Source organism: Pecten maximus, chromosome 6, assembly GCF_902652985.1.
Source record: "Pecten maximus chromosome 6, xPecMax1.1, whole genome shotgun sequence".
NCBI classification, from domain to species: Eukaryota; Metazoa; Mollusca; class Bivalvia; order Pectinida; family Pectinidae; genus Pecten; species Pecten maximus.
This window is the reverse complement of record NC_047020.1, coordinates 33,298,234-33,357,025: the sequence shown is the minus strand read 5'-3', so window position 1 is coordinate 33,357,025 and position 58,792 is coordinate 33,298,234. Positions and strand designations below refer to the sequence as shown.

The 58,792-nt window shown below is 33.5% G+C and overlaps 2 protein-coding genes across 5 annotated transcripts; one reads left to right on the top strand and one right to left on the bottom strand.

Moving 5' to 3' along the window:
• Positions 1–13,224: 13,224 nt before the first annotated feature.
• On the bottom strand, positions 13,225–35,788 carry LOC117329584 (E3 ubiquitin-protein ligase SH3RF3-like). Of its 2 annotated transcripts, XM_033887595.1 has the most exons (13): positions 35,117–35,788; positions 33,993–34,054; positions 31,731–31,845; positions 28,882–28,977; positions 28,240–28,335; positions 27,930–27,970; positions 26,768–26,959; positions 24,055–24,202; positions 23,409–23,506; positions 22,827–22,994; positions 21,555–22,323; positions 20,522–20,835; positions 13,225–19,658 (listed from the first exon to the last, which is right to left on the bottom strand). In XM_033887595.1, exons 1-13 carry the CDS (start codon positions 35,438–35,440, stop codon positions 19,487–19,489), a joined length of 2,595 nt encoding a protein of 864 aa, XP_033743486.1. In that variant the 5' UTR covers positions 35,441–35,788; the 3' UTR covers positions 13,225–19,486. The 2 variants fall into 2 exon arrangements, with proteins under 2 accessions (XP_033743486.1, XP_033743487.1); XM_033887596.1 differs by lacking the exon at positions 26,768–26,959.
• A 233-nt stretch (positions 35,789–36,021) lies between these two features.
• On the top strand, positions 36,022–58,477 carry LOC117329583 (FTS and Hook-interacting protein-like). Of its 3 annotated transcripts, XM_033887592.1 has the most exons (13): positions 36,022–36,143; positions 37,504–38,325; positions 38,986–39,144; positions 39,752–39,838; positions 42,188–42,235; positions 46,758–46,925; positions 48,183–48,265; positions 48,655–48,822; positions 50,669–50,794; positions 53,155–54,335; positions 54,913–55,091; positions 56,809–57,019; positions 57,868–58,477. In XM_033887592.1, the coding sequence occupies exons 2-13, from the start codon at positions 37,540–37,542 to the stop codon at positions 58,164–58,166; spliced, it is 3,495 nt and encodes a 1,164-aa protein (XP_033743483.1). In that variant the 5' UTR covers positions 36,022–36,143; positions 37,504–37,539; the 3' UTR covers positions 58,167–58,477. The 3 variants fall into 3 exon arrangements, with proteins under 3 accessions (XP_033743483.1, XP_033743484.1, XP_033743485.1); XM_033887593.1 differs by lacking the exon at positions 42,188–42,235; XM_033887594.1 differs by lacking the exon at positions 50,669–50,794.
• The last annotated feature ends 315 nt before the right edge of the window (positions 58,478–58,792 follow it).

The window sequence follows — 58,792 nt, the reverse complement described above, 5'->3', positions numbered from 1 at the left end:
TCAAAGAACTTCGACTACTCTAAAGTGGCAGGTCATTCAAAGTCGTTCATGGTCGTTCTAATAATTATATATATATATATACTTCGATATGACTGTTTCGGTAGTTAACAGACTTTTCCCTCTGATGTATTGCTACGCGGTTCAACTATTCAATCAAGTGCGACGCCATTTTTATGTTTAATGATGACCCCATCATTTTGTAGACAAAATAAATAGTTGGTCAAAGGCAGAATTAAATGATTTATTTGATAACATGTGCTTGTTAAATTGACACTGTAAGAATGGTTCTATTTTTTGTCCCTCCTCCTCCGTGACAGTATATGTGACGATGAACAAATCAAATTTGGCTTCATGCCATGTGACAATAAACAGCCAATTATAATAATGCATTTGTGTTTGTTCGCGGCGTACTATGTGATATAACACAGCATGACATCATAAAACACACACACACAAAAAGAAAAAAACAACAACGTACAAAATGGTAGTTTAATTTCATTGAAATATACAGAACGCCAAATAGGAGACAAAATAAAAGAATCGACATCAGGTTGACATCAGCGTAATGTCTTTCTATTTGATAATTGGTATAAAATAACGATTTGCATACTAGACATTACTGAACAACCAAGAAAATTTAATCTTCTTCTGCTATATGTCTGCCTACAGAGAATTTCGTTATTTATGTTATCACGCAAACGGTGTCTAGCGGGCAAAACATTCTACGTAAAGTTAAACAAAAAAACAAATAACGAGCGGCGTCATAAAGTCGAGTTTTGTAAAGATGGTAGATAAAACGTCTCTTTTAAACTCCAAAGAAGCCATTCACCACAACGACCTTCATCTACAGTAATATATCTATGGTACTGGTCCATGTGTTTTCTCGTGACACACCGAAAACCATAAGCAAGTAGTATACTGTAAAAGTATACCTTTTAGTGGTGACCTAATCTTAGCGCTTCTCGCGCTGAAAGTAATACGCAACATTATTATTCATCTTTGTGCTAACGCTTAGAAATTGCTAATGCGCTAAATTAAGATTTATCTTTTTGCTAACTCTTAGAAATTGCTAATGCGCTAAACTTTGAGTACGCAAGAATTAGTACAGTTAGGTTAAGTCTAAATGATGAACACTTAAAAAGGCAGTAAGAAACATAATGATAATAAAAAAACAGTTTCCTACATACACATATATTATTAAATGCGATTCTGTATACAGCAGATAAAATGGGGCCAAAATTCTCAGTAGTATATTTTAGATTTCGAGCAAAAGAGTAAAACATGGCATCATGTTACATAATGATATTTGTTTGATAAAGAACGTTTATGGAGACATGAATGTTCACCTTCTTACATAGGGTTAGGCATAAATAAAATGCATATCTCGTGTTGGCAAAAACAGATAGTGTTTAAATGTGGAATTTCAAAAATTCTCGATACCATGTAACATTGAAAGTCGTGTACTTGAAAGGATCAAGTGATGGGAGTATATTGCGTGGTGAGACTGACGGACGTCTCTGTCCATTACTGCTGATTATTGCCAACAAGTAACCCGCACCGTAACACCCTAATTACTTCTATGTACATGCTCAATAAATTATCCCTTGGACAGCCGGATGTTTGCCTTGAAGTCATTCCCGAATGAAATATTCAAAAGCGTAGGCTTCTCTTGGCGAACCTCTTTCCTAAGGATTAAGTTGCAACGAGAAATCCAGCTGTTTGAATAATTCAGTACAAAATCACGGCAACAAAACTTTAATAATGTTACGAAATGTGGATTACGGGCAGTGATGGTTTGCACATCACACATCGGTATGCAATCCGCACTGTACAATTTAGTGTACGTGTGTTGGAGGGAAGCCGACGTATGCGGATCCCCGTATGTCGCACTTCATTACTACATACTTTGATGAGTTAACGTACCAGCTGTTAATTGTTGGTTAATTGGTAATTTACATAATGATTTATTAACTGTCTGTATATACAATACACATATAATCGATATGACATTTTTCACTTTTTCTATATTGGCACGTGGTATTACCTAAGACTTTAACTTGATTGTAAAGAGGAGGTAAGGTCATATGCCCATTTTAATATACATGATATGTGTACACAATCAAAATTACTGAAATACTGTACTCGGCTGACCGGGTTTATACTAGTGATAGTGTATTGTACTGGACTTCTACTTGTCATACTGCACTAGGCCTTTACAGGACTTACGTATGTAATATTGTAATCGCCTTTAAAAGGACTTATACTTGTATTATTGTATTCTGAGTTAACAAGGCTTACACATATTTACGTGTACTGGTTTGCTCGGAAATGACTGGATCTTCACTTGCTCTGTTATGCTCAGAATTTGAACTGCCTAAGAATGATAGGCCAATAAATATTACAATAGACTTGAATGCGTGTAACTGTCATCATATAATTATATGGAGGGATGTTGGTATTGAAATGGGAACAAAAATAATTGGGAAATTGAAAGTATCACGCTGAATATACATCAGCCTAGTTGTAAGCTGTCCTTGATGGTTACGTTGTAAGTGAAGTTCGAGGTAAGCAGCTGATGTTGAAGAAACTGTAGTGACCTTGATTTCAAGTTCTACCGGATATATCCGATCAGTAAAGGTTTTTAAAGATAACACATCTACAGTATGATATAATATAATAAAGTATAAGATATATAATATAATGTAATATAATATTATCAGTTTCCTGTAAAAGCAAAAACAAGTCGGCCAACATAGGGCCACAGTTTGTTCCCATGTGTACTAGTATGTCAATAGTCTGTTGGAAGATCTGGTCACCAAACTCAATTGACACGATTTCATCTTTGTTGTATTTACGAAACATATCCCCGTTTATTATACCTAATGTAAGATTCTCGCCTTATTATTGGTCAATTCCTAATCACATGACCTGAAACAATATGCAGTGTCAGAAACAGTGGTCAACATTGCCGTGGGATATTGCAATGTTCCCCGCTCCGCCCGAAAACGCACGATTGTTTCTTACGGAAAATCCCGAACATTGAGAAGGGAGACAATTCTTACAAACGCAACAGTGACACAGACAACTTGTAAACATGGAGCAGACGTCCAAGAGGTTTGCCTCAATATTTGAGGAGGATATCGATAAATTGATATCTATTCGGTATAATAAAATAAATAGTGCCCTTGTCTGTTATATAATAGTTCACAACTATGTACAGTACTTATAGTACCGTTCGCGTTTCATGGAAAACTATCATAACAAAAGAATCCACGAATAGGAAAATACTGATAAATGAAATACAATGTATAGAATAAATAAGTAAGAATAAATATTTCGGAGGGTAAATGTCTACCGATTTATCGAAGATACCCACCTCTGTTGACTTGTTGTAATTTGATCCGAAGGACGTATCCAAGTAACTGGTATTTATACGGAGGACAAACAGACAGTTAACAATCACTTCCTGCTTGATAAGGTTTGCATGGTGTCTATTGAATCACTTTGCTAAACACACCCCAGTCAATTTGATGCTATTTGGTAGAAACCTTCAATTTCATTTATATATTTGTTATATTATATAGCTGGAATTAAATGACATCAATACCGTGGTATCTAGGCCACATCGCATCATTATCAGGTTGTACGGAAGAGGTATAAGCTATATCAGAGTAGTCTAGACAAAATCCTTAGACTGGCAAAAATCATTTCAACACGTATTATTCATTGTGTTGCATAATAAGCACACCTATCATAATTATGTTGTTATAAAAGTAGTGTGTAGATGTACAATTGTGAGCAATGAAAATAAACATATAGGGTTTAAATATTCTAAAATTCATGCAGAAGTTAATAAGAAATATGCAAATAATCATATCCTATCCAACAACTTCCTTACAGACCTAAGCTTGTGTCAGATTGTATTGCTATATATCTATCAATATAAGCTGTAGTATTATCTGTGTATAATCTAACGTGTAGATTGATTCTAAGGAGGGTTATCCGGGAATTTGTTTCGAATGAGAAAAGTGGGCTGCTGAAAAAAACACCTTAAAATACCCGGGTTAGGAGACGATTGGATTACACGCTGCTATACAAAATGTATGTAATCGTATTTCTTGATTTAAAAAATGGGTTCGAACCTAAAGGGTACTTTTGTAGCCTCAGCAGATTACGGAGAGTCTTGGAACGTTATCATTAAAACTACCATTACAGAAACATACGACGGCATGCCGTCTCTCAACGACACTTCCACGTGACCAAATAAAAGCCAAGGCTGTAACAAACCAAATTGTTTTTTATAGTCTTTCCTGTACTAGGTTCTCTTAACAGTCCATCAAAGAAGTCTTTCTCAAATGTCGAACTACCAAAATACGGGCAGGTAAAAGACGTGTTTTGATAATGTATAGAAAACGGTAAACAACATCATCAAAACCATAACTAGTAGAGAATACCGACATGCCAGCTAATTCGTTAAATGGATTAAACGAAGGCAGCAAAATAAAAACAAAATATAGATTTGATTTTGGTTCAGGAAGGTCAAGAATTTCCCGTTCCATCTACCGCACGCGCCGTGCACATCTAGATCAAATAAAGCTCAAAGAAACATGGTATCAATCGTTGTGGTAGGTATGTTGTGCAGGAACAATCGTATTTGTGTGTGTGTAGGAAAAAGGGATGTTCACATTGGCTCAAATAGGAGGAAATTAACGTTGTATTTTTAAAAGAATAATCATTATTAACTTTTTCGCCGAAATAAGGGTGTCTTCTTAATATTAAGTTTGACAACATTTGAGCTCCTTCGTGCCAGTAAGTGATATCTACGGTAGGCCTTAAATAATTATAGTTATACGTATATATATTTTTGTTAATTTTACCAGTTATTGATGTCCAAGTCAAATTTGCTTGTTTGCTAGGTTTATCGCCTCGTGAACAGTCAGGGTCATTTTGAGTATGGGTATTGCTGTAGTAGTTTGTGACTACCTCACTAAACAACAACCGGGAGGACCATCACATACCATCCGGAGAAATTACGGTAAACTGTCTTGCCCAAGGACACAACCACGATAGTACATCCAGCGTCAAAGGCAGAGCTAAACATCTTATAGCGAGCTAATATAAAGAGTGGTTGGGGACACACCTTTTGTAAGTGGCCATTTATTCTTAACTATAATTAGACATAGAAACAACGGGTAATTGGATGACTCTGATTGAATCGGGAACACTTGTTTGTAAAATGTCACGCCCGATGATAGTAATTAGGGTTTGGCATTTTACCAAGTGTTTATCTAAACAGATAAAACTTCCAACAATACTCCACAAATACACACACACATCCGGATAATCTAAACATACATCTTAATTTTCAGAGTTCTTGGAACGGATTATCAGGTTAATCCTAAGTACCGAATAATTAAAAAGTGTTTACCAATATTTCGCTTAATAATTTTCTTGCAGATAGAAATAACACACTGTGGATCAAAAGCTCCACAATGAAATTCAAACTTTGGTTAAATAAAATAAAAAATAGTTAAACTTCGTTAGTTCAAAGAGTAAAACTCGACTTTAAAACAAAACCTAGAATAGACCAAAATAAGGAAAGGGCATAAAGACAATGGAGATCATTTTAAAAATACTGAGAGAATGTGTATGGCTCAGTCCCTCGGGAAATTCCATGAAACTGAGACAAAACACACCACTCCTTTACGGTCAAAGATTATGCAGAATCAGATAATGTTGTACTTTAACCACGATTTGGACGCAATTAAACAAGACAAGTCTGAATATCAAAGTCGAGACAAATAACCTGCAGAAATCAGGAAGACTTCAAACGACAGTACGCAGACATCATGTAATCTGACACCATCTGCTCCCAGGATAAGGCCTTACCCGCACTTTGACTTCGATCACAGTAAACATTTGGTCTGGTGTTATGAAGGAAGACACCGGGATCTCATAGTTTTAAATTAGGTGAAGATCTATGTCTGAAGCTTAAGAGGCGTTGAAGGAGGTACCCAACGATGTTCTTTATAAGTCCTACTATTCTCTGACTATATAGGGCCGTGTATCCAAGGACTGGTCTCATTTCGTTTGTTTATATCGACGAGGTAGCGCTTGGTTTGGTTTGTTTTTGTTTAACGTCCTATTAACAGCCATGGTCATTTAAGGACGTGCCAGGTTTTGCAGGTGGAGGAAAGCCGGAGTACCCGGAGAAAAACCACCGGCCTACGGTCAGTACCTGGCAACTGCCCCACGTAGGTTTCGAACTCAAAACCCAGAGGTGGCAGGCTAGTGATAAAGTGTCGGGACACCTTAACCACTCTGCCACCGCGGCCCCGCACGAAGTAGCACTCTAAAGTAAACAAGACGAAAGAGCAGTGATCCAATATTTGCATAAAAAAAGTTTAACACGTAAGGATATCCGTAATGATATGGTAGCGACACTAGGGAAAGATGTATCATATGCTACAATGAAAACGTGGGTAGCAGAATTTAAGCGCAGCCGACAGAGCCTGGAGGATGACCCCTGTCCTGGAAGGCCTGTCAATATTAGACCCCAGAAATGGTTAATGAAGTTCATGATATTGTTATGACTTACAGACGAGTCACAGAAAGATATATAGTCAGTAGAGATGGTATTTCACAGGAAAGAGTACATTCCATTCTGACAGAGGACCTTGCAATGAGAAAGCTTTTGGCCCGATGGGTACCAACTACCAAGACCTCTGACAGTTGATCAGAAGCACACCAGGCGCACATAATCGCGTGCTAATCTTAACCTTTTTGAGGAAGATCCTGTCAAATATGGATGAAACACGGGTCCATCATTTTACCCTAGAAGCTAAACAACAATCGGAACAATGGAAACATCCTGGCTCTCCCCGCCAAAGAAGGCAATGACTGTTCCATCAGCTGGGAAGGTTATGGTCTCGGTTTTCTGGGATGCAGATGGTATTCTGCTGATCGAGTGTCTCCAAAAGGTACAAACGATCAATGTCACATACTATGCTTCACTTCTCATACAGTTACGGGAAAATGTTAAACTTTAGCGCCGCGGAAAACTCACTAAAAGTGTGTCATTCCATCATGACAATGCTCCGGTCCATAAGTCTGTCATTGCCATGGCTGCAATTCACGATCCGCCTCATTCAGCTTATCTCCCTCCAGCAGACTTCTATCTATTTCCAAAACTAAAAATAGCTATTTCATGCATCCACTTTCAGTCCTATGATGGCGTCATACAGGCAGTGGAATTCTTTCTGAACATTCAAGAGAAGGAGTTCTTTATTTCCTCTATTACCTGCTTGAGAATATATAGGCAAAACGCTATGATCTCGTTAATCCAATAATGCGTCAATTTTAACAACTTTTAAAACACTATTGTGATGCCATCTAGTTTTAGGCATCACCTGTGGTCGTCAATAAGCTACCTATCTGTCGATTAAGTTACCTGTATCTGTCCAAGCAATAAATGTACAAAACAAACATGCACTTATTGAATAGCTACATGTAACTTATTGGAAAGCTACAGGTTACTGATTGGAAAACTACAGGTTACGTATTGATCAACTACATGTAACTTATTGTTCAACTACATGTAACTTATTGATCAACTACATGTAACTTATTGATCAATTACATGTAACTTATTGGAAAATTTCTGATAACTTATTAAACAACTACAGGTAACTTATTAGATAGCTACAAGAAACTTATTGGACATCTGCAGGTAACTAATTGGACCACAACAGGTATCTTATTGGACAACTGCTGGTAACTTATTGGAAAACTACAAGTAACTTATTGGACAATTACATGTGACTTATTTGACAACTGCATGTAACTTATTGGACAGATACAGATAACATATTTAACACCTACATGTAGCTTATTAGACAACTACAGGTATATTAGTTGGACAAGTACAGGTGATTTATTTAAACACCTACATGTACATGTAATTTATTGGACAATTACAGTAAGATTTTAATGAGCACATGATAATGCTAGACAACAGGAATCAACAGCAGTACCAGCAACAGGGTAGCATGTAAACAAACAATAAATCTGAAAATAAATATTTATCTAATGTAACATATCTGGTATTAGGCGGTACTTATATTCCCATAGTCAGAATTCTTCTGTACTCTATTTTCCCCTTGGATCACGGAACTCTATTTTTACACAGTCCATAAAGACATAATGTATATCTAAACGCTTAGCTGAGAGACACGTTTCCAGTATTGATCATACAATAATTCCCATTGGCATTCATATATTTAGCAATACAATTTGGGCTTGCTGTTGAAATATAGCGTTTTTGCCAAAATTTCTATGCACGAGTTTTCTTCAGTACTGAATGCTGGTGCTCAAAATATATACATTGGCTGTGTTAGGATTCCACCTTCACTGTCCGACGACATCAGTCAAATTAGACTAAATTATTCTCGGGCATATTCCACACAACCGTAATGCACGTGTGTAGAAACACGCTACATGCCACAGCCGTTCTGTAATATATCGATAGCATGCGCGGTTGATTGCATATACTGAACAGATATTGAAACTGTCCCATATTAATACAAAGAGGGTGGTGATTTAATTAAGTTTTGATCTCAAACTGCCTATAACTTAAACGCAAAACTTTATTTCGCGATCTGTCCTCTTCAGAAACATTCCCGAATACATGATTTCGCGAACCCTGATCACAGAATGACCATACATACACGAATGGTGAACTAGTCATGGATTTTGCCAGTTTTAATTATCAGTAACCTATAAATTGGTCGCAATCCACAGGGCGCTATTTCGTACAAAAACCGCCAAAGATTTGAATTCGCGACTGATTCTCCTCGCGTATTAACTCGAAAATAAGTTCCTCGTGAAATATCAGTGATTTACAGTATCTTATATTTTACATAATACACAGTTTGAGGTTAAAAGCCTCTACCGACAGGAATATCAACATCTCATTGTAATTATTTCTATTTTAGATTTCCATTTTTTGTCTCATGTTTTTATTATTGATTATTACCCGTTTAATATTACCTGTGACATTTAGTGCTTAGCCAAACTATCTCGTAAAGTATCTTAATGACAAACCATTGTGTGAATGGAAAATAATGAAAATGTTACGAATACAGAACGCTAAAAATCCTCGTTCGGCATGTTGAAACTTGTTATGACTACAATTGAAAATAGTTCGGGCTCATAGGACCACCATAGAGAGAAATGCTGTTCACTTCAATTCCAACAAGGATTCACTTATCCGCCGGATCATTGAATGTCTGCCAGAAGGCGTAAAGATAGAAAGAAGTGGCTTAGTAAAACAACAAATATTGCTGCTGACACGTAGTTATCCGAAAGTCATTTCAGTGAATCAGCAGCAGAATATTGTGCAGCTGTATAGTCCCCTCTTTTATATATATATATATGTATACAATGACCTTTAACAATATTTCAATCCGTTGCTGTTGTTTTTTTTAACCATGATGGACAAAACAAGCTTCTGTCCTTGAACAGATTACCTAGATGTCATAAGAATAATTTCCGATTATTTCAAAGAAAATTAACGAATACATTGTATTTTTCTTAATTACCTCATAGACAGTCGACATAGGCGTGTAAATTGGGTATGAATAATGAATCTAACCTAGGAGAAAGGTTTGCGAACATAATCATCATTGTTATATAATCAACTGATCGAAACAAGTTTTACATCTACGCAAACCTTGTAATTGCTCCTTGCTAGACGTTGCCTACGGGTGATTAATGTAAATAATGTGACTCAGGTCAGCTGACCAGTCCAGTGAGGCTGTTAAATATATCAATGGATTGTACAAAAACCACTAAATATTGGCATCTTTCAATAAGAAATAGAGCTAGCTAAAATTGAATTAAGTTTCATCAAATAATAAAATTGTTCTTTAATGTCTCGTGCAGTGATTCTGAAAGCCTAAATGTTGATATAGGTATGAGGTGACGTGGTAAACAAACTAAAAATAGTGTTGAAAAAACTATCAAAATACCGGTATAAATGGGAAAGTGCAACAGCCTGGTATTTCAATACATTTCATGATTTTCATTTATGGCTTACACAAGAACGTCAAACACATGAGTATATCCTGAACCATGTCACTAGTCAGAAAAAAACATGATATACGGGTTAAGGCTAAGCTCATGGACCACCATCAAATCTACAAACTCAAAGGCTTGTATGAACGACACAATAATTGCATGAACGACATAGTAATTGTATGACGACACACAGGAATGGTATAGACGACACACAGGAATGGTATAATCGACACAGGAATTGTATGAACGACACACAAGAATTGTATGAACGACACATGTAGAAATTGTATGAACGACACATAGGAATTGTATGAACGACACACAGGAATTGTATGAACGACATAGGAATTGTATGAACGACACACAGGATTTGTATGAACGACATAGTAATTGTATGAACGACACACAGGAATGGTATAAACGACACACAGGAATGGTATAATCGACACAGGAATTGTATGAACGACACACAAGAATTGTATGAACGACACATGTAGAAATTGTATGAACGACACATATGAACTGTATGAACGACACACATGAATTGTATGAACGACACAGTAATTGTATGACGACACACAGGAATTGTATGAACGACACACAGGAATCATATGAACGACATAGTAATTGTATGAACGACACACAGGAATTTATGAACAACACATAGGAATTGTATGAACGACACACAGGAATTTTATGAACGACACTGGAATTGTATGAACGACACATAGGAATTTTATGAACGACACACAGGAATTGTATGAACGACACATAGTAATTGTATGAACGACACATAGGAATTGTATGAACGACACAGGAATCGATGAACGACACACAGGAATTTTATGAACGATACACTGGAATTGTATGAACGACACAGGAATTGTATGAACGACACAGGAATTGTATGAACGACACTGGAATTGTATGAACGACACACTAGAATTGTATGAACGACACATAGGAACTGTATGAACGACACATTGGAACTGTATGAACGACACATAGGAATTGTATGAACGACACAGGAATTGTATGAACGACACACTGGAATTGTATGAACGACACTGGAATTGTATGAACGACATAGTAATTGTATGAACGACACACAGGAATGGTATAAACGACACACAGGAATGGTATAATCGACACAGGAATTGTATGAACGACACACAAGAATTGTATGAACGACACATGTAGAAATTGTATGAACGACACATATGAACTGTATGAACGACACACAGGAACTGTATGAACGACACATAGGAATTGTATGAACGACACAGGAATTGTATGAACGACACACTGGAATTTATGAACAACACATAGGAATTGTATAAATGACATAGGAATTGTATGAACGACACACTGGAATTGTATGAACGACACAGGAATTGTATGGACGACAAACTGGAATTTATGAACAACACATAGGAATTGTATAAATGACATAGGAATTGTATGAACGACACACTGGAATTGTATGAACGACACATAGGAATTGTACGGACGACACATAGTGATTGTTTGAACGACACATAGTGATTGTTTGAACGACCGTAGTAATTGTACAATCACATATAGTAATTGTATGAAAAACACACTGGAATGGTATGAACGACATACTGGAATAGGCATCTTTCAATGCAGAATGAATCAAGATGCGTCTTACAGATGTTTTATCCGTCTAGGACTCCTCAGTGATGCTTAAGGTAAAAAATGTTGATATCTAGGGGGCGTCCAAGAAAGTCAAATAATTCGGAAGGGAAACAAATACCTGAAAAATGAAGTTATTCTTTCTGATCGAGATTCCAGCAACATTTACTGCTTCCAGAAGTTTTTAAAGCGTGTTAGATGAATTTTACTCCCATACGTCTACTGACTGAAGCATAAATTTAACACCACGTAAACTTTTCTTAGATAAATGGATATAATATGCTGATTAATTGCCTAATCAGTTTAACTAGTGGTACTAGGATTAAATGAAATCTTGCCATGTAGAACATTCTTATGTTTTAAAAATGCATTCTTATTCAAATAAAAATATTTAAAATCATTTTCAAAAAGAAAACTATATAAAGATAGTATGGCATTTGTGGCGAGCCCTTTCTCTACAAGATGCTACATGTCACTAGCAATTTTCTAAAACGATATGACAAGCTCACAATTTGTTTCCCTCGTGAAAGCGAATGATCATTCTCATCATGTTTCTATTAAATTACCATCGCTATTTTGTTCACCAGAGAGATACAGCCAGTACATTGCCTACACTATCTAATGCGTTATACATATATATAAGCTTAGTTGGCGCATTTTTTTTTTTTTTTGAATTCTGAGTTATTTATCCCATCTTAGTCTATTAAAGCATATTAATACCAAATTTATTTCCTCTCTCTTTAGTTAACATACGTTTGTATTCCGTAGTCGTGAGCAGAAATTTGTTTGGTATCGGCTCTCACAAATAGTGATTGATGAGGGTTGTTTATGGCAGATACGGGTTTATGAAGACTTCGGGTAAGTTCATCACCGAAATATTCGCTGCGCATCATGATCGATAACATACTTGCCGATATTGTCATCACCCAGTGTTTCCTTGTACCTTCTCAGACGTCTCCATTAAGTTCTATATTGTCTGCCGTCGTTGAGTTGGAGATGGATTTATGGTTTCGTTATTAAATATCAGTTTCTTTTTTGAGAGACGGCATTATTGGCATCTGACCAATGCTTATATTGCTGGTGTCGTCAACCTATCAGAAGACGTTTGCTTTTCCGGAACACCTGTATTAGCCTTGTAATGTTCAAGACACTTTGTCTAAATTCATTCTTTGACATTACTCGAGATATTACGACGATTTTGTTGAATTGTCAGTGTTTTCTAGTATTCCTGGGTTAAATTAATCATATTCATTTGTTGAAGGTTGAATTATTTTTAATGAAATCACAGGCGTCTGCTTCCGGTTAGTATTTATAGAAAATAAATGCTAGTCCCTATTCTTATATATGTTTATATAGTTGGTAGTAGAGACTGATGTTTTATTTTGTATTGTTTATTTCATGTTTTTTTGTTTTTGTTTTTTTTTTTCTATAAATACTAACCAGAAGCAGACGCCTGCGATGAAATACACAAAAATCAAACAAACACAGAGCTAGTATAAAACCATATGTAGATTTATTCGTCATTGTATATACAGCAAAATAACATAACTATTGCTTCAGAGTAAACAAGGAATCGTACACAACTTGTGTTGGCTAGTACAAATGGCCATCTACTGACTGCAGGTATAGTGCTGACAGGGGCTACAAAAACCCTCCATACAAAACTCACAGCGATTCATTTCTCTTTCATAAACTATTAGTATCACTCTTGTTCCATATTAGTATTAAATAAAAAGAATAACAAGCAAACAACGCAAACAAATATCAGGTTAACAATTAATATATAACTTTCGTTTTTAAAAACCTTACATTCAGCATGTAAATCCTATATTTCAAATATCTACAGCTGCTAGATGTATGGAATATGTCATACGGTTTCATCAATGGTTACTGCCATTTTAATTTAAACTATTCAATTTAATTGAACATACCAAGTATGTTCTACCTCAAAAACTGATAATCAGTCATACTGGCTTGATTGATAATAAACATAATATCGTAAGTCAAACTGGGAAACTTGCTTGTGAAATACATATTCATGCAGAAATGTACCAAATATTGTTTGTGAAATACATATTCATGCAGAAATGTACCAAATATTGTTTGTGAAATACATATTCATGCAGAAATGTACCAAATTGTTATCTTAACACACAGGTATTTTGAACTACTTTATCTCCTTCATTTAAGCTACACGGTCATCCTCGGGTTCATATAGGATGGAATGTGAAAATATTTATTAAATCAGATAGACAGTTATAAAACATAATAAACGTAGCAAAAAAAAAGTTAACAAAAATAACTGATTTAAGATAATTCATGTATGCTGCATGCCATCATGATAAAGTAACTATGTCAATCACTTCACCGAGATGCGATTGAACAAACAGGTGCTCTCTCCGTCTTTAACTGCTTTTCTCTCTTGATGCAATACACATCCATGCCATTAAACTCATACATCCTCACGTATTATCTATACAGTCTTAATCTCACTTCCACTCTCGTGGCTGCCGATACTTGGTGTGAACATCAGTATTTTGCGTTGATATGGGTCTACAGACCCTCCACAACAACTCATATGTAACCAGTACAACAAAATTAGATTACATAAATAATTATATCTAGCCATTTGAACAATTTAAAATAACACATAAACATAACTCTGGAAGTACTCCCAGTGAAGTGAAAGCAACAGGTGTTCAATTTTATGACTTATTCGCGATACGATTGCAGATTTGTTTGTTGTCTTTTCCTCCTCAAATACATTCTTTTTTAAATGTGATGTTATTGGAACAAATAATAGACCACCAGGTGAATCAATTAAGCTAGAGATCTAAGGAACGTAAAAAGATTTCAACAACTCTTCCTTTGTCGATTTGATGGCCTAAGTTATAAATGATATAATCAATATTTCTCAAGGATTACTTGTACATGTGTACTTCTGACAAAAGATCCCCGAAGTCAATCAAATGCTTTAACCTTCCAATGACTTAACAAACCGACCTATCCTAGAAAGCAGATTTTATCGTTTTTCTGATGATTAATTTGAGCACCTGAAGAATTAATTCCCGCTGTAGTTTTCCAGAGAAACCCAACATGTTCTGAAAACGGATTGGGTGTTCTTGATCTTATTTGTGTCGCATTATTTAGCCGTTTAAACATGATTATCAAAACATACGTCATACAGTTAGCAGAACAAAATGACATGTGATTTTGGGATTGGTTGAAAAATGTGTCACCCATATCGATTGGTCTGAAGAAGAGTTACTAAATACAGGAAGGTAATACGAATTCTGGGCAAAATAAACTGTAACTGATATTTTCAAAAGATAAAATAATGTTATATTTGCCGATGATATTTTCTTATTGTTTTTTTTATGCATTTACTACTTACTTCTGAGATGATAAAAAAGGCGAACTTCTATTGAAATCAAAGTACCAAAATAAGAGAGTAAACATGGTGCAAGACCTTTGGACTTTTGCTGCAAAAACGTACACCGATATATCTATATCTATCTTCAATATCCTTTCTGCCATTACATAAGAAAGTATGTTATAGGAAAGCGGCTGTTACTTTAACGAGCTGAATTTAAGCACTACAACATCCATCTCCTTAAAGTACTGCAGCTACTAAACCATCCCTTCAAAAAGCCCACAAAATGAATTTGGAGTGCACAACTTACAATATAATTTATCTCAGCTGTGGGTGTACTATACTAATTTCTCAAAGAGCTGTAAAACATGTAGGTGTAAAAGGCACACTGAGTTCCGTCTTATTCATTATAAAGTAATTAAATGTGTAATAGCTCTGTTATATAGAGAAATAAAGAGAAAGTACATTTTATTCGATCCAATAAACAGAGAGAATTATCTTAATAACTGACAATATGATTTAATGTATTATAATTCTGGCACTTGAGTCAATTAAAGAGAGTTTTAGTGTTAAATGGAAGAAAATATGTTTATTCAAGTTTATTTTCGTTCAATAATGAAACAATGACTACTGTTCACTAACTAAAGTATTATAGGTTTAATGTTCTCAATTATTTTCTGGGTGCAATTTCTTACTTGTGAAACACCTAATATACGCACAATTTTTTATATTGATATAAATCTAATACAAAAACTTAAAGCCGAGTAAGATTTTTTTTTCATACAAATTTGAATCATTTTGAATATACAGTATTTCAGATGTATAACTTCATAATCAGAAAGTTACTTACAAAATATCTGTCAAATTAAGGCATCAGATATCTGCACCTGTGAATTAAGTAATGGAAGTTATGTATGATAAGAAATTATCCATTAGAAAAAATTATATCAACATGGATCAAACGCACATCCTTACCTTCTTCACACCAAATATCAACACCAGCATCTGATAGGATTTCTTACATTGTCTTTTACAATCACTGACAGTTATGTCGCCTCTCACCCACACATATTTCCTAACATTAGGAATACATCCACACTTGCATTTGAAGTGAATTTCCATCAGATTATGCTATCAAAGAATCTCGTAGTTTCATCATATATTCGGTGTCGTACAATCTTGTTCAAACATTATTTCGTCAGATCAGTCCAGATGTAAACATGTAAATCTCCTAATAAAATACCTTGAAAATTATATGTACTTAAATGATCAACCACATCTGTTTTAAACAGGTTTATTATTACTCTGGTCACCCAAGAAAACTAAAATACACGGGCAGCTGTTTTTATACTGATGGATTTCACCACCAGGAAGATGGGGTAAGAAAAAAGTCACTGCGCCTGTAAGTAATTTGAGTAATATATCACTATTTACTATAAACTTTCTACTTGATTCAATATAATCATTTCAGTACTTTCACATACCAGTATAAGAAAGATATTCATTGAATAACTGGAAAAAAGAATATACATTTTGACGCATTTGACCAAAGGGGCGTGTCATTTACAAGTTAATGAATGCAAACAGCGTCAAATGTTTGATCAAAATATGGAATAACCAATAAATAAAATGAGTTTTAATGTTTTTGTGAATGTTTCAACATATTAATCTTCTATACAATATAATCATGTCGCATTCAACATAAACAGCAAATTACATTCTGAAAATCATCTTGTGGATTTCTGTAAAATGGAAAAGGCAGTGATTATTGAGACAAAAGTGTCACACGATATCTCCTAATTTAGAGATAGTAATTTAATAATATTTTTGGGGAAATATTTGAAAGAAAGTATATCAATGTGTACATGATGTACCTGTTTTCTATCATTGAGCTTTTCTTTTGTATTATCATTTTGTATAAAAAAAACACTTTGTAAATTTTAAAATATTCTGAAATATTGAATACAACATTGTCAAAATATGAAATTTTGTGAAAAGTAACACAAAAAATCCATTTAATCCTTGCATTGAAACACGAGATATAAAACTGACAAATTTCATTAATATTAATATAACAGAAGATTATTGTCGCTGTGGAATCTTTCAATTAAATTAAGTGCTACCATCACAGTTCATCTAGGAGAACTAATAAGTCAGTAATTTTCTTAAATTCATAGTTACATAAAAAAGGTATTCTGGGGTTTAAAAGGAAATTTTGGAATTTGAAACAAAAAAGCCATAAAAAATTTGACAACAAAACTTTGAATAACAACCTTGTAATAGTTACCCACATAAATGAATGTGCCACGGGGCGGACATTAAATTGCAATAAGTTTTATATGTAGTTGGTTCATTTGGCAGGCCCCAGTTTAACTCAAGAGTTCTAGACAGATTCTCAGTCAGAAATTAATGTTGTTGATTTTTTTTTTTTTTTGCAAAAAAATATTAATGTGCCCATGAAAAGAATAAAAAAAATATTGTTTATATTCAAGTATCTATGTTTGTTTACTTTATACATCAAAAAGATACATACACATTATGAAGTGTACATCAATCCACTTGGCATCATCATTCCATAGAAGTGTACTACTTATAGGAGGGCATCATTAGCGTGTACGACTAGGTATCAAACACATTATCTTAAAAGCTATGATGTAAAAGCGTTATTTTTCAATCTGAAAATATTATAATCATAATATTATTTATCCTCAAATAAGCTCCCTCCCCTAGTGTAAAAAAGTTTATTATTAAGATTTGGAGACAACTTATTTTTTCAATCACTATTAAAAGGGTATTATCATGGTAATCTTAAAATTGACGATTCTGCAAAATTGAAGGGGGCTTATTTGTGACACGCTCATTTGCAGATAGGTATGGTAAGATATCCAGTGAAGCATGTGGAAAGATAAAAACTATATGAGGTATTAATGTTATACAAGTGTCTAAAAGATTGCTTGCTGCCAAGATAACTAAGTTTTAATATATTCATATAAAAAAGAGGTTTTGATTGGAATTGATTAACAAAAAAACGAAAATTGATTGGCTTAAAACCATGACACTTGTGACAATGTTTACATGATTTTATGTCAAAAGTAAAATGATAATCACCTTCATTAAATTGATAAAGATGTAGGTCAGATGTATTTGAAACTGTTCTTTAAATCTTTAAATATTATTTTCAATATATATGCCTTAAAAAAGTCTTTGCGGCTTAGAATGTAATATTTTTATAGATAAATATTCTTCTGTTTTGTGAGAAACAGCTATATTTATATATATATTATATAAACTCATTTTTTTCTGTTGACATGGCCTTTTCTTTTAGTATCATAAATGCAATACTTGTTTTGCAATTAAGAATTTACCTAATTGGCTACTTCTTTTTCTAACATGCATTATTTATTAAACATGAAAGCCCAGTTTATCATCTTACATACAACATATTTTCAAACATACAGTAACTGTTATAAACTTAATCATATGCACCATTTCATTGCCACAGAGTAATCTGTGAAATTTGTATTTCATTAACATATTAAGGAATATATATGTATTTTTAAAAAATCAACACACACCATAAGCTTGGAAATATGTTTATAAAGAAATATTTATCTTCATATCTCTGGGTATGGTGGGATTTTTTCCAAGTGTAAAATTCTCAATGGCAGTAAGTTTTTCTTGGACACTAAACATGAAAAGGTTCATTGAAATTCTTGAACTATTTTCAGTACCTCTGTTTCAATAAATCACAATAGCAATGTAACTCATATTAATATCATAAAAAAATTTGGATTTTTTTTTTTCAAAGCCAAATATTGGGTTCATCATATATAAATATCAATTTTACAAGTCAAGGAGCTAGCTAGCTTGGCCATATTACACTAACGGTTTTCTTTCTGTATACCTAATTGAGCCTCTAACATTATTTTGGTTGATAAAGGGGTGAAGTCTCTCAGGGGTTTCTTTTGTCAGTAACTTTCTTATTTCGTAAATAAGTTGTTCAAACAAAGCACCAACATTGCCACTGTTATGGAATTCAGACAAAACTTTTCATGAAGTATTAATATTAACTAGGGCACAAGCTCTTTACTATTAAATTAAAATTAAAGCATAGAGTATTTTTGAATTCAAATTGTATCAATCATGATTTTGGCTTTGCTTCAGCTAATTGTTGCATAGGACTTTTTTTTTCTATCTAGTGTTAATTCATCACATTTAAACTTAAATTAACTCAGAATTTTATTCTCATTTCATTATCTTTTCTCAATAAGAAAATGAATGCATATTTTACTTTTAATTTACAAATACATATCATGAGATAGGGTTAGCTTGCTTTGTTCGAGTATCATTTCTTTGGTGAACATGGGTAACACAAGACAATTAGTCACACTTCTCTACAAAACTTCCTGGAAATAGCCCAGTCTTTCCTGTTCTCTGTTGCGTGCCCTTGTACCATCCATCGTCTCGCTTCTTGTGGACATATACAATATCCCCAATCTTAAGTTCTAATTCAATGTCACTCTGAGGTGGGTATGGTACAACACATCTACACCTGTTGAGTAAAAAACAAGGAAATATTATCATTTTCGTGTACTATTAGGGCTATTCCATTAAAATATACACCTCACAGGAAGACTCCAACAACTAAATTTTACACATGGTGGATACTGGAGAAAATGCAGCCTATTATGTGATCCTATTTAAATCAAGTCAGACACTTATGTACACTGTAGGTGGAATTTGTCTGACAAACTGAATTCTTCTGTTGGGTAATTTTGTTTTTTGTTTTTTGTTTTTTTAAATACAACTTACTTTCACTCTCAAATCCACTCGTAGTACTAGACTTTATATAAATTACGTATATATACACAAATATACGGTTTCTATTTTAAATGGACCATTTATTTTCAAACTTATTATATTCCATGTTATTTCTGGTAAATAGTTTACTGAAAAAGCACTTTTGGTTATACACAGTAAATATATATATATCTTAAGAAAAAAGTCCTATTCGCTATGGTTGCTTTTTAGATAATGGTACTGGTTGAATAAATCACTCCTTTTGGTGGTCCTTGGAGGACAAATCTGGAGACCATCCCATTACATTGTCATTTTATTGAAATAGCCCTGTATACATCTGCCAAATTTAAAACACGGAATTCAAAACAAATTCACAGATACATCATGATGATGAGCCTTTTAGTGACACTACAGATTACAAGACAACTCATAGTCTAAAATGAAAACGAAAGCAAGATTCTAATTAAATAATATATATTTCAAATTGGTGAGAAAATGAAACTTCTACCAACCTTACAACCAGAAATGTTCCTTCATGCTAAGTAATCAGATTGTTTTACATGTTGCCAGAAACAGCTAAAAACATATATAAGTAAATAAAAACTAATTACTCACTTCTCCCTGAGAGGAGGGTTTGGTCTCTTTGGTTTGGAGGGTTGTGGAGGAGGAGCAACAGAAGAGTCAAATGATCCAGTCTTAACATGTAGCGGGGCCTCCACGGACAGCAGACTAGAGGTATCCGAGGGGCAGGAGCCTGACCGTACATGGGAAATTGTATTGTTGTTTTCCAACACCAGGGAGCTAGCGGCCCCAGAGGCTGCAGCTGCTGCTGATCCGGCATCATCTACTGCCGTGGACTTGGACTTCCTGCTCTTCCCAGAGGTCAATCGCTTCACAAGGCTAATCTTTTCTTTGTCTCTCTTTTCCTTCTGTATGAGATGAAAATCAAATAAAATTTATTTCCAAATACACACCTCATTCAACAGAGATAATCATGCTTCATTTAATATTAAAATAGCTAAGAAAATTGAAGAGTGCTTCACAGAAGTACAACTGGAGAAATTGAAGGCATAGATGTGAAGGTTATAAGTACTGTGACATTTCAGAATATTTATTCAAGGTGTTATTTCTCTGTAAAAGGTATGTTACTTAATCTATATTTACACAATACAATGTAACAGTTTATATAACTTTTTGAAATTATTCCCAGTTATGTTACCAAAAAAAAGAATTAAATGGGAAATTTCCTTACTTAATAATAAAGATGAGCGATCATTGGATCAAAGCCCAAAGGAAAAACATCTAACATTCAACACAAGGTTAGGGTGGGTAGGCTTATTACCAGGCACATGGTTAAACGTTATTGCTGGATACATACATATGTATATGTTAAATGAATATCTTTCATATTTATGAAAAGTATAAATTTTAAAATCCCTTTCTTCAACATACAATGCAAAGCCAAATGAATAAAGAATTCTCTTTCATTCGAGATCTAATAAAAGACTCTTAATAGCACTTGAATTATTCAGTGACAAACTTCAGGGTTTGCGTGCTTTTAGAAACCTTCTTCAATTTTCCCCTAATTTAAATACCGATCTATTTTTTTCCTCTGGAAATATTACAAATTCAGCATCACACAACTTACTTTGTCTTTAGAAGGCTGTGGCGCTGCACTAGGCCCATCTCCTGAAGGCCCTATGACAACATTTGGTGGTGTAATGTTAGCACTAGTAGCCATTGATTTCTGCATGGCTAATAACTCGGGTGACAGGAATGCTGGTCCTTGATGATTGATCGAGATGCCTGACCGCTGAGAATGGTAATTTGTCATGGCACTGGAGCCAGACTTGGAAACGTGTTGGTGACTAGCTGCATTGCTAGATGAGGATTTATGAGCAGAGCTGGAACGATCGGACCTGTGTGATGAGTGACTCGAGGATTTGTGCGATGAGTGGAATACCTGAGCATTAGCACCGGTGGGTACTGTACGACTGTCAGATGAGTGAGCAACAGATCGGGATGACACGGATGATGATGAGGATGATGTCGTCTGGCTGGATTTGGAGCTGGACAAAATGGACACGGAGGACGGTGATGAAGATGAAGAGGAAACTATGACAGATGATGGTGGGGATGGTACTTTGGCACGGCTGCTCGTAGGCTGGGGCGATGATGTGGCTCTAGGCGGTGTTAAAGAATTACGTTTAGGAGAACGACTACGTCTTGGGTTGAGTTGTGGTGACCCTGATACTGGTGTTACTCCAGCTGCAGATGCGGAGGTTGTGGAGGCGGAAGGTGGGACAGATGAAGTTGGAGCAGCAGCTGTAGTAGTGGATGGTGCTGATACAACCTGAGGCTTCGCTCGTATATTCAACACATTGGAGCTTCCAACAGCACGAAAAGCACTCTGATGTCTGAAACAACAGTAGAAATATGTATATTACTTTATTTATCATTAAATAAAGACAAAAAAGAATGTTTTCATTTCTCTTCAAAAGGTTTGTATTGTATATCTGGTTTATACACATTTCTTCTCTTTTCTTTTTCTCTCAGAACAAATAAAGAATTCTTAGATTCCAAAATTGTTTGATTTCATTAACATATATTTACTTGAAATAATGGTCTTTATATATCAATTAAACCAACAGACACAAATCATTCAATATTCAGTTTCAAATCTAAAGAGACCAAAATGGAACATAATAATCTAGACATGGAACACTGCTCCATTTATATTTACAAAACAAGGCAAATTTGTATGTTTCATTACAGTTACTAGTGGAAATCTATAATACAAAGACACTCTCCCTGACCCTCAATCATAGTAAATACACTTGACACTTTTCTATCTTTATAACACCTGAATGCCCAGATAAATAGCCCTTAGTATCCATATCAGTCTGACATTGCTGCACACCTGACTGTTTGGACGTAGTTCCCGGGGAAGACTCCAGTACGCCCCGACTTGAGACACTGACCCCTGAACCAGCCATCCTGACACTTATCTGACACTGTGTAGTAATCTCCTTTCTTCAGCTCCACCTCATCCTCCTTAGTAGGCTTATAGTTGTATAAAGCCACATATCTGCAGGAAAGAAAATTTTCAAAATTGTTTCAAAATTGTATGCATTAACAACATACAAATTTATCCTCAAATGAACACGCTTAACATATAAATCACTGCTAATTACAAAGTAAAATACAATAATAATACATAATATTTTAAAATCCTACCAACAAATCTGGTCCCATGCAGTTGGTTAGAAAGAATTTTAAGTTTCACTGTTACAGTATTGGTAGAATTAGATATAACGGTGGTTAACACAACCTGGCCATCAAAGCATACAGTCAAAGTTAAAAATATGAAAATTTTCCTGGACAAAGGCTACACTGTCTTTGCTAAATATACAAGTAAGGTGGTACTATGTAAAATAGGATGACTAGGAAGCACATGACATTGTGTAGTTTCTTAATATAACAGCATCTGTAAAATACTTACACAACTGAATTAATGCCCGGTGGTATCTTCAGACCTTCATGTGGCGAGCCTTTCTGAGTATTAGAGGAGGTGCCATCTGCACCAGCAACTTTTACATCCTGGGAGAATTTAACAAATCGGCTGCTTAGTAAATAATATCATATTTCATAATTGAATAGGGCATCTAGTAGTCTCATTAAAATTAGCACATAAAGTCAAAGCTGTTCATAAAGGCCAGTTAAGGGAGGAGAGAGAAGTGTCCCATATAGGCAGGTGATGCACCCCATACACCAAATAATACTTTAATAGGAACTTAAACAGCTGGTCTTTATAAACAATTTATTTTTTAAAAGATGGGTCCTGAACGATTAAGAAATTCATGCAAGATGAAATAATAAAGATTTGGAAATACAGTTTACAAAATACAGTCCAAATAAGCAACAATATCCAATCTTAAGTCATGTGTTACACTTATCGGGTAATATATATGACCTTCAGGACAGAGCTGTTGACTGTATTTTTATTAATCTTTTTTTTTTTATTTTGAAGTAATTTTGATTACATGTTGTTTCTTTCTTTTTATGCTTCTTACTCAACCTTTAGTAACTTCTTAAGATTACCTTATATACCAAACTCAATACTCAACTGATCACAATTTTATCCTTACCTGTGTTGCAGTTGAGGAGGGAAGGCTTTTGCCAGCAGCAGCTCCCTCATGAGACTCGTGGTTATAGTACGGGAGGGGTGGGGGTGACATGGAGCGAGGAGCAGCTATTATCAGGTTACCAGCACTGTTACTGCTGAGTTCTAATGATCTGCAATACCATAAGGGTTCAGTTTTGAAAATTTTTGACTGCCTTTAATTATGAGTTATTGTGAATCGATTGCTGCAAATCATATTTGATATAGATTTTGTTCAGCATGGAATAAGATATTGTTATGCTACAGTAAATATTAGCAATATATCTAATTGAAAGAAGATATATTTTACGTATACGTTGATGAAAATAGTATATATTGTAATCTAAGTACTCTACAAAGATTTTTTTTCTCAAAATAACACTGAAATCAATGGCTATTTGATGTTAATGTTTTTTTTCAAATCTCTTCTCATCTTTTATAACACATTAATGTTTTAAGAACTACAAGAGATCCTATGGGGATCTTGTGCCAATCATTGAATGAGCAAGTGGAACATAACATGTGAAGTTTGAGAAACCTCCCTCCAATACTTTTCAAGAAATAGCGATAACAAACTTCAATACTTTTCAAGAAATAGCGACAACAAATTTCAATTCACAAAATCCAAGATGGGCGTCTGTCGGCCATTTTATTTTTCTGATAAAAAAATTGAAATTCAATGTGCACAACTAGGGACTAAGGGTTCCTACACATGAAGTTTGAGGATTAACCCTCCAGTACTTCAATTATCAAAATCCAAGATGGCCATTTGTCGACCATTTTGTTTTTCTGATCAAAAATCTAAAGTGAATTGGCACAACTAGGAACCAAGGAGAACTTACACATAAAGTTTGAGGAATATCCCTCGAGTACATTTCAAGAAATAGCGATTACAAGGATTGTTTATAGATGGACAAACGGACAACAAACAGACCACACACAACAGACCCCAGACGCTGAGTGATTGGAATATAGCAATAGCCCACCATCTGATGAGGTGGGCTAACAACATAAAATTGTTTCTATAAAATATTAACCAATAAAGATTTAAAAATTATTTAAAACTTCAACATCACTCACTACACCTGAAATTCACTCTACACAACAAGATGACATTTCCAAGCAAAAGAGCGATCATGCACATTTAATATCATGAATCAGAACTAATAAATATAAATCAAAATTAATAAGGAAAGAAAATACACTAAATAGGAATTATATAGTTAAATAGCTCTGGGGACCAATTTTAACCGAGCATGTTAATGTCAATTGGATAATTTCAAAATTAAATTTGTAACAATACAATTGTATTAGCTGTGAATTACTTCAAGGAAATCTCGGAGCTGCAATTTGACAGAATTTATCATTCATAATTGTTGGCGACTTCGAAGAATGCAACAAAATCAATCATGTGTCCACTCAACTGATTTCTGATTACCAAGTGGAGTAGTAGCAATCAATGAAAAATTTTTTACATTTCATCATTTAAACTCTTTATTGAAATCTGGAAATATTCAGCGGATGACATATTATAATTCAATATAAATGTGTTACAGTTGTAAGTTAATTCAAATTTTTGCTGGCTGGAAATGTTCTGATTAAACTTATAATTACCTGAATACTGTGTATCCTGTTACATTAATTAATACGTTACGTCAATGACAATGTATAGTATTATTAATGGAAGTGATTATATTACCTATGCAGGTCTACACACAGGATACTTTTAGTCTCTGTCTTAACACAGACATACTGTACAGTTCGAAATATTTGTGGGGGATTTATTTCCGTTTTATTTGCGATCATTGAATACAGGGAGAAAATATGTGTCTCGCGGATATTTACAGATACACACAAATGTATGCAACTGTTTAAAGCAGAATATTTACATGTCGGTGTTGCATTAAAGTTAATACCCGTGAACTAGTTCTGACTCGGAAAACCGCGAAATATTTGCCCCGAGAAATTAAACAACTATAAAGTACTTATTTATACCTATGACTGAACCAGTGGATCTATACATTCAGTGATAGTCTAAAGATGATTTGAATCTTTTTTTTTTATTTATAATTTCTTTGATGCAGTTTTAATACCAATTTGAAACAGGTTATGAAATCCTGCATTTTTAATGCATTCACTTATACATTAAACAGATCTAGATGTGCTATAATACCAGGAACAAGGTACCAACTATCAATCCTAATAGAAGCATCATTAAGTTTTTCATTGTTAAATATCTGATAAGTATTTATTAAACCTGTATCACAAAGTAGTAAACAATTAAGTTTTTCATTGTTAAATATCTGATAAGTATTTATTAAACCTGTACCACAAAATAGCAAACAATTAAGTTTTTCATTGTTAAATATCTGACAAGTATTTATTAAACCTGTACCACAAAAGTAGTAAACAATTAAGTTTTTTCATTGTTAAATATCTGATAAGTATTGATCAAACCTGTACCACAAAGTAGTAAACAATTAAGTTTTTCATTGTTAAATATCTGATAAGTATTTATTAAACCTGTACCACAAAAGTAGTAAACAATTAAGTTTTTTCATTGTTAAATATCTGATAAGTATTTATTAAACCTGTACCACAAAGTAGTAAACAATTAAGTTTTTCATTGTTAAATATCTGATAAGTATTTATTAAACCTGTACTAAGCAGTTAACACATACAAGTGAAGCTATGTTTACCTTCTGTGATGCTGATCATGACTAGAGTGTGACCGATGGCGAGATGAAGCATGGAACGAATGTCGTTTTTGTTTAGGAATGGGAACCCTTTGTGAAGGGTTTTTATCGGGACCAGGGGGTGGGCATTCAGGGATTCGCTCCCCATGTGACCTGTCCCCACTGGCGTGAGTTCTTCCTGCATGCAAATGTACTCTGAAATAGGCACACAACAATAACATCCCAAAATCAAACACGGAACAGGCAATAACATAACCTAATTTGGTGTTTATTCCAATGATGTGTTCCATCGAATCAACTGTGTAAATCATTAACAACCAATAACATCTTTGTTTGTTTAACGATGTCAGATTCTTACTTAATTCTTATAAATATGTCGTGAGATGCTAATTTTTTTCACAATTCTTTTCATAATGCGTATTATCAAATGTTTTTTTTTTTAGTCAGATGTAGGATAGGGTCTTTTTCTTGTTTTCATCATCATGGAGTAAATACCAACCATAGAGACATACACAGCAGTTACTAGCCTCTTCTTCATGTTTTTGACAAAAGAGACTAGTACCATGTCTAAAGAAGAATCTATCTAGAAATACAACACATAATTTTCATTTTATGAAAAAAATAATACTTTCTTGCTTACATACAAACAAACTTAAAAACTACCACATTTTTACACGACTAAAAAAATCAACATTATATATGAAGTGGCATCTATACCATCAGTCACTTTACTGGTGTAATATGTCACTGCCAATACACATACTAACTATGATTAAATGTACATAAAATATACATGTACTTTTCGAACTTTAAAGATGAGGAAAAACATGCAGAAAGTTCACTTCAATATTGTACAATTCCAAAGAGCTGGTATCATAGAAACAACAATCTACACCTTACACATTGACAAAACATCAATACATACACATCTTACCAGGCCCAATATAATTTTCAGTCCCAATATAATTTTCAATATCAGACTGAAAATTAACTTAGTCTGGTAGACATATCATAGTTATGTCAAATGGAGGAAAGTCGCTTTATTATATAATAAGTATTTTCATTATTTTTTGAAGCCAAAAATCCTCATGCACACATACACACAACATGACATAACCAATAGCAGGTTTACAACACAGGAAATGTTGAAAGAAGAAAGTCTTACTTTGCTTTATAGTTGATTAAAGATTTGGCAGCATCATTCATCTAAAAAAGATGACAAAACATCCAGATATTTATTCAAAGAACACAAATCACAAATTTTCTATTTCAAATGATCTTGGCAGTCAAAAGACATCAGTATCTCAGGCTGAGTGTCTTGAAATTACCTTATCTTGAAATTATGTTTTTTTATTATAAAATGCACCAAACGCAGAATAAATATTTTCCAAAAAGATGTGTATTTAAAATATACGAATTATTTTATATTTGTTTTTTAACCAAGCAAAGAGAGATAACTCTTGTTAAACACCTACCTCCACAAAGGAGATGGGGAAGATGCCAATTTTCTCCCCTTTCTTCCCTTCTACCCAGTTATCGTCTACTCTTTTTATCACAGTCAAATATTCCTCCTGAAAAATCAAAGAGCAATTATTTTTTGATGCAGCAGTATTTGAAGTAACACATGTTTGATTTACCATATACACAGCCATGCATTTACATATACACACAACTATGTATATCTTTAACTTTTACCAATATGATAATAAAATTAATTCTGCTGAATGATACTTGTATTGCATTTCATAAAAGTTGAAAATATTTTCATTAAACAATAATTTCAATACAATGTGGCAACAGGATATTTGAATAAAGATTTTTTTCAAATAATCAGCAATTAAGAAGTTTTTGGACAACTTAACCGATTCTAGCTATATATTCAAATTTGAAAGCAACTGGCTGTCTTAGGTCTATACCATGGAGAATTTTGTTAGAATTATACATGGACTGAAATTATTAAATCAAACTTTTCATTTCAATCCGTCTACAGTAAATTATGTATAGAAGGCTAAAACATGCAAAAAAACATTGAAGCAAAATGTTCTTTTTCGACAAATTTCCTCATTTAAGGTGACTGTACATGGCATTAGTAAATTTTATTGGAGATATTATCTTACTTTTTTAAAGGGTATGCAATCTTTTTCAGCATCGTTCACCTCAAAGTCAAACAAGGCTTTACACTGGGGTGTAGTGACAGGTAACGGGATGATAACCTAAAGAAAATACAATCAAACACACGATACAGTTATCACCGCACAATATAGTCATCACCGCACAATACAGTCATCACCACACAATATAGTCATCACCACACAATACAGTCATCACCGCACAATATAGTCATCACCACACAATACAGTCATCACCGCACAATATAGTCATCACCACACAATATAGTCATCACCACACAATAGTCATCACCGCACAATACAGTCATCACCACACAATACAGTAATCACCGCACAATATAGTTATCACCACACAATATAGTCATCACCACACAATACAGTCATCACCGCACAATATAGTCATCACCACACAATATAGTCATCACCACACAATATAGTCATCACCACACAATATAGTCATCACCACACAATACAGTCATCACCACACAATACGGTCATCACCACACAATATAGTCATCACCGCACAATATAGTCATCACCACACAATATAGTCATCACCACACAATACAGTCATCACCACACAATACTGTCATCACCACACAATATAGTCATCACCACACAATACAGTCATCACCACACAATACAGTCATCACCGCACAATATAGTCATCACCACACAATACAGTCATCACCACACAATACTGTCATCACCACACAATATAGTCATCACCACACAATACAGTCATCACCACACAATACAGTCATCACCGCACATGTAGTCATCACCGCACAATACAGTCATCACCACACAATACAGTCATCACCGCACAATACAGTCATCACCACACAATACTGTCATCACCACACAATATAGTCATCACCGCACAATATAGTCATCACCGCACAATACAGTCATCACCGCACAATACAGTCATCACCGCACAATACAGTCATCACCACACAATACAGTCATCACCACACAATATAGTCATCACCGCACATGTAGTCATCACCACACAATACAGTCATCACCGCACAATACAGTCATCACCACACAATACTGTCATCACCACACAATATAGTCATCACCGCACAATATAGTCATCACCGCACAATACAGTCATCACCACACAATATAGTCATCACCGCACAATACAGTCATCACCGCACAATACAGTCATCACCACACAATATAGTCATCACCACACAATACAGTCATCACCGCACAATATAATCATCACCGCACAATATAGTCATCACCACACAATATAGTCATCACCGCACAATCGGTCATCACCGCACAATACAGTCATCACCACACAATATAGTCATCACCGCACAATACAGTCATCACCACACAATATAGTCATCACCACACAATACAGTCATCACCACACAATACAGTCATCACCACACAATACAGTCATCACAGCACAATATAGTCATCAACGCACAATATAGTCATCACCACACAATATAGTCATCACCACACAATACAGTCATCACCACACAATACTGTCATCACCACACAATACAGTCATCACCACACAATACTGTCATCACCGCACAATACAGTCATCACCACACAATACAGTCATCACCACACAATATAGTCATCACCGCACAATATAATCATCACCGCACAATAGTCATCACCACACAATATAGTCATCACCGCACAATATAGTCATCACCGCACAATACAGTCATCACCGCACAATATAGTCATCAACGCACAATACAGTCATCACCGCACAATACAGTCATCACCACACAATACAGTCATCACCACACAATATAGTCATCACCACACAATATAGTCATCACCGCACAATACAGTCAGATGTCTGTTATATTACCAGGAAAAGGAGACATTTGCAAGCATTTAAGCAGGTACGATATTTTCACCTTTCTTCATTCTTCCATTCATACTTATAATCTCGTCATTAAAGCAAAATTGATTATATCATATTTCTAATATATTATCTTGCTTAAAATCACTTGAATTTGAATGAGCAGGGGTTGCATATCTTTAAAACTAAAAATGGATTGACATAAAGATGCTGTATCTCCATCTGAGCCAATAATTACGATTCATCAAAATTATACTAAATGTTTTGATATAATTCCAAACATTACATACTAATTAACTTATAATGCTATAACCATCCTCCAAACCATTTGAATTTCTAGTAAATAAATATATTATTTATTGCATCCTGATGTATTCTGTCCATATATTTGACATATAACTTCTGGTATTACAATCTTAAGCAGTATATGTATGATGCAATGAGGAAAGGGAGACAATTCATAAAAGTACATTTGTCATATTTTTCATCTATTTTCATTGTTTCATTCTAATTCATACTTCTTGCATTTTCATATATATAATTTTCCATTATAAAAGTATCATACAACCTTCATATTTATACTTGTATTTTAACTGAATTAATAATATGGGGTGTGATTAAGTTTTTAGATGACTTTAACACTGAATTTTCTTTTACATTACTACAGCTATTGGCCTATATCAAAATTTATAATTATTTTGAAACAAATAAATTAATTGATAGGATATAAAAATAACTGAAACACAAATTTAAATTAAGCTGTGTGCTTTTAGCCTTCCAAGTCATACCAGTGATATTTTTTTCAATGTTTTATAGCCAAAATGACCTTTCCCACAAAAAAGCAATGTTTCCTTAAAATGAAGAAAAAAGGGGGAGCATCTGCCTAATTTTCAATAAAACACTACTTTATTTTCCAATGGTTTAACCATAGGCTGCTGGAAAGTAACAACACATACATGAAAATATCAAATTAATTTGAAAGTACCTGTACATAACTAGCAGGAAAGAAGCCATTTTGGCTACCAAGTTCCCCATGAAACCAGTTTTCGTCAACCTTTTTCCGAAGTAGTATCAAATCACCTTTCCGGAAGGATAAATCCCTGTAAATATATACAACACATTATATTTACCTTTTTTTTGTGCATTATTTATACTAGATAATTCATTTACATTCAAACTTGGCTATTTTTAAGGGTTACCATATACATGTAACTTAACATTAGAATAAAACTCATCAAATGATGCATCGTCAAAATCCAAATAATGAGCATACAAAAATTCAACCCTAAGAAATTTTGTGGATCTAAAAATTAATGAATTAATGTATTGAAATGAACATTAAGAGATATTGCAGCATCCAATTTTGTAGTGTGTTCAATTCCTATCAATACATATATCATAATCTATTATTTTTTTAGATCAACAAAATTATCAAAATGATTACCAGTACCAGGTACTGTATACGTATTTGACCTAATAAGGGCACCAGCCCTAATAAGGATGCCCCTTCCTTTTTTCAAGGAAATAAATCTTTAACTGAGTGTCAAAATGGTGTTCAAAAGTAATAATTCATGTGAAATGTTTTGCTACTTTATGGGTTCAATTTTCTTCAGCAAGTTAAGTAACTGGGACACAAGTTTTCGCCACATTTTGTCTATTCCTACAGATGACATGTCAGTGCAAAAAGCACCCGAAACTAAACACACATACAAATAATAACTTACCATCTTTATTTGAAAATAAAGAAAAAGACTTCATTCTTGTTGATAAATAACTTTTGTTCAGACCAGAAATTAAAGCTAGTAAAAGACATTGTATTATTAGGCCAAAGAAAACGATGTCTGATATATGATCTGGGAAATCATGTGCACCTGTGTCTATAAATAGAACACAAAAGAGTTCCATTTGAACATAAATGGTGGAACACACGTTCTCTGGTCTAAAGATCAGCTGGCATGATTTACAAGTTTACAGGAATATTAAATATTCAAGTGATGTTTAAGCTTAATATATGAATCGATAATGAATAGATATCTTCATCTGGAATATTTTTATGACTGAATATTTTACCGTTTCCACAGCCTTGGGCATTCTGCTATAAGGTAAAGTCTGTTTCATAAAACTTCAGAATAACTAATCTTTCATTTACCTGTGCTCTGCGCCCTTATTAGGTCAAATACGGATATGTGTAATAAAAATGGTGAAAAAGGCAAACAAAAGCTAACTTTGACATGAAAAAGGGCAATATCTTAATATAATAATTGCATCATTATTAATACATGTACAGTCGAATCTGTCCAAGCGACCATCTCTATTTAGCGACCCTCTGTTCTAAGCGACCATTTCAATTCCTCCCGAGCGTTTTCGCTATATATTTTAACTCTATTAAGCGACCCTCTCTTTACGCGACCAGCGACCACAATTTTTCGTTCCCGTGATAAAAATAACTCTCCAATAAGCGACCAGAAGTCTCCAAAATGCCTTACATTACCATTTTCGCCTTAATAACACCCAAGTATTTTTACTTTTCGTGCAAAAGGACGGGAGATGAGGCGAAGTGACCGTCTGGAATTCTGACGATTTTCAGACGTTTTATATACGATTTATCAATTTGCATGCGAAATATAACAATAAAGGAATGCATAAAAAGTTAACTTACTGTTAAATCGTGATTTGTTATCTTTTAAAGACATTAAAACAGATATTTGCCAGTGAAAAAGTCGCCGTTTTTAAAGTAGGAAATGCAGGAACGTAAATAATAATCGGAGCGGAAATCCGGACCAAGATTTCAGGAATTAAAAAAATATATATAAATAATTTGAAAGTAATCTAATTAACCAATGAAATATATTTCTCATGTTAAATCTATGTATTTTGCTATGCTGAAAGAATTTCAAAAAATACATATAGTGATGAAAAATTAGCACAGTAATAATTATTAAAAAAAAATACACAAAAAAAAAAAAAAAAAAATTGTTTTGTTTTATTCAAAGTGGTGGTTCATTTTTCATATATATTCTTAATCATTATTGCCAATTTATAAAGCAAATAAAAGCTTATGAACATTTATTAAATTTAAGATACCATCTCTATTAAGAGACCACTCTCCATTAAGAGACCGTTTTCAACTTCCCTTGAGTGGTCGCTTAATACAGATTCGACTGTATTGCTAAATGAATTTCCTAAGAAACAAACTGTCAATAGGAAATCTAGTTTACTATTAGAATTTTTCATTGATGATTCTTACCCTTGGTCTTTCCCTTCATAGTTATACAAAGCTTTGGCACATGCATGGCTATTGTTTGGAGACTGAAACAAAAATGTCCAAGTTACTAGCAGCTGGTATACCATTGTATTAATCAACATATAACAGAAGACATCATTTGGCTCAACAGAGGTAGATACAGTTAGCTGTCTACACATGTACAGCATAGATCTCGGAAGGAGCAACCATTGTGGCGCCGGCACTGATGCAAAATGAGTGCAACCATAATGGCATTATGGGCATATGCATGCATATGCAGAAAATTTAATTTGCAATGTACGTATGTGCAAAAATTAAGTAAATATTTAAAGTTGAGATTACCAGAAGGAAAATGAAGATGCCTTAATTATTAGTCTTAAGCCAGACTGTCAAGACAGCTTGACAGACTGTCCTGAATAGGCAATATTTGCCAGAATTTTTTTAAAGTATTTGCAAAGTTCAATCTCTAATTTTCACTCAACTCATATTTCATAATTAATGTTGGCATTAATATTTTGTTTCCACTTTACCAGTATTATTCTCCAACATTCTCAGGTACCTAAATTAAACATCAGCAACTGGCAGCCTTTTTGTCAGATGTCAGTTGATGTGTACATACTTTGATGAAAACGTATATCATGCACTGACTACTATGTGCAACTATGGCAGTAAATTAAATATCTAATGTTTTGACAATGCAAACACACACTGGTGGATCCAGAGGTCATTACTCATTATATTAAATTTAACCACATTCTAGTAATATGCATCACACGAACATTTGTTTGCTAGGATCCAGTACCTATATTGGATTATACTGTTGTTATTAGTTACTAGACCCTATATATAGTGTGATATTTATACATAGGCATGTCAATTTTTTCAAAGTAAAATATATATATATATGGAACCTAACGTTACTTTGTTGAAATCCTTGAGTTTCAGTTTTATTCATGATATATATACATGCTAATATATTTATATATAATTTGTATTATTAGAAGGGTCAATATTTTTTTTGTAAAAAATGCATCATTGGTTCATTTACGACTAACATATACACAACACTGCAGAAAATAGGCATTATGTACTTATTGTCCTATCCAATACATATATAATCAATGCACCTGTCTTGAAGATCGACTGCCATGTGCTGCACTTTGAATGATTTCTTGTTTCCCCGAATTGGGAGAGAAAGATCTCTCGGTTGCCTGTTTAGTTTTGATTCCCTCAAGTAATCGTACTAGGAGAATATTAAGTGGTAGATCTTCAACACGTATTTCAACGAGAGTTCTACACTCTGGACATCGCAGTTCATGTTTTGTGCAGACAATCTCGTCCAAACATCTCCTACAGAACGTATGTTGGCAAGGAAGCACCTTGCTGGTTCCATCAAGTCTTTCCAGACAGACAGAACATTCCAACAACTCATTCAGCGACTTTTCGTCCATAATTACAACCAGGTGTAATGCCAGGCATACCAAAATAGGATTCCGAACAGTGTACTACATAATCTCACTTCTGCTGTTCCTTGCAGTCACACTCATTGATACTGAAAATAGGCAATACATTGATGATGTCATCTCATTTCATTTCAAAGTCAATGGATAGTGAATAATCACGTTTCAAATTATAAAACGTATCAAGTCATCTTTATCTAGATGTGGAATGTAACTCCTTTGTAATGTTGTTTTAAAACTTGATCACTTTTGTAAACTTTTTAGCTTCTCGGTGCTGTCAGAATAGTTAAAATTTCTGGAATTTCAAGTTGATATGTAGTTCTGTGTCAACATCGCCATCTTGGAAATAAAGCGGAAGTTGTGGCGGATGAATATTAGAAAAATATTAGCGAGGTGAAATAGTCCTGAAAGGATATTCATATTATTTTCTTCGCTTAAACATTTTGTAAATATAAGTGATAAAATTAAATTTTAACAGAAGTTTCCTATCATTCTGATTATTTTCATCAGATTTCCAAATAACTTTGTTTCTCTAAGAATATTTCGCATGACCTTCACCCTTCAAGATGGACGGTGTCTGTTGTGATGTGACGTTTTTGGTCAATGGTTGAGGTGTACTTCCTTCAACGTATACGACGATGTAGCAATTCGGTGGTACCAGATCGAAGTCACTATGAACTTAACAAGATAAAACGTGAGCAGAATATATACAAATTGTCGATAGAGCATTTATCGTGCGTTTATTGCAAATCGATGCATTTTTTATGGCACACACCCACCCCGGGCCCAAGAGCCTGTGATCATGAGCTGTCAGCTTGATGGGGACACTCGTGTGTTGGCACTTTAGATCATTTTCTTCTCCTTTATTGTATAATTTGATATTTTTCATGCCATACTTATCTAATTTTGAAACCATTTTATCATGAACTGTTGAAGGAGTATGGATGTGAATGGGAATTCTTAAAAGTCTTAAAATAGCATGTTGGTGCCATTGATGGTGAGCAATCTGTGCAATGTTCGTCTTATCAATAATTGAATCATAAAGTGATGCCGAAGATTACGTTTTAGATTAGAAGTTTCTAACAGAGCTTATATAATATAATTACCCTGTTACATTAACATTTTGCTTTTTATTATTATTTTTTTTACAAGAATTTAGTCTAACGTTAGGTTAGACAAAACAGCTATGAATCATCACAAAATGCAATGTTTACTTATAAAGATTTAGATGTTATGAGAAAATACTGCTGTAGAGTATGTATATATAATGTACATGTATGTCAGGCATGAATACACAGATTATGTTTTGACTGGACATGTCCCCGGCCAGCTGAATCAGTGATCAACTGTGATATAATGTAAATGATCGTTGATGTAATGAAAACATGTACTAGGCTGACTGTAAATGGCATAAAAAAGTGAGAGAGAAATGTATGATATGTTCCTTGAACTTGCAATGTATTTATATATTATAACAAGAATTTACATTTATGATATATTCATCCGACAAGAAATATATTTCCTCTTAAATCGTTGTGTCACATAATTTTTGACAAAATGTCAGATAATCTGGACAAGAAGACCCAAGTTAGAAATTGCTTGCATAAATGATGATAATTAAATTCAATTTAAATTTATCAAGATTGCATTCACCTAATTTTCTAGCCAAAAATACGATTAGTTTATATACCACTACACCACACCCATGTTCGTTTTTAATGGTACAGTGATGGTCAACTCTATACCCCTGATCATAATGAGAAATCATGTACATGTACATACGATAACATGAACCAATTGGAATCATGCACATATCGTTAAATACATGTACATTCAAAACAGTAGAATTATGACAGGAAATTCAACCTTCAGATAACAACGCATATTGCATATAACATAAATATATCGTGTTATAAATTAATTGTGAAATAAAATGTATAATTGTATGGTTGTTGTTTTTAACTTTGTGAGAAATTTGTGCATTGACTAAGACCTGGTGATGTAACGTTATATTTAGGTATTTTAAATCTAATTTTCATTCTTTATTGTTTTAGGTTTGATTCGACTTTGTTATGAAACCTTGAAACACCATGTCTTGGTTCAAACGAGGAAAAGCAGACAGCAGGAACAGTGCTGACCATCTGAGTGACAATGGCAGTACATCTAGTGGACGGTCAAGGACGGACACCGATCCAGAAACATGTCTGGAGGTATTCCAGAACCATTGGACACAAGCCCAGAGCATCATCACGGCCAGAGAATCCAACAGCATTGGCAAAAATCAGGAGCCCTGTACCTACGATGATGTAGAAGCTGTTGTGAAAAACTTTGAGCAGATGATTAACTTACTTGCTAGTGAAGACGGTTTAGATGAAAATGGCCAAGGCATGCCGGGGCCTATTCTTCATTATCTTCTTGAGCAAAACATTTTTGAAAAATTTTGTACCTGGTGTCAAAATCAGGCTGAATATAGTGAAAAGTTAAAATTAGAACAGTTACGAATGTTTGAGATGTTAATTGGACAGTCTCATCAGTTGTTGCTCATCCACAAAGCTGTGATAAACCCAATCCTCCGACTTCTATCGTCCTGTGTACAGGACACAAATTCAAGAGGAATCGAGAGTAGACTTGTACTAATACTTCACCAAATATGTGCTTCCATCTCCCAACAGACTGTTATACTAGAAAGCTTTTTCAATGCTAATGCTGACCATGGTCCAGCAAAGTTTCTGATTTTTTCGTTGTTGATTCCGTTCATCCACCGTGAAGGAACAATAGGTCAACAGTCCCGAGATTCTCTATTGTTGATCATGACGTTATCATCTAAACACCCGCATATTGGAGAATTCATTGAGAAATATTCCGACTTTTGTCCCGTAAGTATATGGACGGCTTTTGACAGATGTGAAGTACTACACAAATCGTTAAAATATTAAGTAGTAAGTAGCTATATTGAAAGGCAATATGTCACTTGATGTAATATAGAAAGCTTTGAATCAAGGCAGGTTTTCAAATTAGGTAACATCTGAAATATTGATTCACATTTGTTAATGATGAATGAATCACTATTTAACTAGTATCATATGTGATAAATTTTCACAAGGTTGGAGCTAACATTCTCAAAAATTTGAGCCATCCGACTTTTGCCAGATCGAAATGGCTTTATATTTAAAAGATTGAGTATACCGCATACCCTATCCGAAAGCTGGCATACCCTATCCGAAAGCTGTATGTATAAGTCATCAAAACCCCAAAACTAAAATAAACAGAAGACCAAGTGTTTATGACAAGAGGTGAAAATTGTCTTGTCTAATAATTATGTACGGCATGCTCAGTCTTGAAATACAAAGTCATCACACAAAAATGACTTTCATTTATTTCAGAACCAGTTATAAATGAGTATATTCCAGTTTGAAATTTAATATAAAGCGTAAAGTTCCTTATCTAAGACTTATCAACTTCTATGAAAAAAATCAATGCATAAACTTATATGATTGTCAATCACCTTACACATTTTTTTCCTTTACATGCCTCAGGTACTGGCTACGGGACTGAGCGGTTTGTACTCATCACTTCCCCGTAAGATCCCAGTGCCTGCAGAGGACTGGTACCAGATTACACAAGATGATATCAACCAGGTTCCGGGAATCCAGATGTTCCTTAACTCCCTGGAGTTCTGTAACGCTGTAGTACAGGTATATATATATAAACCAATCAAATATGTAAAGGTAAACTTTACAGGTAAAGTATTACCTTTGGGACATACAAATACATACTTACTGAAAAAAACCCACTAACATGCTGTGCTTGTTATGGAGGGAACCATGTTGTCCACATTATATAATACCTGAATGGTTTCTGTTGCATCCTCAGTCAGTCATGATTTTACACTATGGATGGATGAGTTTGTGTTTAAGTTATGTCTATACCTTTTGATGCATGTGATGGCAATCAAAAGGGGCCAGTGATTTACAGACATTTGAACTACATATACATATTCTGAAAAAGAAAAAAAATGCGTAGATCTATTACCAAGTAATTACTCAGAGTAACTTTGCACATATTTTCTAAAATATTTAAAACTCAAATCCAATAATTGATTGATCAAGCTTTAGATAAGTTTTCACAGAAAACAGTCAAACATTTCTCAAACATTGTATTTAAAAAAATAGATTTGGTAAACGGATCATTGAGCTAGGTAATTTGACTGAACAACTGGCTCCCGGGAACAAATTAGATAAATATATGACAGTGTGATGCCTTGTAAGAATTGTTTTGTGAGGAAGGTGTTTTTGTTGACAGATCTCCCACTCCAGCATCAGTGAACAGTTGATAGAATATATATACAAGGGGTTCCTGGTTCCTGTGATGGGTCCAGCCCTACATCAGGTAAGAGATACAAGTCTACTGTCATAATGATGCAAGGTATCTTATATTGTATCATCAGGAAAAAATCCTGAAAATAAATTTGTGTGGATATATATATTTAAACATAAAGATATGTAATTATTTGTATCATCAGTTTATCTTGCTCTCTCACCTCTAATCTATTAAACCCATATTTCCTGTTTCATGGCCAATGGGAAATGAAACTTTTAAGCCAGGCTAGAGTTAATAGCAAAATCTACACACAATTTTTTTTATCCTTCTTAACACATATTCATTTCTACTAAACTTTACGTTGATTTGTGTTGTAGTGTATAGACTTTAAGTTCTGATTAGGAGCTATTGATGTTTTTGATGGTGCAAGTCGGTGTATTGTTAGTGTGATTTAATTGTGTAAGATGTCGTACCGTATGACACAGAAAACTGGAACTCACTAAAGTAATTAAGCACTGCTAATGGATCTGTAACACCAACAGGACCTTGCACTAGAGCTAAATTGCACTTTTTTGTTAGAAATCTAGAAACTTGTCTCAATCAACATGTGGTATAATAATTAAACATATTGATTACATTTAAGTTCAAATGCGTTGGTGTTTCCTGATAATTTGGTTTTAATTACCAGTAATAGATGATTCTTTCATGATAATATCCATTCATTACATACTGAAAAAAAATCCAGGTTACTTTACTTGCTAGGTCAATACTTAGTATTAAAATCAACTGATAAATTATCAGATGAAATTTTGGAAATTTTTGTGTATTACATTCAAGTGCAGAAAATGTTTGTAAAAATTAGTCCTAGCCAATTTATGAAGTAGATCATTGATTCAGACCCCATTGATGTTTACATGACTGTGAAGGAATGTATTGAATTTTAAAGAATTTAAATGTCAGTTTTTAGAGACATTGATGATGCTATTTTACAAATTGATCCATTGATATTCTTACACCTTGCGCCTTTACTCCATATAACATGTGTGATGTTAAAAATATAAAGAAAGAAAGATGATTACATACATATATAAGGTTTAGACTTGGGAATCATTGCTTTGGAATTTGTTATTTATTTGCCTAGGTTTTAGGGTCGAGACGATACACCGGTGCACAGGTGGACCGCGATCCCTTTCACTACGATACCAATATTGATCCAAATGCAATTTTACGATACCTGTATCGATCCTGTGTCTTGCTCTTGTTGTTCATTTGTTTAATACATAAATGCATTTTCTTCGGAAATACTTGAATTCAAATTAAATGACAATTGTCAAAAACAAAAATGTTATCGATTTCTGGGAAACCTGAGCGCTACTCTGAGAGTGAAAGCAGTTAAATGATTGGTTGAGGTCGGCTGCAGTAGGCCAATAAGAAAGTGTTTGACAAATACTCGTTTACAACTCACCAAACATCACAGCGAACAACTGGGTAGCTTTGAAATCGCCTCTCGGATCAAAATCCAATGTATGGAAAATGTTCCAGTGTTTGAAAATGACATGCATTTTCTACAAAAGGTACTTTGTTTTTTATTGAAACAAATAATTTATAATGTTTAAATATGGTTTCTCTATGTATCGCGATATGTATCGGATCGTAGCTCTAGTATCGTGATAAGTATCGGATCGGGACATCACTGTATCGTCCCAGCCCTACTAGGTTTAGAAAAATAGTATTTACCTAAACATATTTAAGTACGTGTCTCAGGAAAATAATGCTGTATTTGAGTCGAAAAGAAATCGTACAAATTGAAGAAACCCATGTGAACAGTGTCTTTAAATACCAGGTAGTTTGAAAAATATCACAATGGAGGAAATTTCAGCAGACCTACAAACAATATCTTATTAAAATTGTTTACTCTCCAAATATCTCGGGTAATGAATATGTAAATATTGAAATTCTAAGAAACACACCTCAGTATTATATAAGTTGATTATGATGTTTTACTGATGTTTTAGTGTTTCAAAAAGAAATGTGAATTGATAACTCATTCCTATAAAATATGAATCAATGTCATTTCCAAGGTATGTGAATTGATGTCATTAAAAATAAATGTGAATCTGCACAATCAATATTGAATTCCCCCAAAAATGTGAATCATAATTTAAATTTCCAAAAATTGTGAATCCATATATGTAACATCCAAGAAATGTGAATCAATTTATTGGTTTTGTGCAATTTCTTCATTATGATCTTATTAAAGAAAGAATATAAATTTTTTGGAGAGAAACATATAAGTTTCTTTTTAAATCTACTGGGAGGATTCCAGTATATAAAGGAAAGATAATTCAGTTAGGGGCGGTTTATTTTCTCTCCCTACTTGTAGTGATTAAGGCACTAAATATTTCGCCATTTCTATAGGACGTTTCAGGTCTTCCACTTCCCCTCCTTGATTCTCCAATGTTTGCGGTCAGTAAACGTTTTCATTATTATTTAATCTTGTGTTGTGAATTTTGTTTACTTTCTGATTTTCAGTATTGCAAGATTTTATTTTGAGACCTTGTTCAACATTTTGCTTCATTTCTCATGCACGAGTCATTTTACTGAGGCCTTGTTTCTGTAGTTGCTAAGTTAGCATAAAAAAAATAGATAAATATAAATACAGTGATACATTTAGTTAATAAATCAGATAACTTGTAAATGATTATTATTTTAGATTAACTATTTGTTTCTATTCATGATGAAAATTTATTATAATTGTCATTTCATATGATAATGATGGACTAAAAATGATATTGTATTAAAAACTAGAAATTTAAGAAAAGAAAATAATTACCTGCTCTTTTTAAACTTTACAGTGTAAAATACAAGATGATTTTGAATTTATGAATGTAATGTTTAAAGGGTTTCCATATTTTTTGTTATCATATTAGTTTTATACACTGTATTTCATTTTTGAGCAATTAGGAAAAATATGAATATTTATGTGTTCAAGTGACTGTCAATAACTAAGATTTTAAAAAATAAGATTAATAAATTGATACAAAATTTGTACATTGTACCAGTAATCAGAAAAAAAAAACTTCTAAAAAAAAAGTCCCAAAAATGTCTTAGAGAGCAAATAATCTGAATTCAATACTAACAATAGTTGCCAGTAAACATTAAACTGAATTTTTTTTTTTTTTTAGAAATTGACATTATTTATTCATTAATTGGTAGAAGTTTTAAAATCATATACATTCTGCACAGATTAAAGTTATATATAGGTAATCCATTGGAAGTATAAAATTGAATGGAAACCCTGTCTATAATCAAAATCACATTATAAATTATACATAATATCAGGGGTTATGATCACCTATGGTTTCGGTGACCATAACTTGATCATAACTACTGGAGTGTCAAGGATGACATGATATATAAACCATTGTATTTTAAACAGAATGTTAATTTGTATTTATCCTGTAATATATGTTTTCAAAAGAAATTACTTTTAGACTGCAGATCACTACATAATTATGTGGAAACAAACATATTATTGGTCTAGAGAAAATATAGATTTGGAATTCAGAGCTTGTGGTACACTTTGCATTGTAGAGTAGGGGTGTTGGTACTCCTATACGTATATGAGGTCTTATTCCACCTGATTACATTGGTGGATATTGCGACATGACAGCCTGTCAAAAGTTTCCTGTCGTGTAAACCTCTAATATTATTGGAGTAGGGTGTTGGAAGCTTTAACAGTATCATTTCTGTGAAAAGTTATGCAACAAATACAGGAGATTTTTATATGTTTTGTCATATTTTCTAATTTTATTAAGTTAATATTGATGGTTATTTAATGATTATAGGGAATAAATGTAATTCTGATTCATTTGTAAGGAATAGTGACCATATATATATGACCAAACACATCAGGAAAATGTTGCATGAACAGAAGATTAGGAACAATACCCCCCACCCTCCAAAAAAAACGAAAAAAGGAGAACAGGAATGGCCTGTTTAAAATTGCAGCCTCTCTTTGGATGTAACTTGTGTAGATAATCCATGTCCTTGTGACCCAGATTTAAAACAAAATTCTCTCCTGAATAACATGATTAAATAGACTCAACTTCTGATTATGTTGTCACGAACAATGGTTTTACTGGCTCTGTTTAACATCGCTTGTCCAGTAAGCTCAATTTGCAACAGTACTAGTACTCAAATCTACAACCAGAAATTTCAAAATGTCAGCAAGTTCAATCTTTTAATTAAAGTGATGAGTCATATGACTCAAGGTTTTAAAGAACCCATTATCAGATAGGTCTTGGAAAGTCTCAATATAACAGTTAATAGTTAATATGTTCGATTAAATGCCAAAAAACAACTATGTATGTACAACAATTGATTTCTTATTGTTGAAAAATCTTTATCAAATCCGCCAGAATTAGTTACATTATTTTGTATCAGCAAAAATTCTTTTTTCTTTTCTTTTCAAAATCATTCATTTGGAATCCTATTTTGGTTGTATTATGAAAGGCTTGTGATATGCATGTGTGATTTTGAATGACTACCCTTTTGCTTGAAGAAAAATTGGCAGACTGCGAGAACTGAATGATGCACCATGCATTAGCTGTATGCTGAAGTCACTGTGTTTGATGTTTCATGAAGTTTTCTTTATTTTTGCTTCGTTGTTCCATTAAAGCTGTTGCAAACCTATCCTCCTTTTCTGAAATTGCTGCAAAATTTACTTCAGGAGTCCCCAGGGATCATTTTGGGCAGAGATTTGGGGATTTTTACCCATGTTTTTCAAAAAAATCTCATTAAACATTCAAAATTGTACCTCTTTATACAGATAAATCTCATAGGAATTTTGCTAATCTCATAAAATCTCCCATAGGTTTTAAGAGCCAGAGTTATCCCTGAATCCCTCACAAAAGAATAGAACGTCCAGTAATTACTTACTAATTAGGGACTTAGCTTAAAGTCTCCTACCTTTCATTTAAGTACAGGTATGTTCAGGGTTGATATATTGGTAATTAGTGTGTTAAGCTTAAAGTCTACTATAAGCTACCTTTCATTCATCAAGTACAGGTATGTTCAGAGTTGATATATTGGTAATTGATGTATTAAGATTTTTCTTTATTATACGATGAGTTTATAACCAGAATGAATATTATTGTCATAACACACGTACAGGGACTAGACACAAGTTCCCAATCCATTCAGTTTGGTCCTTTTAAGTATGGGTTGGGAATTTGTGTTCAGTTCCCTTGGTATATACCAAACCTATTATTTATCTAGATGGAATTTATAAATTATATACGTACAATGTAGTATTATTTCCAATTTTGTATTAGAAATTGTATTGTAATAATTGTTAATTATCATGATGTACACATAATGAAATTAACATGCATTTCATTCAGATGCAATGCTTCAACTAGCGCTAGAGTCCTAATGTAATTCATTAATCGTCATATCATCATGTACAGCTACATAATTATTTCATAGTGACTTGAAGATTATTTCACCCCAACATCAAATCGGTTTTACACATTCTTAATTCATCAATGTCTCTGCCTTTGTGTTGCCTGTCTGCTTAAAATTGCCAGAAAAAAAGTGAAAAAAAATGTTGCGAAATCAATGAGTTTGAAACACTGTTGACTTTGAACTAGTACAAACGTGTTTGTTGTTTGGTATTGTAATGTTCTATTTTCATTGATGCCTGCGACTGCTATTTTGCACTGACCTTAAATTATCATTTTGAGTTATCAAAATTATTCAATTATCATGTTGACTTCCACTATGTATTTGTTTGATAGCACCATCAATGTTTACTTTAAGGTATAATAATGTTTTCATAGCATCAGGCTTTCGTAAAATAAATTATTTTATTTAAATGACAATAAGATTTTGTACTGCACATGTTTATACGATATATTGTGCATGTTTGTACCTTATAATTTGCTAGTTTTATATACAGTTGTATATCAGCACATGATGTTAATGATTATAATGGTCAAACCCCAACACCTAGTATATAATTGTAGGTATGATTAATGTATTTAATTTAATTCGTTGTGGTATAATCTTCTGTTACACATTACTCCTATATATATTGGGTGTATACATTGAAATGTAAACTGTTATGAAATATAAATTTCTGATTTTTCAGATTTTACTAAGAATAGAACATGTAATGAATTAACAAGCTGTGCTCTTCGTTCTGTCAGAAATAGTCTACTCTGAGGCTGATATGATTTATATACAGTAGTTATAATTGTGCTTTCAAAAAAAGTGGTTTGAGATACAGTACTTTTACTTTCAAAATCCTAAAATAAATGTTTATTATTAACAAATGAATACTGTTGATTTTCATAGTAAAAAGTTGAACATGGTCAGTAATATCTACCACTTCAGTGTGGAAATAAGAAACGGATATCTTTAAAGGCAAATATTAATGTCAAGTATATTTTGAGTATGCCTATATACCAAATGGTGAAGAAAGTATATCTCAGTTGTTAAAACATAAAATATCCAAACTTAATTATCAAAATACTACAGTTTAACAATCAGTTACATTGAACTACAGACTTACAAGATATTGATTAATCTTTAAGCTGGTGGTCTCAGTATTTTAATTCCAAACAAGATTGTTTGAAACTAAATTTGATACATCAAATTGATATGTTTGTCATTGATAAGGCAGATTGCATTATCTGGAATGTTTGTAAGATTTTGTAAAACAGTCTCTGATCAAGACCATTCATTGTATGTTAGGTATAGATTTTATCCGTTTCTGATAAAACTGTAAAAAGCATGTAACTTTTCAGATTAAGTGAATTGAATGATTCAATTTCAATAAGTTTCATACACAAACAAATCTTTCTCAAATTGGTAACATCATATTTAATTTACAAAAGATATAAAGTCATGAATATACATGTTTGTCTCCAGTTTTTCTCTGTTGGGAGAATTTATGAGGATTTTGTATCTGTTGTGATTACAGAATTCCCGAGAGGAGGTGATAGCAGCCACAGCTTACCTAGAACTGTTTCTGAGGAAGATTACAGAGCCAGCACTCACACGAGCTTTCCTCAAATTTATCCTCACAGAACAGAATGATGAGATTGTTATATTAGAGTCGCTGGTCACGAGAATCAACAGCAGCACCAAGGTGGATTTCTACTCGACCCTTCTGTGTTTGTAATGTGATAAATAATTAAGACCTGAAGGCCAGAAACTATCCTATTTATAGAATAGCTAATGATTTATTTAGCATTTCTTCACTGAATGTTGAACAGAATATCAAAAGCCACGTGATACACACTATGGTATACAACTTTAACAGCTTCACGAATTTGCAAATGACTAGGTGTAGTAGGTATAATATGATAGGACAAAGTCTTCTGCCTACATTGCGGTCTTAAACTCAGCTGGACAGTCGAGTTTACAATCCTAGATCTCATTATAACATTTATTTAAATCCTCCTTGTTGGAAGTTACATGGACAAAATTAAGAAACATTTTCAATTTCAACGAAACTTTATGGCAATAACCCTTATACATTGTAGATGGGCGTAATCTATATCATGTTGTAATTTTGTGGTTACCATGGTAACCAGGTCACTATACTAGATTTTTTGGGTGAGGGGGAATCTTGTCCAGTCAACTCCTCATAAACCTGTGAACTGCTTCAAGTCAAACTACACAGGAGTGATAGGGACCATGTGTAAATGTGCATGCATGATATTTCTCTACAGAATTTTTGGTTTCCATGGTTACCAGGTTTCAATACCGATATTCTTGTGGAAATCTTTGTGAAGACAACTCGGACAAATCCTATATAGCTATCAACTGATTTCATTTGAAATACACAGGAATGTTACGGACTCATAATGTGTACATATTCATGCAGGTTTTTTCCCCACAAATTTAGGTTGCTGTGGTAACCTGTTTACTAAAATCAGGTTTTTGTTGGGAAATCTTCACCAGAGGGGCGGTGGAGAGGCAGGGGGTATGAGTTGACCTTTTGGACGACAGTTCTAGTTTTTACTGTACATGACATGGCTTAAAGGTTAAAACATACCCACAACAAAATAGAAATACTGTGACATAATACTCAAGACACAAATGGGGAGGTATCTAAGCAAGTGGAAGGTCAGGATGGAACAGTTTGACATGTATTTAACTGAATATTATAAACATACATAAATGTATACCTTTCTATTCTGAATGATATTCATATATACAGTTTATATATAAACCCAACCCCTACTTTGGAACTGAAATTTTTAGACATAGTACTCTTGGGCTTATTTTCAGAAAAATGATTAATTTTCAGATAAATGATTAAAGGTATTGTGGTACAAACAAAGATATTATCAATGCTTATTGGATATTTGGCATTTATTCTGGTTTTGTTTATTTTCAGCTGTTGTGTGTCGTTTCTCTATCCCTGTTCAAAACACTGATTGATAAAAACTGTGAAGATGTTTTGTTCCAGCTGATTCTCAGGTATATAACTTCTGCTGAACGGACATGAAAATTGATTTCAGATTAATTTTTAAAAAAAACTATATACAGCAGCAAGTTTGACAAGTATTCTTTTTTTTTTTTATAGCAAAATATGTTTAATTATGTTATTAAATTGTCTGTCAATTGTCATGAACATATGCTTTGGTAATTATCTCTCGTTTTCAAATGATTTAATTATGATTTAAGTAAAATTTGAGACAACATGGAATGATTGGAATGTTAATACAAGCCAGCTCGGAATAGAAGTTCTTGACCAAATTATATAAAATGCATCTTCCAAATTTTTCAGGAGCTCATGCCATTCCAACATTCAAGAGTATTCAGGATTTATCAATAACAAAATATTAAAAACGCATTTTAAATTCCAGGTACTTGATTCCGTGTACCCATGTAATGGTGAGTCAGCGGCGAGCTGTAAAAGATGTTGATCTGTACGGCAAGAGTGCCGAGAAGTTTCTTTCTCTCCGTCCAAACTGTTGTGTACCTGATCCCAGTGAAAGCCCCAAGGGTGGAAGCTCTTCACCAACTACAGACAGGTATATGACAGATTTATCTCCCTTTGTTTGTCACATATTTTGATTTTTTTTTTTTTTTAATGATAATGTCGAATGGATTGGTGGTTTGCAATGAATGTTTATGTGGATGTCCGCTTGGTGTTCTGTTATCCATTACTAACAGATTGTGCTGTGTTGTATTTTACTGGTTCTAATCTTGTAAACAATTATTGATATACTTCGGTAAGTAAAGTCTGTATTTCTATATTCAGTTAAAACATTATGCAGTCTTTCAATAAGATAATATATATTTAACCTCAAAAGATCTCATTATTAACAAATATCAAGTAAAATGCATCAAAATCAGTTTTATTTATTATCTATAATTTTAATTTCATAATTATTGTTATATATAATTTTAGTGTGATATTAACAACCAAAATTATATTTGTTTTGAATGGTTGAGAAAAGAGATGGTTTTGATAGGATAGTGTGGTAGTTTTGTTGTCTGTTTTAGAATTTTGTGCTTTCATATACCCGGTACTTTTTATTTATATTTGTCAATCATGAAATTTCATATTGATTGAAAATAAAAAATAATTTATTAAGTTGATTGGGGGAAAAAAATTAACGATGAGTTGAAAAATTCAATTTACAGACAGTAAAACATCTACATTAATAGAAGCATGCTCTTATTATAGAATGTATATAAATTATGTGCATTTTTGATCATAAATTTCCAGTTAATTTGTGACCAATTATGCAATAGTTAAGATATTTTATGGTAGCATATATATACTGTATCTGATTCAGTATTTTCTCGTTCACTATCAGTTATAATTTATACATTCAGATACATAAAACATTTTACATATTATCCTCTATATGTTTTATAATTCTTAATACCATCTCTAGCTGATATTGACCAAGAAAATAGGACATTATTATTATCATTAAAAAAGTTAATGTTGAAGTAAAGTATTGAATATCAGGTGAACATCCACAGAAACTTGAAGTAACATTATTGCAAGTATATCTTGCACATATAAAAAATGATGAAATTTGGTAAATCTAAATTACAAATTTTACACACACCCTTAATTGAATTCTTAAGCTTGGAATATTTCACGATTGCACATAGACTACTTTCAAAGTTTAGTTTGGGCTTTTCACTTTTTTTTCTCTTTTCTTTTTTTTCGATTTTGTTCAATTCAAAATTTTCTGTCTGCGCTTTTTCACCAAAAATGTGATTCAAGAAACCTAAATTTTACTTCCAATTTTTTTTTTTTTTTTTTTGCATGCTTGGCCTATGTTCTTCGGTCATCGTGTAGCTAATTATGTTTGTCCTGCACCACCTCTGTTCACCAGTAACTGTTATTAAAGTAATTAAAACACAATACAGTCACAGTCTGCTCACAGTACAAAATATGTATGAACTGAGGAAAAATGATTTGAATTCTGTTTTTTCTCAAATAAATATTGTATTAAAATGAAAGAGGATTCTTGGTTAAAATGTATTGATTTTAAATCATATTAAAATAATCCACCAAAATTGTTGAATTTTTTAAGAATTCCTCTACAGCTACTTCTGTTTCCAAACAAAAAAAATGTCAGAAACAGTGGAGTAAATACCTTTTAAACATTTTTTATAAAGAGTGTTTTTCAGGAAGTAAACTGGATTTGGAGAATTTGGCTGTAATATGTACCAGTAATTTCCAATATGTTTGGCACAAAATCCTAAGAAAAAGCTCTCTGATTATTTCATTGAAAATCATTACGTACTTGAATGGAGTGGATAGACTGTGTTGTGTGTAGGTGACTGTTAATATATACTTCCCACTGGACAGTGGACTGTAGCCACACCTCGTATGTCCTTCTATACATGTAGATTTGTGGGATTGGGTATCGCTAGCCCTTCCCCAGCCTTGCCCCCGGCCTCCAGGCCCAAGCGTGGCCTCGGCAGCTTTCTACGGGCACGAAAACAGGAACAGGAGTATCAGCGTACACGTAGAAGGTAACACTACCCCCAGGGCATGTGGGATATCTATATATAATATATCTGTTTGCATGAATTAATCCAAACCTGACATTTAACCTTTCGTGTGTTATCTCCCTTGAAGTGAATCTCTAGAAATTAAAATACATATTTGTATGCAGTTTCACCTAATATGATTAATGGTTTTAAAGTAACAATAGAATTTTATCCAATAACTTATGGCCTGATTTCTCTTATATAATTTTCATATGTGTATATAAATAAAATGAATTATGTTCTATCTTGTAACATAATTTTGAAGTTAGATGTTGAAATGTTAATGTGAAAGCAATTTGTTAGTCTTAATTTATAAATGCTTCTTTCTCCTTTTGATTCTATGATTTTCAATTAAAAATTAGATAAATATTTTGTTTCTGCAGATGCTTTTAATGTTGCTATTTTGATTTTCATTTAAACTGTTTTGATCACTGATTGTTGTGTACGTGCATAATTATGAAAACCTGAATTTGAGAACTTTGCATGTCATTGAAGCATCTTTTTACCATCATGACAAGAATTTTAGAATTGAACTTGTTCAGAACATGTACAATATGTTATTTATAATTAGTACAAAATGAAAATTTTGATATTGATCTTTTCATTCTTTGAATTATGTTTCTATACTCTCATATGTCAATGGAAAACCATGAATTGTTTTTAGATAATGTAATTATAAGTAAGTAATTAATTAGTTAAACATGACCAAATGGAGATGCACAATTCTGATATAACATTACATGTTTATTAAGTATATAACATTATGTAGAGTAAGAAGATTTCTCATTTCTTTCCATTCTCTGTGTTCTATTTAAATCACAGTTCTATATTTCATCAGTGAACAGCAGTTTTAGAAACGAAATAAAAGAATGATCGAGCTATATGGATAAGATGTCATATTTTCACATTTGTTACCTCCTGTATATATTTTATAAGTGATTTTTCAGTTTTTATTTCTGTATGCACATTTAAGAAGACCAAGAATTCCTTGTAACACAGCTGAGCATGCATCAGATGTACCCACAGTTCACACTATTTATAGTTTGTCAAGAATTTTTCACCGTACCCTGTTTAGGTGTTGTTCAACATTTTTATCATAAAAAAGAAATCTTTGTATTCTTAAAAAAAATGGATTTTATAAAGAGAGAGAGAGAGAATGAAAATAACATAAAAAATTAATGGTAATTCTGATTCAAAATCAGCAGAAAGGCAAAATATGAACAAAACATCAATTTAGACCGAAACCCTTGAAAAGTAAAAAGAAAAAAATTCAGTCCAGCTGTTCCAAAGGTGTAAATATCTTATGCTTCCCGACATTACCCAAAATGAGAATCAGTTTTCATTTGATGATGACAGAACCATGAGGCATTAGATCTAGACAAAGAAATGAAATTCATATCGCATTAAGGAAATACAGTATTCCTCAATAAGGTCATGGTAATAATGTTGACAAAAATATTTTCATATCTGAAATTAATTTTCAGCCTGATTTAATTATCTTAGATATAAACCTTATGAAAGATAGAAAACAGAAAGATACATAATCAAGTTAATTAATTTATATTTAATTAAAATAAATAACATTCTGAATAACAATTGTATTAACTTAAAGTAATTTTATGGATTAGGCTGAGTTTCCTCTGTTCCGACCACCATCATTTAGACATCTGTCCATAGAAATTGTCAAATGTCTGGTGTTTGGGGTCATAGGAAACTCTGGATGGGTATGGCTTCAGCTCAATATTTAACTGATTTCAGAATTCCTTTTCAATGCTTATTGATACTGTTCTAATTAAATTTGATGTATCATTAGAAATCCGCCAGATTACCATTACAGGACGCATGAAGGTAATGAGCAATGTATTCAATGAATGGAGATCCCTGTTAAGTCATTGTTTTAAAAGTAAAAAGCAGTGATTCAACATGTAATAAGTTTTGATAATAAGATGGATACCAGAATTCATCATTGTTATAGAACTAAAAAGCGATTGTTTCAACATGTAATACATTTGATAATAAAATGGATACCCGAATTAATCATTGTTATTTGAAAAGTAAAATTCATGCCAGCTATATTTTGATATATCATAATAAACCAGTATATATCATGATGACTCGGACCAACTGATATGGTATCTATTAGATTAAATATGGTAAATAAATATTTTTTTAAGTTAGAATTAGTTCTGATCAGTACTTTTCCCCATCCCAACCTCCTGTAGATTGTTGATTGTTGTATATACTTGTCAATTTATTTTTGGTTTTATTTGCAATTGAAAATATTCATATATTTACTTTCATATATTTCTATATCATATATATCTTTTCTTTTATTTACCTAGAGCTGCCTCCTCCTTGGATACGCCTAAGACGGCCTTGTCTCCTGCTAGCTCCAAAGGTAGCAAGCTGGAGCATTTTGAGACCAATTACAACGATTATCTCCAGGAGGCACGGAAGTCCCTCGAGAACACATGTAAGGCGTGTCGTTGCTGGACGTACCCTTATGATGGGGAGAACCCCTCTCCAACTGTGTTCACAGACTTGGACACACCGTCCTCACCGGACAGCATGTGTGATGATAGTAAACGTACTAGTTTGGGTGACTCAGTGTTAGATAGTACAGTAGGTAATAATACAACGCCTGGCGTGTTGATGTTGTCCCATGGTAACGTGAATTCCACCATGTTCAGCGACAGTAACACACCGACTGGGGCTACTTCTCCCAGTATAATGTCAAAAGGTACTGCACTAGTGAACCGCGACTTTAGGTCGTATCTAGCTTTGATTGACGTGACGTCTCCAGACGAGGATAGTAAAAAAACTCCGTTTTACCAGTCGGAAGTGTCAGAGATTTTAAGACAGTATGATTCAACGCACTCTGAGCGCTGGAGCCGATCCGATCAGGAGGATATATCTGATTTTATGTCCTATCTGACAGAGGTTGGCACTCCGCCAGAATATGAACAGGACCGGACTATAGAAGAGAGCATCCTGTCTTTAGATTCAGTGCTGTCTGACCTTTGTTCAGGGTCATCAGGTTCCAATTTATACACCTGTCTGGGATCGGAGAGTAGTGAAAATGATAGTGTATTCAGAAATAGTGTACTAGGATCAACACATAGTGATAATCAAATCTCACCTACACCTCAGAATAATGGAAATGATGGTACAGCGTTTGATGTGATAGACTCCAAAATGATGCCCATGATGTCTGAAGATGTTTCGGACCAGTTAGAGGAGCAGACGTCTCCTGGGAACCCTCAGGATGCCACAAGCTTTGTAGAAATCACCCTGTCCTCATTCACATCCGAGACAAACGCACACGATTCTTTATCAAAACTGAAGCGTACAAATTCTCTTACATCTGTAAATACCAAAGAAAATGGATGTCGTTCTCCAACTAAAACTGTGAGTTTTTCCCTCCCTAACCCTTCTATGCAAATGCCAACCTTGTCCTCAGGAATCATCCAAGTGCCTTCTGCAGATTCCAGTGGTAAGCCCACGGACACCTCACCTAGCATAGGTAAGAAACTCATCCGCATGTAGTGTTAACATTCTATAAAAAGAAATCTTGATTTAAGCATCTGTGTGATGTTAGATTATAGTTATTTTCATTATAAAATTGATTTAACAAATAAAACAAACCAGTACTTCAATGTTTTATGTTAGATGTATATATGTGGATGTTTAATTTCCATGTCCACATCAATGTTAAGAAGTTGCATTTTGCTACATTATAAAAAGAAAATAGTAAGGCTTAGAGAATGGAAGAAGTTGCATATTACTACATTATATAAAGAAAGTAGGAAGGCTTAAGCTTATATTTAGAGAACAGTATGATCTTTTTCTATTATTTGATATAATTTCTAAATTTAGTGAAAAAATAACATGACATATTTATATATGGTTCATGATATTTCATATATAGTATAAACAGCCAACACATACCACTGCTACCCCCATCTTTATATTGAATGATATGTTCTTCTGAGAAATATACATGTATATGTCCCCCCATGCATTGATCCCTTCCCATAACTAGCATGTAAGTATAGATATATATATGTATGCCATGCATTTTACAAGCCATTACGTTACAGGACCGTTCCTGAGCAGTCTATTTAGCAAGCTGGAAGGAATGATGCAAAACAACCTGTCAATCAACCTGGTATTGACAGGAGTGATTGCTCGTCTGGCCGCCTACCCTCAACCATTGCTGCGATCCTTCCTTCTCAATCATAACCTGGTATTCCAACCCACAGTCAAATCTCTAGTCCAGGTACACACAGACATGGTCGCATGTATTAGGGTTCCTTGGTTCCTGAATGTTTGTATATGCTGTATATTAAGTATATAATAGAAGTCCCTGATTTAAACGCTTGTGTTTCATTTGCATGATGTTATAATTAGGTACATACATTCAAGTTCACGATTCAGCACATTTAAGTTGTTGGGTATATATAATTACAATCCTTCAAACCCTGCATGGTATCCAACTACCTGTATATATATATCAATTGTTTAAATTTTGAAGCAATTTTCTTTCGAAAAAAGATATTAATTATCAAAAGTACCTCATCATTCAGACTTACATGTCATCATTAGTTTGTATTCAAATTTTCATTGGTGTTTAAATTTGTTTTTTTGAGGCATTGATGTCAATATTTTTATTTTAGTTTCATAGGGATATGAAAAAAAATTGTTTGCCAACTTTATGAATTCTCGTGGCTGATTCTTACAAAAGTTTGCAAATTATTTTTGTAAGAAAAAAATATTGATATCAATGCATATAATTAATTTCTGAAACTGTATTTCAAATTCAAAACACATTTTATGTACAATTTTACTTTTCTAATAAGGGATTCTTTTGAACAAAATCAATATGCAACAGCAATAGTCTTATTGCGATGTCACATTTGTCGCGTCATTAATGGGTTTTTTTATCATAAAGGTGTGAAAAGAAAAACTTAACCAATTAGTAAGCTGCATTTTGCATACAAACAATTGAAAATTAATGATTAATTCATAAAAACCTTCTGAAATGATGTTGTAGAGTTTTGTTAGTGTGATGTTAATTTTACATATTGTTTATGTAAACCATTGTGTGCATGAAAAAAAAAGGTTTTAAAAGTATTTTCCATCCCTAGGTCTGGTCCATTAGAACTAAATTCTGTTTTGAACTTACTCCTATGCTAGCTTAAATTAAATAGATTAAAAGATTATGCAGCATATTCAACGAAATTGTTTATTTTTTATCATTATCAAATCAATAATCTTTTGTAATTATAATTTTATATAATCATAATAAGCAGTATTTTCAAGTTTTTCATTTCATTATCAAAATTAAAGAGAATTTATTTCACTCTGATTTTTTTCAGTCTTTGGATGAATTAATATTGAAGTGTTTTTTTTATTTATTTATTTTATTATTTTTTTCTTATGCACAATTATGTTAATTTTTTAGTTGATGTATTGTGGATGTGTATGTGTGTGGATGTATGTAGTGGTCTGAAGGTTATGATTACCAGTAATGGCTTTTTAACCATCATTTCATAAATAATGGTCAATACAGAACTAATATAAAGAAAGTATATAATCATTCCAGTATATCAATTATAATAACATTTTAACATCTGAAATGAGAAAAATGAGAGTTTTTAATGGAAAAATGTTAATTTAATGGGAATTTGATATCACAATTTCTGAAATTCTAAAAGATCATATTGACAGAACGCAGAAATAGCATCTAGCTGTTTATATTTCAATGTTAAATATCAGAACTGTGTATAAGGGTCAGGGATATTGGATGAAAATCGTGTACCCTACATGTATGCTAATGATCCCACCTTATATATACTATTCATATCACATGGACTTAACTAGTATGATTATTTAACTGTATGCTTGAATCCCTGTCCAATACAGTATCTGGTTGTTTGGTTTCTGCAGTATAAAGTTCCTGTTTATATTTTTGTCGATGATACATGTTTTTATAGGTTCTTACGTCAGTGCGTCAGAAGGTAGACAACTACTCGTACACACTTCCAAACTTTGAGGACCTCTTGTTGCAAGCAAGACAAAACTTGGCAACACGGGAGGAAAACTGGAGACTTGGCCGGAACTATAGTTTTCTACCGCAGAATGTCGCTACCACTCCTACCACACCCAAAACATCGCCTATAAATAATGTCAACGTCCAAATCAAAGGTATGTCCCCATCATCACTACCACACCCAAAATGTCGTGTATAAATAACGTCAACGTCCAAATCAAAGGTATGTCCCCATCATCACTACCACACCCAAAATGTCGTGTATAAATAACGTCAACGTCCAAATCAAAGGTATGTCCCTGTCGTCACTACCACACCCAAAATGTCGTCTATAAATAACGTCAACGTCCAAATCAAAGGTATGTCCCTGTCGTCACTACCACACCCAAAATGTCGTCTATAAATAACGTCAACGTCCAAATCAAAGGTATGTCCCCATCATCACTACCACACCCAAAATGTCGTGTATAAATAACGTCAGCGTCCAAATCAAAGGTATGTCCCCGTCATCACTACCACTCTCAAAACAACGCCTAAAAATAACGTCAATATCCTAATCAAAGGTATGTCCCCGTCATCACAACTACACCCAAAATGTAGCGTATAAATAACATCAACATCCCAATCAAAGGTTTGTCCTCGTCATCACTACCACACCCAAAATGTTACGTATAAATAACGTCAATGTCCAAATCAAAGGTATGTCCTCGTCATCAATGCCACACCCAAAACATCGCCGTTAAATGATGTCAATGTCCAGATTAAAGGTATTTCGCTACTATCTGTATACAAGCACCCTAAAATGTTTATGTACTTTATCAAGTATGTGTCTTCTGCACAACTTAGACTAGTACAATGTATTTCAATTCAGCTGAGTAATTCTTTACAAAAACTTTACTGGTGGCCAGTTTAATAAGGTATTAAAAAACATACTCTGATTTTATATTAGAACTTCATTATTTGTAATATGTAAAACAAACCTTTTCTTGTTTCCTCTGAGCAGAAAAGAAGAAGCTGAGTCTGACTGACTTACTGTTTAGACGTTCCCCTGTGGGGACCAAAAGACCAATAGCACCTCCACGGAGAGGAGCCCCCCAGATGGAGATGGTTCCCGGTCGAGGGTACCGATACGTGCACCGACAAAAACCGCCAGAACCAGTACTCACTAACCCAATGGACTCCTCAAAGACACGCAACATTGTGTATTGTGCTCTTATTCTCGAGGAATTTGTTAAAGAATTGGCTTCCTTTAGTCAGGAACATTCAGTCTTGTTACGAGACGAAGGTTACTACAGCAATTAAGTTTGCTTGTCTTTCATTAGGGTTGAAAATCAATGCCATTTTTTATGTCAAAATATTTGTCTTAGAAAAGTTCATCAAAAAATCGTATAGTTTTGATATTTTTACGTTACGTAGAAAAATCATGCAGTGATTGAAAAGACTTTAGTCGAGTCCTGTTTATAGATTGAGAAGATTTTGAATTTTGTACACAAAAATTGTTTAACGTTGATATGAGAATGATGAAATAGCAGTAGCTTCACAAAATAGTCATTATAACTGCCAGGTGTTGTTTTAATTAAGAGATCTTTTGCTTGATATTCAGTGCTTCATCAGAAAAATACTAGTCATAAAATGGCATTATTTTGTTGCCGCGTATTTCTATTGTTCTTCAGCTGTTCCATTTGTTCCTAGTGTGTGTTTTTTCTACTATTTTCTGTGAGCAAGCTGTAAGTCTGAAACACATTTCTTTTGTGCTGAAAACCTGACATATCCTGTTTTAAGAAGTGGGTCTTTGAACTGCTGTATGTGTGAATCCTAATGTTTGTTTAATGATATATGTCCACAGTCAAGATGTTCAGAGCCTTGCAGAGATTATATATAACTATACATCACGAGAGATTGTTCCCTAAGATTTGTGTTTAGAGTTA

What these genes read in the sequence shown, in the direction of transcription:
- LOC117329583 (XM_033887592.1), top strand. Translation starts at nt 37,540, where the DNA reads ATGTCTTGGTTCAAACGAGGAAAAGCAGACAGCAGGAACAGTGCTGAC. An exon ending in TGGGTCCAGCCCTACATCAG is followed by an intron (nt 39,839 to 42,187) that starts GTAAGAGATACA and finishes CCATTTCTATAG; the next exon opens with GACGTTTCAGGTCTTCCACT. An exon ending in TTGTTCCAGCTGATTCTCAG is followed by an intron (nt 48,266 to 48,654) that starts GTATATAACTTC and finishes TTTAAATTCCAG; the next exon opens with GTACTTGATTCCGTGTACCC.
- LOC117329584 (XM_033887595.1), bottom strand. Translation starts at nt 35,440, where the DNA reads ATGGACGAAAAGTCGCTGAATGAGTTGTTGGAATGTTCTGTCTGTCTG. An exon ending in TTCCTGCTAGTTATGTACAG is followed by an intron (nt 28,978 to 31,730) that starts GTACTTTCAAAT and finishes TATTTTCTTTAG; the next exon opens with GTTATCATCCCGTTACCTGT. An exon ending in AACCCTCCTCTCAGGGAGAA is followed by an intron (nt 19,659 to 20,521) that starts GTGAGTAATTAG and finishes TTTACTCAACAG; the next exon opens with GTGTAGATGTGTTGTACCAT.